The sequence below is a fragment of the Marmota flaviventris genome, chromosome 6 (assembly GCF_047511675.1).
Source record: "Marmota flaviventris isolate mMarFla1 chromosome 6, mMarFla1.hap1, whole genome shotgun sequence".
In the NCBI taxonomy this organism is placed as follows: domain Eukaryota; kingdom Metazoa; phylum Chordata; class Mammalia; order Rodentia; family Sciuridae; genus Marmota; species Marmota flaviventris.
The window spans coordinates 113608507-113680595 of record NC_092503.1 but is presented as its reverse complement, the minus strand read 5'-3'; positions in this window follow the sequence as shown (position 1 = coordinate 113680595).

Here is a 72089-nt window from a genome sequence, read left to right as displayed (position 1 = left end):
CAGCCCAGGCACGAGTCCCCAGAGAATAATGCAAACTCACTGTCTAGGGGCTTCTTAGGAACGCTAGACCCACTAGATCAAGTTTGTGCTGTTTTCATCTGAGAGTCTGGTCCATCAAACCCCTGTCGTAGATGGCAGAAGGTTCATAGCACATTGGCTGTTGCCTCCTTGATGATGCACCTATGGTTAGGTGGAGGCCCAACATGATCAGCCCAACATGATCAGCTAAAAGTATAAGTTTCACTTACAGATGAGCTGGCCCAGGGTATGCAGTTTCATTGGTTCTAGTTGTAAGAGAATCCATCGATAATTATACAAGCATGGAATGCTCTTGTTCCAGCTCGAGTCCCATTCTTATGTACATGGTGAGATTCACCGTTTTCATGGGGGAGAACTGATCTATTCCACTGTACTCCCTTCACTTATTCCCCCCACCCTTTACTCCACTAGGGGCAGCTTTCTAATGGACACTCAGGATAGCTTTGTGAGGCAGTGGCAGAGGGGAATTTGGGTAGCACTGTGGAAGGAACAGTGCCTTGAAGTAGGATTATATGCAGACTTCCAGGCAGTCATACCTGGCTAACTGGAGGCATAGTGGAGAGCTAGAAGACCAGAGGCAAGAAGTCTGGCCGATGCTGTGGAAGAACATTCGAGAGCAGGCACCAAGGGCCAGGACTCCTGTCCTGTATTTGTGCTGACTGGACTGCATTCAACCAAATAGCAAGCTTGCCTAGTTGGTGTCGGCCCCATCACTGGTCATCCAATAACTGCTGTGATGGTCAGATATATTTAGGCATGTTAGCAGAGATGGTCAGTATGCAAGAAGCTTGGGTTCCCATATGGCAAGGATAACAGATTCTACCACCTGTGAATTTCATCTGCCAGCAAGAGACTTGCAGTCTGATACAACATGAACTTTATACCAGGTAACTGTTGGGCCTCCTTAAAAACCTAACTCCTATAGGCTCATTCCATAGCAGAAGGGCCAGAAGTGACTTAATATGGATAGATATTTTACTACCCTGCTCACATCCTCCGTCTTTGTCTCTAGGGGCCTGAAGACTCATCTACAGTCATAGAATCCCATACAATACAGCACCCACCCACAGGGCCTATACATAGGCAAGGCATTTAAAGAACCCATGAAGACCCAATAGAAGTATTGGGTTAATAGTTGCTGAGGCAGACTAGAGGGATAACTCCAAGAATGGAAAAGTATCTCAAATGTGAGATAGCAAGTTAGGCCTGTGTATGGCTTTGTGCTCAATAGGAGCATCTTGGGGACCTGGGTTTCCGAGTGTGAACTGAAGTTGTCCCATATGATTTTACTTGCAGGGACTTACTGGGGATTTCACATCTCTACAAGTCTGTAACCTGAAATGCCAGAGGCCTGGGTTCCCATTAGGAATGTACTTTTGTCAAGGGATACAGAGTTCAATTAAACAAATCATCCACATTGCCAGAACTTAGAATCCCGGTGTCTATGGGCCAGAAGGTTAAAGTAGACAGCTTAGGAGATGGTAGAACCTTGGTCAGACAACAGGAACAGGGGAAAAGTAAGCCATGCGATTTCTGTATTTGGGTGCCTCTGTGGTAATCCATTACCCATTAGTCAAAGTGCCAATCACTTCAAGAATAAGGATTTTCAGTCAATGAAGAAAATGTAGACCAATAAATTATGATAGAGAAACCAGAATTCACCAAGAAGTGAAGAGGTAAGCAGTTGTGGCCTTCAGAATTGTAGGCTAGGGTAATTATCTAGTGTCTCAGCTTTCCCATCTAACGGATCTACTGGAATTCTAGAACAATCCTTGAACACAGATGCAGAGCCAGATCCACGTGGTATAAGATGTGGTTGGATATATCCAAATCTCCCTTGGAGAACCCCATACCAGTGGCAACTATGGTCACCTGCCTCTAGCTGCAATGACTTTGGGAGCTACTATAAAACATTTTCAATGAGGCAATCCTCTCCCGATCTGTACGTCTCCAGGAAAATGGAAGAGGTCCTTAGGCCCAGCTTTCTCTTGGAGGAAGCCCCTGTATAGAGGAGAGTTGACGTTATGCTGCGACCCGATATCACTTGCACATCCCATTTTAACAGATGCCACATTACATTTGCAGTTTGAATGCTTTCACTGGTTTTTTTGTTTTGGTACTCAGTTTTTCCAAAACACAAGTTTCTTATACTTCTGATTCCAGAAGGTTCAGACATTTAGTATATACCTAGTACTTGGGTAGTACCCAATGTAGGATTGCTGTTCAAATATTTGAAGTTAGCATTTGGTACTATGCTAGAAGTTCTTCCACTCTTGAAGTGTGTATTTTGGCAAAGATGGTTAGAAACAGATTATCAAGGCTGGGGACAGATAGAGTGTAAATGTTCATTTTGAATGTTTCAAGTACTAGAAGACGAGTTTGATTTTATGTGGGTACCGTTGGAAATCATTTTGTCTTGATTGGTGAGGCCCAAGAGTGTAAAGCCAGTAATACAAAAGCAGATCCTCAAAATAATTTAACCTCTGAATTTTTGCTTCCTGTGTTTTGGTATATTGTTGTTTATATTGAACATGAATATGATGTAATAGAAGTGGGCCAATATCACTCCCCAGTGTTTCCACCCCCTCCCTGCCTCACACCCCTTGGTCCCTTTTCTCCGATTTCACTTTTTTTGGTGATCCATTTCTACCTTCTTACTACCAGGCCCCCTCTAGCTTTTGCTTGAGGAAAAGAAACCACATCCAACTTGAACTTCCAATTTTGACTTTTCACTGAACATGAGGGTCTTTAGTTCCGTTTTCCCTGCAAATGCCATAATTTCTTTTGAAAAAAGCTTGCATATGCCATGTTTGTTCATTCCTCTGTTGATGGATACCTAGGCTGGTTTCATAGTTTGGCTATTGCAAATTATGCTGCTACTACATGGCTATGCATGTATCACTGCAGTTGTGGTGAATTCTTTGGATAAATACCAAGGAGTAGCTGGGTCATGATTGTTCATGCTTAATTTTTGTTTTTGCATTACAGTTCTTAATACACCATTATAATTTATCATGTCTCATTATATACCATGCTTAGTCTTTTGATGAACTTCCATACTTATTTCTATAGCAGTTGTACTAGTTTACAGTTCCACTGGCAGTGGAAAAAAGTGTTCCTTTTCCTCCACATCCTCTCCAGCATTTCTTGAGAGCTGTCATTCTCACTGGTAAAAGGTATGAGATGAAGGAAATGCAAATCAAGACCACTTAATTGCTAGTGAACATTTGTTGGCCTTTCTACCCCACCCCCACCCCACCACCACTCTGTGGTACTAGGGATTAAACCCAGGGGCATTTAGTCACTGAGTCAAATCTTCAGGGTTTTTTGTTTGAGACAGTCTGTTTCTTAGGGCCTCGAAGTTACTGAGGTTGGCTTTGAACATTCATGAAATCTTCCTGCCTCTGCCTCCCGAGACTGGGATTACAGGTGTGCACCACCATGCTTTGCTTTAGTCAAAAGCCTGTTCATTTCCCCCCATTAGTTGGGTTTGATTTTGTGGTGTCATGTTTGAGCTCTATTCTACGTATTTTCATCAGAAGGTTAGCTAGCAAAGAACCCCATTATGTGGGTCCTGTTCACATTCCTAGTTGTTTCCTTTGTTGTGTGGAAGTTTAATTTGATGCTGTCCCATTTGCTATTTCCTGAGCATTAGGGATCCTAGATAGTCATTGCCTGTGCCCAAAAGCTGGCATTCCAAGCCTATGTTTTCTAGGAGTTGACAGTTTCTGGGCTGAGGTCCTTGATCCATTGAGTTTTTTGTGCAGGGAAGCCAACCTCTGAAGTCATAAGGTATCATTTACCAGAATCCTGTAAGTCTGTCACCGAACTCAAGGAAGCTCAGATTTTCTTTCTTGATCTGAACCCAGCAAAACCATAGCTATGAAAACAGTGTATCTCCCATGTCACTGCTTCTTGGATTACTCGAAAGGCAACTTCCAAGCTGTAGACAGGAGGCGGGCATGCCAAGACTGAGTTAAGTTTTACTTCTAAGACCTCTAGATGCAGATTCCAGTCAGGTATTCTAGCACCTTCCCTTGTGGTCTCTAGTTTTTCCTGTGCCCCGCAAACCAAGACAGACTAGTACCTGGTTAAGCCAGTTTGATCCCCCAATAGCTGCCTCCTGCTCCCCATAGGCCCCGAAAATTAAGAGTTGGTGTATAATAGATACCAAAATTGTCGTGTGGTTTGGGTTGTATAGTGCCTTTCAGTTCTCATTTATTAAGTCCTCTGGAAACTGGACACGTGCCTAACTTCAAGACTTAAGTTAGAACATTGCTATTAGAACATCCCGACAATCTTGATAACTGACATGGATTATAGGCAAGATGACTTAACTCCAAAGCCTGTTTTTACCCTCAATTATAAGTGGAAATGTTCAGTTGCTTCAGTGTTCAACACTAGTGCACCCAAAATATGGCCCCGCCGAGTAACATCCATGGCTGTGCCACTCAAACTGCTTTGGCTTGGAGCCAAGAAGACCTCCGACTTGAATTTCATCAGTATCAACTCAGACCGAGTTAACTTCAACTGCTATTTGCGTTTAGTTGGGACTTAAGTTGGGTTTTTTTGGGGGGAGGGGAGGAAAGCAGTTAAGATTTATAGTATGTGGGACAGGAAGAGATTTTGCCTCCTGCTGTAGGAGGATGTAGGAAGTTTTCGTATGCCTAGATGTAGTCCAGAGTACCAAGTTCACGGCTATTCTGTAGGACCTAAGCACCAGGATTGGTTTAGGGTATTTCTGGATTCCCAAAGACTTGAATACTTCTAGGCTGGGCTGGTAGCCTCTCACCCCAGGTAACTAGGACAAGAAATACCTCGAAGATATCAGGTTTGGCCTGGTATGAATCAGGCAGGACTTCAGTTCGTGACCTGGAAACAGTTCACTTGAAGGAAGCAGCTCACCATGATCATCCCAAGATCCTGGATTTGTCCAAGCTTGACCTGCCTTGGGGGGAGTCACTGACAAAGTCATTCGTTGTAACTAGACACTAGTGTAATCATCTACACATTTCCAGTGTAAGTGGTTGACGTAAGTTTTGCCCTTATCACTGTTAAGTGATGTGAGTACCTAGGGAACTCCAACCATGACATCTAACAAAAGCTAAGTCCTAGGACCTAGTGAGTACAACTTGGAGGAAGAATTGCAATTGGGACAGCATCCTTTCCACTAAGGACTAGATGAGAATGTCCCTGCCTCGAGTCTACCTTGGAGATGCAGCTTACTCCAGGACACAAAGCAGAACCTAGCATTCATTAGTCTCAGCTACAAAAATTAAGTTCTGCAGGGTCTGGGAGAGTTACCACCACCCATAGTGAATTGCATCGCAAGTCCAGGGGTGCACAAAGTGTTTTAAGTACTTCTCAAACGAGAAGTACTCACCTAAGTCAGACGACACTTAGTGACCGTGCTGCTCATGAGTTCATTCTTATGTGCTTCAATATCCGCACTCCTTTAACACGTCGTTATATGTAAGGGTGGACCAAACGTGAAGTGTGATAAGTCCAGTCTTAGTTGCAAGTAAGAACCAGTTAGGGTTCTGTTTACGTTTTGAGGTAGGAGTCTACAAGTGACGCAAACTCCTGGTAGAGAATCGTAGCAAGTACTTTGTAGTGTTAAAGTCCAATAGCAGTAAGCACAGCTGGCAGGACTTACGTAGTCTATGCCAGCAACACCACAGGATCAGATTGGTGTCAGGAAAGCTGTTCTAAAGCCATGCTAAATGAAACAAGAGCAGCCAGTTGAGGCATGTGAGGGCTGCATGTAGCCATGTAGGGTTTGGCCAGCTGGATCCACATGAATCAGACCCGTCATCTCAGCTGAGGACACAGGCTGTGTATAGTTCATGCTCTCCAGCCAGCAAGTTGTTGGCTCTTAAAGCCAATCTACTTTATGCTGGAGTAACTATAGCAGATGACCACCAGTGTCAGGGACAGACAGGTCCCACAGACTGGCCTTCCCATCAATGCCAAGTTCTCCCAGGCCTGCCTACTCGGTGCTAAAGCCTCCCAGAACATCGCAGACCACAACCAACCACTGCTCCCCCCGCCTTGCTGCTGCATTGGCACAAGCTACCTAATTCCTGGTCAGGGTTTCTCTACCTAGAGCCCCGAAGATCTGACATCCCAGGGCTCTGCAGCAACTAGAAGTTGAGGCTAGAGAATGTGCTGTGCTCAGTTACTGGCATCTGCTCCAACTCAGCAGTGGAGAGCTGGACAAGGGGGTCTGTAGGATTCGTGTACCACTCAGTTAAGGTTTGCCTTTCAACTCGAGCTCTGACAGGGACATATGCTATAGCAGGGTGGAGTCTGACAAGTATGGGAATGCATCTCTATCATAAGGAGATTTGAGCATGGCCCCTTGCTGCTGTAGTCCAAAAATGCATCACTGCTTTGTACTGAGGCCGTGTTTGTTATGGTTGCTCCTAGCCATTAACTGGTCCCAACAGTACTGTTTATGGCTTGGTTATGATGTATTCCTCCCCAAGTTCCTGTATTAGTACAGTCGTGTTCAGAGATAAGATGATTGGGTTGAGAGATGTAAACTAGTTAGTTCATCTTAATAGTTATCACTGAGTACATTCCAACTATTAGTTAGGCAAGGTATTGCTAGGGGAATTGGATCATCAGGGATGTGCCCTGTGGGAGGCCATTCTTGCACGTGATTGAGTTACCTCCCCGGCTGGGTGAGGCGCTTGGACACTTTTGTGTCCACACCCTTCTTGGGTCCAAGGGCTTGTCTGTGTGGCGGCATGCCTGACCACAGCCCTCGAAGACCCAATCGTCTCACCTGACCTTGGAACACTGCCCCCCCTTAACCTTCATTGGGTGATGTTTTCCCCAGAATTCTTTGTTCCCCAATAAGAACCTTCGCCTAGCATGCTCGCCCTCGCCTCTTCAGTAAACCTCGCTACTTTAATGGGTAGCTTGAGGCTGGGGGAAATCGAGGAGCCGTCCTGGAGCTGGTATAAAGGTAATTGGAGTCTGTCTTTAGTTTAAACTCCCTTAGGATTTTCCCACGTAGCCAAACCTTCATACCATCTGTGCTGGCCAAGGACTAAAGTGCCCCAGGAGGGTTTAGTCTTCCCTTCAACCTCTTTCTCTGCACTTCCTGGATGCCAAGGACGTCCTTCCTTGACCACACTGACCATAATATCCTGCCTCACCTTGGGCTCTGAGTAGTGGAGTCAGCCAGCCGTGGACAGACCTGAAGTGAGCTTCAAGTTATTTTGGTCACCGTGATGAAAAATCTGACCAATACCAATGCAGATCTGTCCCTGGGGGACACCAGCGTCTTTGTCTTGATGACTTCTTTAGACCAGTATTGTAGCTAGGATGCTTCCACTCAACTTTCTTTACCCAAGAGCTGCATTGTAGTCTGACAGTGCTCTGGGACTCTGGACTGTCCCATCGTTTACACAGGTGTTTTCCCTAGATCGTTGCATGTTTATTCCAGCCTTGGCATCTTGGAGAACCTAGACTATTACTTCCTAAGTTTGTAGGATTTTTTGTAGGAGAGACTGAAGTGTTCTTGTACAGTGTTGCAAGTCAGGAATAACGCTGATCAGTAGCAGGAGAAAACAAAATTAGACTTGAGACGTTTGTTTACAGTTCAAGTATTATAACGAGAATCATTAAGCTTCTAGCAAATAAGTCAAAGGTGAAGATATGACAGTGTAGAGTTTGTTTCAAGAATGCTGGGTTAGGTCAACATTATGTCAACAGTCCATTAACAAGAGAAATCAATGTAGGAAGAGCATGAAGTTTAACATCCATTCACATTATTTGAAGTCAGTAGGACAAATCCCCTGTCCTTAAAAAGCTTTCAATACCACTTGGTTATGAAACGCTAGCCACTTTCCCTATAGGACTGGAATAGGGCAGCTATCTCAACACTTCTATCCACCTTAGAGGTCCTAGTCAGGGCAGTAACAAGTGTACATGTGATGCACGTGTATTCTACAGCAGCAGGGTTGGTTGAGTTCCGGCACCCACACTGCCTCGTGGCTGAAAGGAATTCCCAGATCCCTCACCGCACATCCCACTCAGCCCAGTACAAGATTGCATATTGTTCCTGGTCAAGAACATTCAGTGCTTCCCTTGCGAAGATCATGCAAGATTAGGGTATGACTTGGAAGTGGTCCAACTTAAATTCAGATGTTTAGCAAGAAGTTGTAGCAGATGATTCTAGTATCTGTTCTCACCATTGGCTCAGAGTTTCAGTTCTGTATCAACATCAGCTTCTATAAAAACTAGAACAGTTGAGGTGAAACTTTCCCTAGATTCCCAGGGAAATACCTCTCAGGCAGTACTTGGGAGGAGCAGTGATTTACCGATGTATACCAAAATACATTAGGTGAATGCCCCACTTCCGACTTCCCAGCAGGCAATGCTGCCAGGCTCTCATGGCTACGAGGTTTCAGCAGAATCAAGCTCCCTTTGCCAATTGGGGAAGCCTCCATAATGCTTTTTCCTTTATGTTCCTACCAACCTCACTCCTGCTCTCAGACCGCCACATGTAACAGTAGTGGCATCTTGAACTCTACTTAAGGAAGATGAGCCAAATGGTTCTTGTATAGGGTCTTAGAAGCAGTTTAAGGATATTAATGTAGAACTAAGGCAGTTTAGTAGCCAAGAACATTCCAGTGGTGGTGGTGGTGGTAAGTAGAAAGTTGATGACCAAGTTTGCTGCAGCATCACAACCATTAAGACCCACGTCTGGTGCATTTGAGCAGGGCACAGGCTGAAGGGCAGATGTTTGGGCTCTGGGCTCTGCAATAGTCCCGTCACTCGAGTAGTCAGTATGATGGAAGTCCTAAGTTTGGTGGAGTTGGCAGATACCAATTGCTTCAGAGTTGGAATGACAGACTCCATGTCTGTAGACTGGGGACATGCCGTGTTCACCAGAAAGCCTCCATGACAGCTTTGAAGACCATCAAGTCTCAAAGCTGGTGGGCTAAAGAACAGCAGAGCTTTTAGAGGCAAAGGCACAGTATGGGCAGGATTCTTTCAGGAAGGATTCGAGCTCTGGTATATGGGTCAGAGTTCTCTCAGGTAGAGAGGTTTAATATTGACTCATTCCCTTGAGGCATCCAGGATGGCCCAATTAGGCTCTGGCTTCCTGTGAGAGCCGCTGCCCATCATGTCATTTGAAGTAGACAACATCCAAGAGGGTGAGACTTCCCCTAGACTTCCAGGGAAAACCACAGCAATGAAACTAATCCTTCCCCTGATGTCCAGATCAGGATCTTTCCTCTGCATCACGCTGAGGCGAGTAACTAGAGTTAGCTTCCAGCATGGACAGGAGAAACGCAATGCCCACTTCAGGAGAAGATAGCTTACAATAAGATTTGCATAGCCTGACAGATACCACGAGGAGCCGGTGAGTACTTCTTGGAAGTCGGGAGGGGGTAGCCCGAATAGAAGGCTGGAAAATGCAAAGTGATGAGATGGCACTTTAGTATCAGTAAATTATGAAGGCCTTATCACTGCTGGGGCTTTCCCCTGAAGCTCAAACATGGTCTCCTTTAGCAAGTTAAGTAGGCATAACTGGAATTGTGTCAGGTTGTAGTTCTAAGGTTCAAATACTCAGCAGGGTGCAAGTCCACAGATGGGCAAGTTCTTGGAGACCAGCTTCACTATTCCCATAAATTAAGACAATAAAGAATTCACTGGAGAACAGTAATTTAGAAGTTGGGCATGGGACTGTCCTCTGTAGGCCAGGAATATAAAGGAGATACTGCCATGTGGCAGGACTTCTTAGTGTATGGGGATGATTAAGACCAGAGTTGACCCTTAACCTATAGAGGCTAGGTGAATGCAGTCATGACAGGCAGCAAGTCTCGTGTAACCAGTGTTTGGACTGGAGCGCTCTATGGCTACTGTACCATCATGCTCCTGGGGATGAGAAATATGGGCAGCTAATGGGATTAACTTGCAGGTTGTGGTGGGGGGAATTCAAGAGCTGAGGGACAGTGACAACCACAGCAGCGAGATTAATCCTTCCCGATCTCCAGGTCTTAAACCTGTAATCAGACCCAGAGTTCATTGCTTGAAGCAATATGGTCCTGCTGACAGCCAACTCTGGAATGCTTCAAGTATACAGTGTATTCCCTGCATTCTTCCAAAGTTCTGTGGCTGTTTACTGAATTGTGTACCAGCGAGTCCATAACAGGCTACCGATTTAAAGCTAGAACTCCCCCGGAGAGTCAAAGTGACATCAGTTCCCCAGGAGAGGAGCCTGAAGAGTTAAGCTCAAGGCAGTCTACATGGGGAATGTATCCCGAGACCCCACTAGTTTTTCCCCCTCAACCTCTGAGGCAACTCAGCTCCCCTCATTCTAGCCCTTTTAGAAAGGGTAGTCCCAAATCCGGCAGAACTTTTCTTTGCTCGAGTTTAAGGTGCAGAGAAGGGCAATTTCAGGGACTCCGACTTCATACTTCCTAGCATAGTTGTGCTAAGCATTGTTGAATCCTGGCGACAGAGACTTAAGATGGGAACCTCTAGCATTGCATGGTTTGTCACATCGATGTTCTTGTCAAACATGTATTACAGATACTGATCCAGATGACAGTTTTCCATGATATCCTGACGGCCACTTTGCTGTTTAATAGCACTATGTTACACACTCTGTACTGTAAGTCTGGAAAGTTTTTTCCAATTCTGATACAGAATTAAGAGTTCACATTCCCATGGGAAAGTGCAACTTCAGACTTGCATGTTAATGTTCCTGCTCCTTCCCTGTGAGCTACAGGGGTCTTGAACACCTCAACGCCACAGGATAACCATTCTAGTCCTTATTGGCAATGCCATGTTAGAAGGTTCTGAAGATGAGTGGTAAGCTGTGCATGTCCCATAAGGGCATCCACATGTATAGGGGCTTCCTCACCACCTGGCAAGTTCATTTGCAAGGATTTTAAGGTTAGTCATGTGATACATTCAGGAAATCCAGAGTGCAAAATATTGCATTCCACCCCATCAAGAAGGTAGAATATTTGTTGAGTATTTACATGCAGGCAGAACATAACATCCTTGGGAACATTGTTCTACCACTTATCAAGCTTAGTGTTGTAAGAATCTGTCTAGGGTGCCTCTCATTCCGTCTTGTCCATAACTCCAGACAATTCAGTGATGCCAGAGTCACCCCTGGCCTAACAGGCGGCAACCTGAAGTGATTGAAAAGTCACAATATGAGAGCCCTGAAGCTTCTGAAATGAAGTCATGCTATTTGCAGGTGAGAACTATCCACCCTCTCAACATTGCTTTAGAGACTCAGGGCTTCACTTTGGGGCAGCATGTGGTTGTAACTAGAGCTGGCCATCATAAGGCAGGTATGGACACTCTGTGTTAGGTGGGCATGTAGAATCACTGAAAAATGGATATTCAGGATTAGATGTGAGGCAGTCTTGGGAACGCAAGTTTCAGAAATGGTCCCAGTCACACATTGCTTACCTCCCCACCGCCCTTCTTAGCTGCTCCCCTGGAGACCAGATTTCTAGGCAAGTGAACAGAGTGGGAAAGTGGATCTAGTTCAGGAATCAGCTTGGTGAAGGTGCTTTTGTTACAGTCCCGTTAGGGAGCAAATCTGAAGGTTAGTGTTAAGGAGAAATCCCCCTAGGCATCAGAACTTCAGAGTAGTTTATTATTGGGAGAAATCTGTCCTTGGGTCACTTCTAGGCAGATGGCTTTGTTGTCTGGTCAGGTGCAAGGAATGAAGTGAGGTTGGAAGGACAAGACTGTAATTGCATCTGTACAAAATGCCAGAATCATCTGATACAGTAGTGTTCAAGTTACTCAGAAACACGAGCACATCAACCTGCCCATCTGGTGTCAGCTAGCCTCTTTCACTACCCTAGTGCTTCTTCAGAGACCCCTGAAGTATTTGTTTGGGCAGAAATGGAGGTCATACATGGACCTGACTCACGAAGACCTGAATTGCTACTGCTGAATAGTTAAGTCTTAGTTCAGGCTTTTCCCACCGATTTACAGAAAGCCATTCCTGAAGACAGTTGGCCAGCCACTTAGGCAAGTGAAGTACTAGTTGAATCGTTTCCCCCCACCCCCAGGATAAGGGACTATCCCCTTATTAGAAGTGGATTCAGAGCATGAGCTTGCTTTGCCTGCACTTAGTGTTTTGGCCAACATCACTACCAAGAAAGCCCATCAAGCTTACTGAAGTGGCATAAGTAGTCTGACATTATCTCAGATGGCCTATTCACAGAACTGGGGATTTTAAGAGACCTGATTGAGGAAGCTGTAGGTCCCGATTACCAGAAGTCAACTTGATGTCAAGCCTCCTGAAGAGGCAAACCTAACTTGTACATGACACTGGGACATGATCAGTCTGAGGTGTATACTAAGGCCAGTGGTTATTACTGTTTGTCTTACACAGTAGCATGACCATGCTAGTCTGGGAGGGATGACTAAGTATCTCCCCTTTATCATTCTGAAGGCACTCAGATTTGCGCTCTTCCCGCCATGAGCTTAAGTTCTGTTGGATTTGGCCCCTGGGAAGAGGAATGCCCCTGTCAGGGCACAATGAGGAGTCTACCTAATCCGACTTGTGATGGTGGACCAGCAGATGAAGGAAGCAGCTAGCTTATTGGCACGAGTAACTGCTGTTTTGAGAAGCGAAGGTGGGTGTTGTGCAGTGGGGATGAATCTGCAGCACATGGGATCTTGTTGGGTCCATGTAGGACCAACAGCAACTACAGTAGAATAAAGTCTTATCAGGGGCTCAATCCTGTGAGCTAGTGTTAGGTTTCTCCCAATAGATATGCCACCCAGACCAGTAAAACTAGGCAGAATGCAGCATGGTGGTAAAGGGAGAAGATGAACGTTGATAAGCTTCAGTATCTCAACCCAATCATGTGCTAAGACATCCTAGTCAATACAGCATCATAGGTCAGAAACAAGCTTAAGGTTTATTTTCATGAACTCTCGATAAGTCAGTATTGGCTTCCTAGGTTGGTGTTAAGAGTTATGATATACAAGAAAGTCTAAGTTTACGTTTTTGATCTAGTTTCAGTCAATTCCTTTGAGTTGTGGTATTCAAGAAGTGACTACAATGATTTGTCAACAGGATTGACTGTTAGGTTTTGTTTTAGTGGGGTGGCATGTGGACAGATGCTCAAAGTCATCCTTTATACAAGGCTTGTCCAAGATTTAAGTTGGCTCTTTAAGTATACTAGTTTCCTCAAGAAATGTGGAAATTCATAGCATCTGTAGACATCTGCCCATTTTTTCTTCATCATGAGTCGTTTTACTCTACCCTTAGCACCAGTAGTTAGCTCGTGGTAAAAACGTCAATTTGACTTCCCCTCAGACTTGCAGGAGTTATAAACCCTGGTAGATACTAAGAACCAAGAACCTGAGTCTTTGGCCCACTTGAAAAAGATTTCTACCTCTTCATTTTTGTGAGTGTGAGAATTAAATTCATGTCAAGGAACTTTTAAGTTGGTCTTTGCTCTTGGATTTAACCACCCCCACCCCCCAGTCAGTGACTAGCTATTGACACCTGTATGAATGATCTTTAGAGGCAAGGAACAGAAAAAGTGAATTTCAGTGGAATCCTATGCCAGATAATTACAAGTGGATTAGTGCAGAGCACTCAGCTCAAGGTCAAATATGGTGTCAAACTGCTAGTGGGCACTCAGTTTACTTTCCTTTTGCAGTGATGGATTCCAGGCACAGACAAGACTACTTGATGTAGATAATGCTTTTCCCAAGTCCAAACGTAAAGTTAGAAGTGCATACAGATTTAAGCCATTCCTTTAAAAGCCAGAAGCTTCTTTAGTTTGATATACTTAACCATAACATTCATAGAATTCATCTTAGGCCGTCAAGGCAGTACAAGAATTCGTTAAAGCCTTAGCTTCTGTATCAGACTTCTCACGCTTGGACCATTAGGAGGAAATAAAGTTTTCAAACTATTGATTTGTCTTTGTATCAGGATATCATTGGCTGATATAATGTGGTATCCCAGAAACTTGATTGATGCTTCTCTTGACCCTGAGCAGCAAGAACTCCTTATGAGTACAAGGTTTCCCAAGATCATAAGATCTAGTAGTTATGGGCTACTTAGTTTAGATGATCCAGTATATTCCATTACTGGGCTCCTTTGAAAGAAAGGCTTAAGGCTCCTCAGGAAGCCACCCCAAAGTTAGAAGACCTAGCCAGCACTGGCACACCACCCCATGTTAAAACCCGCGTGTCTAGACCACGTAGGTCCTTTGAACTCCACCCCTTTCCCGTTGGGCATTTGCCTCCCTACCAGGATTTGGATCTATGAGATGTCATCTTAGACTTTGGCTCACACAGCTGTAGTCAGAGATCAGACTTAAATGTCGTCTGTTTCTTCAGGTGGTCTAAACCAAGAGACCAAGTCAACTAACCATTTTCAACCAAGCCCACAATGGCCATGCTGGCTTCATCAAGGCACTGGAGCTGATGTGTAGAATCTGGTTCTGTGATAGAGACCCAACCCCCAATCCCAGGATTGTTCTGGGAAAGCTTTGTCTCCCTGCACTTCTCATACTCTATGTTCTGAAGATTTAGAATGATTACTAAGGTAGATTCAAGGTTGGGCATTTCTGCAGGCTATGGCTGCTGGTGGCTCCGTCTTATCTGTATTCCTTTTCCATTCTCAGGCCATGGGCTTTACTTTGCATTCCCGTGATCTTTGGTCTGAACTCTTCCCAGGAGCCAGCAAATGACTCAACAGGATTATTCTGTCCCAACAGAAGAAATTTTATTGGGGATTAACCAACTCTGATGCTAAATGCCCAGTTCAAGCTCCTGGGAGATGCCACTTGTTGTACATATTGACCCGACTTTCCCATCAGTACCCCATACTTCCCTGCAAGACTAAAGGAATTTGGAGACATTAGTCTGTCCTTTCTGGGTTTCTAGCATCAATGCTTTGACCCCAATCATCTCTGGAAGCCCCATCAGTCAATCTCCAAAACACATGCTTGGCAACCGTGAGTGGAAAGGTAGCCAGCAGAAAGGCTAGCAAGTTAGATTGAGGGGAAAATTTGAATCATTGCCTCGAAGTGAAACCAGAGAAGCAAAAGCCCGTCAGTTCACTTGAGGCCAGGATCCTAAGGATTAAGGACCGCAGGATGGCTAGCACAAGTCTGCGCTAGTGCTAGAAATGGTCATCTCCATCAGAAGTGCCCAAGGAGAACTATCAAGTGCCACAGAACTTGGGAGAATGAAGCTAGTTTATCCATTGGTTCCCAGCTCCCATACATCAGGTTTGTCCCCAGATGCCAACTGACCCATACTTCTAGTCTGTTAGAATCATTTCACCAGCTCAATGGTATGTACATAGTTTTATGTTCTACAAGACAGACATTTCTCTAGTGTTGATGTGGCTCTTGATTATGAGACTTGGAACATGTCTGCCAGCATGGTGTAGCTACAGGGATTAGATGGATGGCTTTCTGTTTTCTGCTAAAACGACACCCTTACAACCCGAGTCTCATAGGCAATGTTGTCTTCGCTCTGATGTCAGTCTTGCTTCAAACTAAAATATCTTGACCCAGATCCAGCACCTGACCAGCTCTGGTGAAGCTATTCCTGCTCACAGTGTGGCTATGAGTTGTAGGATCTTGGATGCCTTGGGTTTTATTTCACTTGGTCATTATTGGACTTCCTGGTCCATCTTTGATAATGGGGACTTCTGACACTTCAGGAAATTGTTACTTCCACAACACTGTTGCCTCAAAATTCCCAAGTTTTTTGGCAATGGCCGAGTGAGGATAGAGCACCGAGTCTCTCTAGGTTCCAGAGGAACTTTTCCCTACACGGAGATGGTAGGGTACGAAAACAAAGTGAAAAGGCTTCTTAGTACATTCTTGTTTGGGTCCAGAATACCCTCCCCAAAGCTCATCTGTTGGGTAATGCACCGTTCAGAAGTGAAGTGCTTGTGTGGGCTACAGTCCCATCAGTAATTAATCCATTTGATAGGTTAGTAGTTGAATTATGAATGGATTACTGGATGTAACTGCAGATGGGTCAGATGGAAGTAGGTCACTGGTGGCATGGCCTTAAGGAAATTGTCCCTTGACCTTTTGTTTGCTTTCCAGCTGACAAGCCGAGCACCCACCATGCCCCATCTGCTTTACTTCAGGTCCAGGGCAGTGGAGTCAGCTGACCAGATCTGAAACTGACCAAAATAATTTGGCAGCTGTTTTAGTCATAGCAGACACTTCAGGTAGGACTAGTGCGCTTTAGGTTTCTCCCATTTTAGAGAGAAATCAAGTGCTCTTAGGTTTGAGTACAATTCTCGTTTCTTACTCCAACTTCAGTTTGAACACAATTCTTCTAGACCGTCCTGGTAGTGTACATATTTCACTGTTTTGCCATCAAGCCGATTCCTGTAGTGCCTACACTTTAGAAAGTAAAAGTTAATGTCAAACTCTAATAGGCCAAATGCTCAAGTGAATAGGCTTGTATGTCTTGAGAACCAGGACTAACTACCTAGCCAAAAATCTGGATGACATCATTCCCATCCAGATGGCTTATAACCGACCTCATTTTCAAGTGTAAGTCTTTATTTACCTTGACACACGTGGCTTCGTAGACCAGACTTATGTAGCTTTCCCTAGAAATCCAGGCAAATAGTCTGCAACACTCCAACTAGGAAAGGCTCATGGGAACTCTTTCCTTGAGTGGGTACAGCAGTTGTCAGTACTCACCCCATATCCTCAGGCCCTTTGCCATTTTGGTATGGCATTCCTCCAATCACACCACCTTTTTCAACTTTTAGTAAAACTGGTGACCCATGGAAACTAAACCCATTATAGTAAGCCTCTTGACCAGATGCCTGCTTGTTTATGCTTTCTCATCCAGATTCTGACCTTTGTAGTATTTGGTTTCTTCCCTTAGCTATGGGCTACGATTTCCAATTTTTTTCAGTGCACTCAGGTTTTTTTTTATTCAAGACTCTGCTTAAGGAACCGTTTTGCCTTAAGTGTATGAAACTCAGTCCTGACCCTGGTTACCTGTGGAGACACCTGAACAGCAATGTAGGGGCCAACTATCCGTGAGTTTCCAAGGTCACTGGAGACCAACATTAACCCCAGGTATAGATCAGTGTCTGGGAGGCTCACTTAGACAAAGTAGTCTAGAGCACTTACTGTTTGGCAATGGATGCCAAAGGATTCCGATTGGCAGTGCTAGCGTTCGTTTGTAGCACACATTTGTTGAATACCAAGTGGTTCACTTGTAATGCTCAAGTCATGGGGACAAGTGATCTTGTGCCTTAAGACATGCCTTTATCCGTAGTCGACTATGTAGGGAAACCAACTCATTCCAGATTTAGAGTGTCTTGTTCTCAGGCAAAGCAAGGCACTTGGCCACCCTGTTTTTAGTGACCTGTTCACAAGTCATCCCGTACCATTCTTACACCTAGTCCTGCCAAGAATAACGAAAGTACATTTTAGAAGCAGATGGAAGTTGGATATACACTACTATCAAGACAAGTTTTAGCCAAGGGAGTTGGGAACACCCAAGTCTTTCCCAAGCACCCTACTCATGGGATTTCTGAGCTGGACTATTCCAAATTCCTTCAGGGCCTACTGCCAACAGTGACCAAGTCAAGAAGAGCTGACTGTAAGCTTAGATACAGGGCCTGTGAACAGAAGTTAAAGGTAAGACCTTGATCAGGATGTCGGCCTGGGGTTTGAGGTCTTAACCAACAACTGAAGAGGAGGTGAACAACTAGCTCATAGGAGCGAGCAGGGCAATACCTAGTGCCAGATGAGGCTTCAACAAGGCAGTGCCATGGAAAATGGCTGAAACCAAAGAAAGCAGACACTGAAGCCGACAGAGCCCCAACTGTGATTACTTTATCTTGAGCCAACAACGGAAGCCCTCTGACCGTTCAACAGGAACGTTTCCCGAGGTGGGGGAAAGGAAGAAATCAGAACTGTGTGACAACAGTTCCTTCCTCTTACCCTCAGGAGATCCGTGTCATTTGATTTAGATGATAGCACCATCATCCAGCCTGGAGTACCTGTGAATTTTGGGGTTTAGTGATCCCAATTCTAGTGTAAGTGTCTTTTGCTCATTTTATTTTTAACAGGCAGCAGGCACACACATCCCTGTCACCACTAGTTTTATTCTGTGTCGAGGGCAAGTCTAACAGATGCCATGGTTTGTTCACAAGGGCCAATTTAGATGCTATAAATCTAAGTGACAGATGCACATGGTTGTTTTTCCAACCATGTTTAAGAGATTAAGATGAGTCCAAGGACTACCAATGCTGCCTCTAACAGTTTGATTATATGCTACTATAAGTGGCCAATCAAGTCCAAAGCAGAGATGGACCTTCTATGTCTTCAGATGTTGCTTTCCTTGTTTAAGCTAGCCATTTACCATGGAACTTAAGCCTTTCCTCTGGAAGCTTCCAGCTACACTTGTGAATCTGTCATTTCTCTTGGTCACATGTCCTCTTGATTATTCCTAGGGATATTCCCAGATCAATCCTGAGAGATCCACAGTTCTACCATTTTAGGATAGGCAAGATGTTGCTTCAAGGAGAAGCAAGTGAAGTAAGTATCTGAGATTTGCTTTAGGATTTCCTTTAACAAGATGGAAATCAAGAGGCAGCCACCAAAACCTACTTTGATTTCCAACTAGTATACAGTCATTACTTAATCCTTTACCCACTCGATAGTGATGCTTCCTTCACAATGAAGTGTGGTTTGCGTAGACAAAGTCTCTGGTCCAATTTTAGATGAACTTACAACATGTGAGTAGAAGCAGACAAGCCACGTGATGTGTAGGTAGTCTACCATGTTTACTGTCTAGTAGTAACAGATTCAGTTTAGGAGCGTCACTGGGTTGCTTAAGTTACTCTTCCAGAGTTAGTCTGTTCCCAAGGCTTCAGAGCCAGAGACTCAACCAGATCCAAGCAACTTCTGTGTGCCACCCTCCCGGCTTCTGAAGTTTACTTGATCTTGGACTCATGATTACGTTGTCTTTTGGTTTAGATTGGAAGATCCAGTTTTGAAACCACTGCTTCTGTGTCTGGGATAGTCAGGGTACAGTGGTATCCCAGCCGACCAGAATCTACGGAAAGCTGGAAGAACATGGCAGCCAGGTTTCCATTAGTTTCTCTGCAGCGCTACTTCATGGTTGAAGCCACTTTTTGAAAGCCATTTCTATATACCCCTGCGTATAGCAGCTTGTGTATCTTGAGAAGCCCCAGGGAACTCAATGAATCTAGAGTGCACTTCCCATGGAATGGTAGGGCACTGTTAAATATCAGAATAGTAGACTAAAAAACCAGGTAGCCTATTGTAGGATTAAAGTGCCTTGGTGAATCTGGGATCTTCAAACCAGAATCATGTTCCATGTTCATCAAGATGACTGAAGTCTGAATTATCATGCCCTAGCCTTCCTTGGCAGGGATCCCTTGACCTGAAACAAGTTTTCTGGGAAGGACCATCTAAATCCATCTACCCTAAGTCGATTCTCCTAGCCTTGGGCAACCTACACCTGCTAGACTCAATCTGACTCTGGCACAAGAGATCTTTAGCCAAGATAGGCTTCAAACACAAGTAGTTAGAGCTCTAGCTTCTCTAAGATCCTGTTCTAGGGCTCTGGAGCAGAAAGAAATCAAAGAAAAGTATGAGACAAGTTGATCAAATTTAAGAGTTACACTTGGGCTATTGCAGCCGGCAAGCCATGAGTGAACACCTAACAAGAGAAGCCCTTAGGGCTCTCTGCAGTTCATTACAACATTTGAAGGTTGTTTGTGAAAGGACACAAGAGCACAATAAGTTTGTGCCGATGCAGTGTGTCAGTCATCAAGCTGGTCCATGAAGGATGACAAGATGGATGCTCATTCTGAGGACACCCATTTAAGTACATTTGTTGCAGAATGTCCTTTCAGGACCACATTCTCCCATTTTCCCTAGTGTTGAGTGCTTTGAACGTGACCCAATTTAGAGGTACCTCAAGACATCTTCATTAAGTTCTTTTCCTGTTCCATGGTTGAACTAAGACTACTTAAGAGGTTGGTTCTGTTAAGAGTTACTGTACTGGAGCTCAGTTTTCACGTTTAAAACCCACCTCTAGTTTCTCTGTACACATTTCAAGCAGGAACAGAAACCAGTGATAACGTGATTCAGTAGATTCTGCTGGTAGGCCGATATAGCCTACAAGGCTGCCTTACATTGCAACATTCAGAGTGCGATCTGGTACCGAGTTCTAGATCCTTGTCTAGAAGAGACAGGGCTGGGGTCCTGGGTCACCTAGGCAAATCCTACTTGTTAGATGTACAGCATGAACACCCATACGTGAAGGCCTCTGTCAGTGCCCTAACCTCGTGTTTTTTGAGTCTGAGAGTTCTCATGTCTGGGGATAAAGGAGGACACATTTGAAGTGACGAGGAGTCGGGTGGCGTCTTTATTCATTTGTTGCTCGTGACCACTTGTGATTCTTTCATTCTGATCCCTGGCAACTTGCCTTGAGAGTTTTCCCAAGGTCAGCTGCAGTCTTGACCAAGACCCAGACTTTAGAGGTACTTTAAGACATCTGACATGTAGAGTAACTTTATTAAGTTTTTGTTCTGGTCCATGGTTGAACCTAAGGCTATTTAGTTCAGTCAAGAGGTTGGTCCTCTGCTCCAGAGACTTAAGAGTGATACCATCCCTTAACTTCTAGTTAAAATCTAAGATCTAGCATTCACTTGGTTAAGCCAAGCAATACACAGGATTAAAAAGCCACCCTTGACACCCTCAACCTCGAGTTAAGGTTTCTTGAGCAATGTCCTAAGCCAAAGTCATTAGCACGGATGTTGGCACACAACACATTTTGTAGAAGTGCCATTTAGAAAACTTTCATGGGTAATATGGGACATGTTTGTATGGTCACAAGTGGCCATCCGTGAGGGCTCAATTCCAGTGATGAAGTAGTCTCAAACCCAGGCCTTTGGTAATTTCCAGGAGACCTCTAGTGCCAGCCCAGGCAGCTTCCAGGATTCCTTACTATGTGAACACCTACATTTAACTGCAGGCAGTTCTTGTTAAGAGGGTCAGGCCACACTAGAGACAACAAGGTTTCTGCAATAGGGAAACCTGTTCTAGAACTTTAGAATCTAGTTTGATGTAGCCAGGAACTACAACTTTGGGAAGAGCAGATAAACTTGTACAAGAATATATCATAAATCCTTCACTATGGCTTAACAGTTAACATCTCAGCAAGTATTTTTACAATAGCACTTGTTATTTCATGTCTTGCATGCAACTGGCCTGTAGTAAGAACTTTTCCTCCCTAGTATTCTGGAACTGGTCAGAAGACTCAATTCTGATCACAGCAACTTAAGACCAGAGAATCCTATGACCTGGCCATGTTCCTTGGAACATCTCTCCTTAAAAGGGCAACGCATCCCAAGGATCTCCATGGGGCTCTCCTACGTCAGCCACAGCTGAGAAGAGTGTTGCCATAGATCCAGGCTTCCTGGTGTCTGTGAGGATGGCATTTTAGAATAGGGGTCAGGGGGTTGCATAGTCGATGCTTAGTAGGCATGGCATCCACAACAGGTAGCCATGTCAGGATGCTCAACTTGCAGGAATTTAGCAGGAACTTGACTGCTATACTTAGGGGCGAGATAGATGGGCAACGGTAATTCTGATTATATATGTATTAATCAGTAAGCAGATGAGGTGTCAGCAGTTAGAAGCAGTCATGATCTTTGACAGCTTTGCAGCCGGCTCAGCTAAACTTCATGTCATTTGACAAAGTATTAAATGAGTCAAGATTGACATGATTAATTCAAAAATCAAATGAGAAGGGGCTTTGTCTAAGTATTTCACTAGTTAAAAGTTCATTTCTGCTAGTTGAACATGGATCACATGACATAGGACTAAGTTCCAAGTTGCCTGTGACAGTCCCTTAACCACCCACGGATTTGACTTGCCTCAACCTCAACAGCTATGTAGGTCAGAGTCCATCCCATTGGTGTGTCCATGCTGTAGGCTTTGCTTCTGTCAAGCCCTGCCAGAGTTCTGTTTGTGTTTTCTGTCAGTTGAAGGGAAGACCCGAATCCCTAAAAGTGAAGTGTCAGATATGCAATCCTTTCACTTCCAAGGGCCATCTCTGCCCATTTGCTTGGGTGACTACAAACACGGAAAGGGAACAAAGGCCCATGATGGACTATTGACAGGGGGGTCTGAAAATACTGGCATCAAGGACTCATGAGCCAGGTTAGTACCCTTGATCGAGCAGGGAGGGGGGTGGAAACTAGGTGATGAGATGCAACCAAGGACATCTCAGGGTGGCTCCAACACGTCTGTAGACGTCTGATCATTTCTCCAATAATCTAACCAGCATTGACAAACTCAACCCTCCTCATGCTGTTTCCTTGACCCATGTGGCAGAGTTATGGTAGGAAACACCAAGTTGAATTCCCTAGAGAGAATCTTCGCCCTCTGACTCCCATAACTATCACATCTTAAAACTGTAAAGAGATGGGCAGTTCCCATCTTAATTCACTTGATTGGCATATAGACTACTCAGCCAAGTGGTCAATAGTAACTGCTGTACTAGAGGTGCTCTCTCTACTTAGCTGTGGGCATTTTGAGGCTGTTAGTGATTGTCTTTTGGTGGCCAGGCAAGTCTACAGTCTTCTAGAAACTCCTGATATGGATAATCTGGACTGTTCCCCAATAGCACTGTAACTCGTGAAAAAAATACACGAGAGTCTTTGGGGGCCTGGAACATGTTGGATAGTAAAGCTGTATTCAGGGTGAAGACATCGAATCATGAGGGCTCTGACTTCACCTGTGGATTAATAGTTAATCCATGAAGTTGACTAGAATGAATTGTTGGGGCAACCACGGCAGGTGGGTCGTGGTTTGAGGAAGCAGGACGCCAACACCCAAGCACAAGGTTAGAAGCCTTTGGAAAAAAAATATTCATCTCACCCTCATGTTCTGTCAGGTTTTGACTGCCACAGTAATCTGAGTTACAGTTCTGAGATTGAGGACTTCCATTCTAGTCCTCTGTAAGTGAGGACATGTTCAGCTTGTTGAGCAAGAGGGGTCCATGGCCTTGGGACACACGCATGCCAGAGTCTTCTCAGCATAACGTAAGTCAAAAGCCTTTGATATTCAGAGGGTTGTCCAATTTAGGAGGCCAGTGGTTTGGGGGATTCCAATTTTCACTGCAAGACTGAAGACTAGTTAAGCCTCATGCCTCCTCACTTTTGGTAGGTGGCTTCAGATTTCAGGAGGGAAGCACTTGGGAGTAGTGCTGTAACTCCTGAATACCTCAGCAATCATTTAGACTCCTGGAACAAGGGATCCGCTTCAGATCCGAGATTCAGAACAACTTTCTCTGCAATGTGTTTATGACCCTTCATCCTAGTGGTGCTCAAGGTACATGCCTTCGACAATTCCAGAATGCTGCAGGAAGTTGAGAGCATCAACTCCTGCCACCCTATTCCTAGTCCCCTGATAAAGGCAGGATGACTGAGATGACATGTGACCTTGAAGCCAGAGCTATCTTTCTATTTGGCCTTGTGTGGAATGTGCACAGATCAAACTCCTTGAATATGGTACAGCAGGCACAGCTCAGGGGCCCAAAGCCTCGTCACGTGACCAGGCCTTAAAGCATTTCCTCACGTTATGCTGAGAAGACTAGGATCAGATTTGATGTGGCCAGGTAGATACTGTTAACAGAAGTTGTACTTCTGTGCTGCAGCCTTTCATGGCTCTGACAGTAATGCTGTAGCATTGTATGAATTCATCTGAATCATGAATCAGACCAGAATGTGGACTCGGGGGCAAGATGACTCATGGTTGGCTACATGGTCAAGATTCAAGAGCCTAGAGACAAGGCTCCTCAAGAGAAAGGCTATAGATTAAAAAAACACTGCCTTTTCCCACAAGTTTTTCTCTCCAAAGGCTGCTAACCTTGTGCTTGGCCCCTGGGGCCTTCTGGGGTCTGGATAGAACTTTGAGTATTCTGAACCAGATATCCCAGTTAAGGAGCTCAAACTAGACCATCACCAGGAACTTAGTAGATAACATCCTTTTTCAGAGTTGTGACCCTTGGGCTGCAGCTTCAAACGTTAGCTTCATCTTTTAGTGTGGAAGTGTTTGGGCAGTGACCTTCAGATCTTTGTGTTGGTTATGGTTTAGGCGATTGGTAGACCATCGCTTCTCTCCAACCCCCCCCGCCCCTCCATCTATGGTCAAGTGTCTTCCGCTTTCTGCAGAACCGTTCACCTGGAACCACTAGTTGGTAATTCCCTGACCCATCCTCCAGATGCCCGAGACAAATTTTAGTCTAATGCCGTGATCAGCACAGCCAATCTAGCATGTATGATTGAGGGGCAGAAGGGGTTAAGACTGGTTTTGTACAGCTGGGGTAAGGGAGCGCTGCTCTGGAGAAGCATATCTGAAGAGTTAGGCCAGCAATCTATGTCAGATTGTTGACTGCAAGCTTTCTTTGTATTCAGAAGTTGTAGAACTAACTTTATGCAACTTATTGTACGGTTATATTCCACAGTTGCAGCGTGCAATGTTTGGAGCTTTATGTAGCTCAAGAGAGTCGAGTGTTTAAAGTTACCATTATGCCGGCAGGTTCAGGAGCCGAGGAGCTTGGTGAAACATGGTTGTTGTCTAGCAAGAGTTCCTCTAATTCAAGGAATCGTGTGCCCGAGATCAAGGAGGAGGCTGGTAAGACTAGTGAGCCTGCTCACTGAGGGCAGTAGCACAGCAGCTAGGCATCCTGCCCCTTTGCATAGAAGGTTTCCTAGGCACCGAGCATGCCACAGCCATGAAGTCAGACCCCAGTCTCAAGCACACGTTCCATATTATATACTGTAAGGGAAGAGGAAATTCCCTCAGAAATTGGGGCAATGGGATTGCGGGGGCTTGCTATCTTCCAAGCTAAGACCTGTGTCCATGTATCAGTTCCAGCAGGAACCTAATCAGATGGTTTAAGGTTTAGGGAGCAAAGTCTTCTGGGAAGAGAAGCTTAAGGAACAAAGTATCAGACTAGGAGTGGTGGGAAGCTACTAGCAAACCTAGAACCAGAGGGAGAATAAAGTTACCTCAGCCCAGTGAGAACTTCGGTAGGAGCAGGTTTAAGGACTACCATTCAAGACATGGCTCCTTCTGAAAAGAAATTTGGGAAAGAAGTGCCCAACTTCTTCCCGCCAACACTCCACTCCCCTAGTTAGTATCTGCAAGTGGCAAATCCAACTGCGTGTTAGCTTTCAAGGGAGCCGGAGTGATGTAGTCCAGAGCATAACCCCCTCAGGACAGTGGGGAGTGGGTATGTGTAAGGGAAGGTCAGAAGCCGGCTCACCTAGGAGCCAGTGGGAAAGTGAGAAAGCATCACAGCTCAAGACAACATGTGGTTTGTGTGAGGCAACTTCAACAAGGCTCTGTACCCAGTCCCACTTGCCAGAGGTCATGTCACCTGGCGTGAGCCCAAGCTGGATCAGGGGACTTTTTTTTTTTAAATAGGGACAGTCTTTTCCCGAAGTATTTCAGAGCAGAGTCATCGAGCTTGATCTGCCTTTTGTTAAACTCAAAAAGCACCCTCAATGGTGAGGACTTGTTTGCCCACGATATCGTAGAGGAAAACATTGGGCTAATGAATGCCGTTCTCAGACTACTGTAGAGGCTACTCCGTTGCCAAAAAACTGACAAGGGGGCCCGATGCCCCGGGGCCCACAACTACAAATATACGGGGCATTGAAGGAACCCAGCAACACCCTCAGGGTAGTGCCCAAGACACATTATCCGTTAACTCCCTTATCAGACAAACCAGAGGGAGCGCAGGATTGGACATCTGCCTCCGCCAGAGCAGTACTAACTCCAGAGATGGGAGTTCAAATGATTCCCACAGGGGTAAAAGGACCTCTTCCCCAAGGAAGAGTAGGCTTATTAGGATGCAGTTTTTCTACTCTAAAAGGACTTATGATAATCGGGATCAATTACCCCAGGACTTATGAAGGTGAAATAAAAGTTGTAGCTAGTTCTCCAAGGGGTATCAGTAATTTCACCAGGAGATAGGATTGCACAGTTATTAATTCTACCCAGTTTACATGACAAATTTTCCCGTCATACTGTATAAAGGTTCCCGCTACCTTGGGCTCCCGCTCAGTTCCCCTGCAATAAAGCAGTTCTCGCTTCAGCCTTCAAGTTGCTTGTCACCTCCCAGTTTTTTTGCCCAGACAGACTGGCAGGGACTGAGTGCTTAACAGATGACCTTTCCTTGAGGGTTCACTGTTCACCCAATGTCCACAGGCTTAGGCTGTGTGTCCAGTTCAGTACTGCTTTTCCAAGAAAATTAGAATCATTTAGTCCAGTTACCAAGGAGTTCAGCTGCCTTGAGTCAGATTGATAAATCCCAATTAAGGAGGCATTATCTTGATAGGGAGCACCTGACAGGTCTCAGCTTGGAACACTGTAGGGGATTCGTTTAAAAATTCTATGGATTTTTGTTCTCAATCTAGAACATTTAAGGCATGCTTTCCTTTGTCTTGCTTTTAGTCTAAAGAAAGCACAATTTGTACGTTAATGCTGCACAAATCAGAATGATGTCTAGCAACAGGAGTGTGGCTGGAGGAGGGCACTGGAGTTAGTGCCTTAGTTGCAGTTTCTGGAATTTTAGCTTCACACTACAGTTAGTCCATCTAAGACTTCGCACATCGACAAGTCATTGAGTAGCTCATCTTCAAGCCATGTTCTCTGGCCACTTGATACTTTGCTGAATAGGTAAGCCAAGTTACGTGACTTATGTTCTGGCATCAACTCAGGCTCAGACTTCCAGCTTCCACTATGGCCTGGTTGGTTCCAGTGCAGGCAACAACTCACTTCAGGCAACAACTCACTTCAGGTTGATGCCCCTTTGCCTAGAGGGAAGCCCTGTGCTCCAGTTCCAGGGATCCCTGCTACTATGAATCCAAGCAGGAGCTAAGATTTGAAGCGAGTTAAAGGAGCTGAGGGGGGAAGATCCTTTCTAGGAAAACCTTGAGGTACTTCAAGTACACCTGGCCGGCAGTGCTCAATCGTAATGCTCCTTCCCATTCTTTCTCCCCACTTCTCTGGGCCACATTTAGTTACTTTACCCATATCAAGTCCTCATGTAGTCTGCAGTCTTGAGGAACCCAAGTCAGTGTCACTTCGTAACCAGCCAGAGAGTGTATAAGCCCCTCTCTTGGGAGGGTCAGTGGAATGACTACCACCCAGTGCAGCATGGTCTGCGACTGGTCTGAGATGTGGTACCAAGCAGAAAGTCACTTGGTATTCACCTCCAGCCACTTCTTCCAGTTAAGACTGTGACCTAATGCCACTCAAGTACAGATTATATGGCCAATCAAGCCTAGGGGGAAGATCTGGGGACATTCCACTAAGTGGTCACCTGTAGTGCCTCAAAGACAGGCAAGTGAGTTCAGCCCTCCCCTCAAGGAGAGTTCTGGATCTCCAGTCTCCCATCTTGTCCCCGTTTTGTCATTGCTTGGCCGTTGTACATCTTTCCTATGCATTAACTTTGGCCTGATACTCTTCAGGAGCCATTTAGAGCTTCTTTCATGGAACTTGACTGGTATAAGGATTGAGGAGGACTCTAACCTCTTCCGGATATAGGCATTTGACAGTTACCTGCCTTATAGACTTCAAAGGTTTGTGTTGAAGCAGGTCGAGTGCATAGTCGTGAGTATGAAGAGCTTAAGCTGGTCTGGCTAGGTACTTTGAGGAAAGCTCAGGAAGAAAGTATTGTACTTATATGCATCAAGCTCCATGCAATGTCACTTTGTTACCTGATGGAGCTGCAGCAGTACAGTGTTTGGTCTTTACAGCTCCTAAAAACCCTTGCAGTCTTTAGGGAGAGTTGTCCTACATGCTGATATGAGAAATCTAGGGGCCTCCAGTAAGCCTATCTCTGCAGATCTGCTTGGGATTTTCAGCCCCACCCGCCAGCCTCTTAGAGGATGTCTGGCCCAGCCCTCTTGTTTGATGATTAACTGCAAGTAAGATGCAGATGAACAATCACAAGCGATGTTAGTGTTGAGGTCTGTGGCCCATTCTAGCAAGTTAATGAATGTCAAGGGATTAGTGGGAGCTGTTTGTAGCCAGTTGGAGGTATGATAGCTCACTGCAATTGGCATCTAGGACAAGGGGTTTCTGATGGACCCCCTTTAACCTGTAGGATCTGATGCTCTTCAGTCACTAACAAGTTTAATTGGAACACACCCAGCTAGCGTTCACTATAACATTTTGAGTGAAGTGACCCCCTCCCCCTCATGTCTGTTAGAAACATGTGGAGTCGTGACTAGGAAAGACTTCTCCAGTAGCTAAGCAAATGGCAATGCATGGTGGCTTTCATTTTAAAGAAAAAAATGTTCAGTCCCAAGTCTCATGTTTCTGTTCTGCTAGTGTCTAACACTTCAGAATTGGACAGTCCTTTGCATTTGGGGATCTTGTATGACCTGACAGCTTCTATTCAATCACAAGCTCTTTCCCTCCATGTAGTTATGCACAGGTCTTGGTATACACATGAGTTTTATTTGCTCAACCTTTCCTGACTTTAGTCTTTGAATACCCTGTGGCAATATCCAGTCCTCTCAAGCTTTCATATTAACCAAGGTGGAAAGTTAACTATTTCAGCTTGAAGATTTCGTACAGTGTGTTAAGTCTAGATCTAGTTATCCCAAGGATGAGGGTTATGGAGCACAGAGCATGCTTTAAGGCTAAGATTTCTAGAGGGTTCTCAGGGTGGGTGCTGTGGGATTGACTTCTCCCAATTCACTGTTGGAAATTTAATCCCCAATGCAACTGTGTAAAGAGGTAGGACCTTTGAAAGTCAAGGTGGTTTTGCCCTCATGAATGCACCCAGTGGTGTCCATTTATAGCAACACCCCTGTGGCATGTCTGAACCTTTTAGATGAACACCTTACCTTTGCCTTCTGCCACAGGCTACAGCCAGAAGGCCCTCAGTAGATGGCCAGTTGTGAAGTTTTGACTTCACAGCCCCTAAAACAGATTCTCATTGTGAAATACCCAGTGTATGCTTTGTTATGGTAGCATACTTTTTACTGACAGTTGGGCTTAGGACTTGTGCCACCTCAAATCACGCCAAAGTCCCGAGTGTATGCCCCCCTTGAGTGCACCATAGGTAATAGCCATACTAGGTATCCAAGTTTAGCTAGTTTTGGACTCTACTTCCAACATAAGCCATCTTTCAATGTTACAGCCAAGTTGGTGTTACCTTCCACCTTTTTCTTCCTGGTTTTAGAGTGCTCCCTTTCAGACTAGATAGTTGGGCAGAAAGTGGGAAATTCTGGGTACAGGCCGTATAAGTCACGGCTCAAGTCATGAGGACAGTAAATGTGGCCAAGAGTCAAGTGTGCAAACAAGAGGCAGAAACCTCATCCTCTACCCACACCCAACTTAGCCCAGGACTGGCAGAGCTGGCAGAGAGAAGGCCCCCTGGGTTATCTCTGAAATGAGACCTCAAAGCATCCGAGACAGTTTTGTTGGTCCCAACTACAAGAAAACCAGTGCCTCAGTAAAGGGTTAACAGTGAGGTCCTTGTGCTACAACTTTGTGTTTATCTCAGTCTTCCCTCCAGCCATTGCCAATCCACCCAGCTCCCGAGCTCTTGACCCGATTTCCACTCGGCTTTGTCTTGCCTCCGCCAGTGCCCCGTAGTACTCGTGTGGTGTATGGAGTTCCCTTTGGCAGTCCATGTTGTCCATTAGTCCTGTGTGGACCTACGGCCACACCACCTGCGGCTCTTCAACTCTGTACGTGGTGCCTGGTTACTTGTGTAGGAGGAAGTCAACAAACCCAACTTTCAGTTCTGTAACCCTTTAGTTTCTCTGCTCTGCTTCTAGTTCAGTTACTCCGACTCCTTTGAGTAGTCAGAGAAAAGGTTTCTCCCATGAAGTTCCTTGAGGGATGCTCACCCGATTTAAGCATGCCTGGGGGCTGCCGTCACATGCAAGTGTGACTCACCTACCCACTGAGTGAATTACCCTAGCAGGTGGATTTGTTATGCTTGTGGCGGTCGGTAGGAACATTTTCCTAGTTAGATCGTTTGAATCTTCATTTCTCAGTGGCTATGTAAAAAGATGTCGATAGCTAATTGAGGTTGAAATGGAGCCAATTTCCCAGTAGAGTATAAAAACACATCACGGAGTAGGGATTCCCAGCTCTGGTTTGGGGAACATCAAGGTAGTTCTCCAAGGTACTCAAGTTTGCGCCTAATCTTGCATTGTTAGCAAGTGCATGGAGTTCATTTTTGGCAGCGGGTCTGCACTGCAGCTCCCTGGCTGACGGCCACATTTGAGACCGAAAGCCTGGTACAGCAGAGCTAGGCCCCAATCGTAAGCATATGAAGTTGCCCAAGAGGGGTATGTTCATTACAGCACTAACTGCCAGTAGGCAATCACGTTAACTGTTCATTCAGGATCACTCAAGTAGGGAGATGTGCAAATAAAGTCAGACTCTTAACAGGTTCACTTACATCATGAGACATGCCATGCAACAGTACTTCAAATTCCCCATGCATGAACCCAGTTTCTTAAAATCTACAAGATATTCCCCTCTGGCTAGAAGCCAATATTACGTCAACGAATTCTGTAGTGCAGAGATCCAGTAATACCCATGCCAGATTTAGGAATGGCAAGCTCTCCACACCCCACTCCAATTAGAGAGGAGTTGCCAAGAGAGACTAGAATCTAGGTTTGGGAAGCCGAGAATCAGGAGCCTAGACAGTACCTTTTGTGTGAAGTCCCATGCTATAGGATCACGAGATTATTCTCATTGAAAGCTCAGTAATGGTCTGGTACCTAGGCCTGTCTTTGCATGTAATCAAGTCCTCCACGTATAGGACTCTGAAAAACGAAGCTGTCTAGATGATGTTAATTGAGTCAAGCTGTGTGTAATCAGTTGGGTATATGCTTCTGCTGTCCCGCAATAAAGCGTCTCCTCCTACCTCGGGTGCCCGCTACTTTGAGTTCTCGCTCAGTTCCTGCTGAGTTCACTTGCAATAAAGTAGTTCGCCTCAACCTTCAAGTTGCTTGTCACCTCTTGGTTATTTGCCCAGCTGGACTGCGGCAGGAAGCAGTCTTACCTTTAGGACTTATTTTGTCTAAGTCTTCAATGTCCATTCCAAGTCCTGAGAAATGTATGACGCCATGGCAAACCCGTCTTTCGGACATCCAAAGAGGCATGGAAGAATCTAGCTCCTTGGTTAGTTCATTGAGCTGGCCAACTTCACGTCTTGCCTGGACAATAGTATGAGGCATTCCTAGCCAAGGGCACTAGTATTTAAGTTCTACGACGAGGTTTTGGAGTAGCTTAGAAACGAGATGCTTAAAAGCTGAACAGATCACAGGACAGTGAGCTTCTGTATCCTCTCCCAGCACACCCACCTGTGTAACAAGTGACCTCGAAGTTTCGGCAGGTTAAAGGGCTTCAACTTTCATCTCGGTAAATCACTCCACAGCAAACCGAGTAGCAGGTTCAAACAGCACTCATGACAGGGATGAGTGCATTTCATGCTTGTTGAAAATGCACATCGCAAGTTCACCTACAGCAAGGGACCAGTGTGATGGATTCACAAGGCCATGTCTCCTCCCCCAAAGGACCCAAGTCTGTAGGTGAACAAGTCAGGTAAGGCACAAATTTGTAGCAGACTCAAAGCACGTTGAGCCAGAAAGAACCTGGTCCTAAAGAGCTCAAAGGGATTTTTCTAGCCACTCAAGGTTTATGCCCTACTTACCCCGTCTATCTGGATGCTTGCAACCGATGAGTGGGCATCTGAGGGATTACTGTAGCAACACCAGGTAAGTGCACTGTGGGCAAAGGCACTTCAGCTCGGCTTTCCGGAAGCCAGGCACGCAGAAGGCAGAAGCAAAGCACGCAGAAAGAAGCCTACTATCGAAACCCTGGAAACAGGATGGACCGCCACAGAAGTGCCTCACTTAGATGGCGCTCCGAGTTCTACAAGAGCTTTTAGAACCTAGTCTTGGAATGTCCCTCCGACCATGCTCATGTACCACACCAGCCATATGCAATGCTGGTGTAGATTAAGGCCATGCGGGGCCTGTGGATCCCGAGAAGTGACCCCTTGGTGGTCCTTCCCTACTGCCTCCCCTTGACTAAGGTTTGGGTTTATCTTCAACTAGGCAAGTTAGATTCCCAGGTTGTTTCTTCCTATTGAACTGGCCAACCCTGGATTCTCATTTCAAATAGGGAAGCTCATGAAAAGTGTGGAGACATACGACAAGATTGAGAACCTAGGATCTAAGACTCAAACTAGTTCAAACTTCAGGAAGTCGTTACCCTTCATGCCCCCACTGACTGGTTGCTGGCTCTGACCTCCACTCCTGGCAAACCGATTCTCTGTACTAAGCCAGCTTTCTAGTTTCAAAGAAAAAAAAAATCGTTTGCCACATCACCTTCAATTTCAGTGGCTCCAAGATGTTTCCAGTTCTTTCTTGCTGCAAGGACAGGAATGAATTCTAAGCTCTAGATGCTGGAGATAACTGGAACTTTTCAGAGTTAACCTGAGACATTCTAAGATCAGTGATCCAATAATGTCAGACTACCAGAACTCCATGTTTAAAGGTACGGAAGCCTAAAAGTTGTTCCACTTCATTCTGTGATTGTCCCAAGACAGTGAAATTCTAGCCTCCATGAACAAAAGGCACTGAACACTGAACCCAGCCGTTTATAAGGTCACGAAGTTACAATGGGCAAGCTCTGCAACATCTGCAGTTTCAGCTGCCGTTCCAGATGAAAGTGGGAGAAGCTTCTGTTCAAGTCAAGGGAGGGAACCATGTTTGTCCTTGGAAGTGATAGACCTGCAGGATCTCCAGCTTCTCTTGGATTCTAATATAGAAAGAGAAGGCAACAGGTAGAATCGTGTCCACAGGATACTCCCGCTAATTACGGTTCACTGGAGAATAGACGACTTCGATTTATGTGATTGTTCATATGCTGATATGAACCGATTTTATACATCTAGAAAGCCATGAAAACCTGGAGTCTTGATATTTAGGCCAAGCGCCACCATCCTTGATCTGCACTGAAGTTCAGTGTTGTAGTGAACCAGGGATGAAGACCAATTCTAATGAACTTCAATTCAGCAGGGTTCATCCTCAGATTTCCTTAAAGAACTTCAAAAGGTTAGAAGCCATTCGTTCTCCTAGCCTGCTTATAGCTTTCAGGCAGGTCCCTGCAGTGTCTCAGACCTGTTTGAGACCCGTTCTTGGTGTACCATGGTGCAACCGTCTTTGATAAGGTCAGGCTGGAAATGCTATGTCAGTTTCAGGCCTATTCCAAGTTCATGAAAGATACCTATTCGGGAGTAGCAGCCCCATGTGGCCAAGGTGGTTTGATTTCTCTGGCACATGAAGGGAAAGCCTTCTGAGACTCTTATTCAGTTTTCAGTGGGACCCTCCCCATCTGAAAACACTAGATGATTTCTTGCCAGACCTTCAACCGAGGCCGAATTCAAGGTCATCTGACCCTTCTGCTTTTCCCTTTCCCTGTCATTGCCACCCCCTGAATGGTACCAAACCCCCTTCACTGAACTGGCAGGAAATGCCCGACCTCTCAGGAGGCTTTGTTCTGGGACAGACTTCCAACAAGTTAGTTTTTCCTGTGAAAAATAGAGATACTACTGGCATCTCTTCCTGTAGCTATCACACAAGGCTTACGATTAAGCATTACGACAGTGCAAATACATTCCCAAGTAGGCAGACAAGCCTTCAGAAGGTGTGCTATGTAGATCCTAGTTCAGTAGGAACGATGGATAGTCATGGATTTCATTAGTCAACCGGCCCCAGGCAGGACAGATTGGCGCAAGGACAAGTTACTGTTTGTTCTTTGGTTAGTGAGGACTTTCAGGTATTGAAGAGGGAACAGGTGGGAAACGGGGACTTAATACCAGCTTTTAAGTTCCCTAACCCAATTCACAAGGCGACTCTAGCCATTTACAGCTAGAAGGCACCCATCAGTGCCCCTACCCAGTAAAGGTGTTTTGCAGTGTGAATGCCTGTCATCCCTGTTACGATGACCAATGGTAATTCAAGTCAGACCCCCCCCCTCTTTTGGCACTACTGGAAGGTAACCAGCAGGGAATGATGAGACCCGAGTGCCCCCACAGCTCTGGCAGCTCTGGATCAGCATTGTAGAGGATCTTTGCATCACGCTCAGTGTGGTGGGTAGAGTAGTTACTTGGTACTTGAGCTTCTGTCCCAACCAATGGTTTCCTTATCAGACCAGGTGTGTTCTGTAACAGGAGTAGGTGGTAGACTTAAGATGTCTCACGTTCTGTTTGGAAAGTTCCCTCAAACCACCTGTTTTAGAATTCCCTAACCCTGTTAGAAAGGAACCTACTTCTAAAAAGGTTAGGAAGAAGTGTTTCATTAGTTAAAAGTTCAAGTTCAGGTAACATTGCCCCAGAACAAGTCATTTTCTAGACCTTATCCTTCCTAGATAGCATTAAGGGGAGGTATGGAATATGGTAGAGGTTGCTTTCCAACTGCTCCATGGTATGAGACCATGAAAGCTGATAAGATAGCTTCTCAGTGAGGTGGGTCTAGGAGGGATTTTACTGGTATTTAATACTGGACTCAATAGCTTGGAGATTCAAGGTTGGATACCAAAGGAAACACTACTGGCACGGTCGAATCCGGGAGGAGGCGTAAGAACATACGTTTCAGCTGCACACGGAGTTATGTTTGGAGAATTCCGATCAAGTGTACTGGACTAATCCGGAGGGTGAGCTACACTAGCCTCATCAGGGAAAGAGGCACACACCTCTCAGTTGTCTGGAGGGCCAAGGCAGAATACTCCTGCTGGCATTAAGGGCCGGGGAGCTTTACTGGACAGTGGGAAATTTGAGCCAGTTTGAGCTTGGTCGTGGCCTCCCTTTGGATTTTGCCAACTTACAGAAGTCTTCTATATTCTGGAAGAGTACTTATAGCTTTAGGGGGGTTCTAATCCAAAATTGGTATTTCTATGCCAGTAGCATATTTCTCCAAGTAATTAGGACCAGTGGTCGAAGGACGGCCCAGTTGAGAGCAGTGGCTGCAGCCATTCTGCTGGTTAGTGAGGCCTCCGAATCAACCTTGGTATCTACATTGGCTGTGGATGGGTATCTGAGCCTGTTTGGGAAGTCAAGTGAATCACCAGCTCAGAGGTAAGACTCAGTCCCCCTGACCTACTGTGGTTATGTTACACCAAATCCAGTTAATCTACAACCTGAAGCCCCTTGGAGACAGACTAATAAGCCAATTCCAGTCAGACTGGAGTTCAATTCAACCTTCCCTTCTCCACAGCCTCCCATCAATGCCTCTTGATAGGGAGGCCTGGTTTGTAGGTAGTTTTGTAGGAAGAAAGCCAGTGAAGTGACCATCCTCTCCCAAACACCTGAAACACCTGCTCTTACATCCCTGCAGGAATTAGGGCTCCCAGCTGAGGTTTCCTACACTTCCCATCCATTGTCTTCCACTGTAGTCAGCATCAGCTTCCAGAGATAAAGGTAGGCAGGCATCTTGAGCTCACGAATAAGAGCTTTCCTTCCAATCATTCCACTGTGTTGATATTCCGTTGCTTTCCCATCTGAGCAGTTCAGCCTTCCCTTTAATGATCCCCCAATCCCGTCAGCTGATGATTTCAGAGGGAACAATGGGAGTGCTTGGAAGACAAGGGCCGTCTGCCCTAACCTCAAGTCTGCTTCTAGTTACCTCGTCTGCATGTGCTCTCCATGATCAAGCCCTCCTTGTCTACAGGGTACTCTCCCTTGTTAGTTAACTTACGGCTTCCATTCCTCGCTCCTCCAGAGGTTATGGAAAGCCGTGTGATTTTCGCAGTGAGACTCCAGCAGGAAGCCTTTGATCCTCATTTGGCTTCTGATATCGGATGTTGACCATCCTCCATTTAGAGCCTTTTGTTTCCTTTGTTTCTGTGAAGACTGGTAAACAAGCCAACTGAAAAAACAATTTCTCCGATAGTACTTGAGAATTTCAGTCCTAGAAATGCACGAGTTTGACAGTTTGAGGTTCAGTCCGCCATCCGCCCAGCTTTATTTCTCTTGACGAGAGGTGGGGCAGAACATCATGGTGAAAGGGCATGGCAGTGAAGCTAGTTAGGTCATAGTAGCTAAGACACAGCAGAGGAGGATCAGAGATAAGTCCCTAAGGGCACGTTGCCTCAAGGGAGCCACCTCCAGTCACACCCCACATGCCCAGTTGTCAAGTTATTCCATCCAGTGGGTTAATTCATGGATTAGGCTTTGTTTTTAGTCTAATCATGACCTTCCAGGTAACATCATTATGTATCCAGAAAGCTGGCCCAAAGCACTTCATAGACTTTGTCATGGCCCATGAGCACGTTTCTGGACGCTTCAAGTTGCTTTGCCACCTTTCTCAGGAAAGTGGGGGATCACCTCTTTGGGGGGGCTTTGCTTTCTCCCAGGAGAACGAAGTCACAATCCTTTTAAGGACTAACAGAATTGGACTTGATTAAGTGATTTGTGTTCCCGAGTTTGGAAGTTTAAGATATCCCCGGAGACGGGCTGGGCAGGATGGACCTGGAAACACTTCTGATCTTGTGAATCCTAAGTTCAAGGTTGCTTTGTGAACTAGGTTGTTCATTTATCAGTTTCCTTGTTCCTTTTAGGGGATTTGAGGTGCACCAAGGTTAAGCAGAGGAAGGAGTTCTGTCTACACTTAGGACAGTGAGGAGACAGAAGTCTTCACCCTGAGGCCTGTAGTATCCAGGCAAGAGCATATGGGAAGAGATGGAGGAGCCTTAGACATTTTACATCCTTATGTTGTGCTCCAGGAGCATTCTCCCCCCTTACACTGAGCCCATAAGCTCTGGGTTTCACCGGTTACGTTAGTCGCTTTTCTCATGTCTCCTGGTTGATTGCTTCTTTACTGTGGTTATTCCTACTGAGTTTCCACCTGATCTTGCATAGAGTTCTCCAGCTTAAGTACACCTGTGGGCTGCTAGAGGACTTTAGGATCTCTTAGGATTAGTCCACTGGGGGAAATAAGACAACCTGGTGATGGCGACTTGCAGGGTCCCTGTTTAGGGTCATAAACTGGTGCAGGCTTACGGGCAAGTTTGTATCGCATTTTGTTATTTAGGTATTATGTCCCTATACAAGCTAGGGACGAATGCAAGAAAATTGCTCCAGGCACGAGATAGGAGCCACAGAGACAAGGAGCCACAGAGACAGGAAAAGAAGTACTTCTGACAGCAGATCCCGGGATGCTCGGCACACCCTACCCTTAGCCAGCATCAGCTTGTCATTCATGTCAGGGTGTCCTGTGTTCAGGTAGCTTCAAGAACTTGCTTTTAGTCAAGAGGCTACTTTGTAGTACTCCCACATTTACAAGTGACCAGTAAGGCTGGTTTACTCAGGTACCAGCCTGACGTCTCATAGGGTCTAAGTAGAGACCCCAATTAGAGCTTCACCTGACTAGGTTTCCATTTTTATTACGGAAGATCAAGGAGTCTGGCATCAGCCTCATCCAGCCACCATAAAGCCTCAGACTAAGCTCGTTTCCCCTGTTCAGTAACTCACAAAGCTAGTAAGTGACAGAGCCAAAGACAGAACCCAGGTGAGCTCAAGCCCGCAGCCCCACTGTCACGTGACATTGAAAGTTTCAGTTTAAGTGGTCAGCAATCAGTGTTCTGATCATCAGGGCAGCTGATCAGCTACTGCTGCTTTTAAGAGACCCTAGATCGCCCACTTAACACAAGAATACACAGCCCCTGAAGCAGTTACAGTAGCCTTCATGAGGTATGACCTTCACAATCCTTTTCTAGGCTATTAGGCTCAACTGGCTCATAGGGGCAGACCCCACTAACTTGCCCCATCTTCAGAAGGCAGTTTCCCAGCTTTGTAGGTTGAGCCGTTTTCGATCGAGCCTGCTTCTCAGGCTAGCCGCGTAAGCCTGTTGGGTCCCTGAGGTTCTTGGTAGTCTAGAAAAAAGGAAACTCTCGATCCAAGTTTAGAACTGGACTCTTCTAGACTCATGCACTGCTGCCCCTATTGTACTTGAATTTTATTTTGCCACCTTGAATTTTATTTTGCCACCACACTGCATTGAGCATACTCAGAAGCCAGTTCCCGGAAGCTACCAGGAAAGGCGCACTAAGCTCTTAAGGGGAGCTTATCCAGGCAGATGAGAGCTACAGGTCAGGCTCAAAAACCAGAATACTGAAGTCAGCTGGGGCATGGCTTCCACAGCCTATTCACTTTCCTCAGGTGAGGGAGATGGATACATGGCATCTCATACCCAGGCCAGTAAGGATACCTTTAGGAGCCGTTAAGCCCCATAGTTGAGGGGAGCACTAAGCAGAGCACACTCGGCACACTCAGCTGTCAATCCAACCTCTATTCATTCTCCCGACACAGATCCCGGGGACAGCTTGTGTAGTATACCCACAGGGTTAGTCATTTTCGAGGCTGGTACTTTAACTCCAGTTTGCTATGCCAATTCAACATTATTCTTTTCAGCTGGGAGAGAGTTCTCCAGACTAACTTTAGAAGACTTGGCCAGGTTGAGGTCACATTTCTGTTAGTGTTTCACAATAGGATACCTGCTCCCAGTTTAGGGGAACCCTTTTAACAGCTCTTTCCCAGAGAACGTCATCAGGAGGCTTGAGGGATCCAGAGACACCAGCAAGGGCCATCATCAAGACCTGGTCACAGAAGCCACACCATACGTTTGCTCAGACTAGAGGAAACTTGACTATCAAGAATAGTAGAACCAAGTGTATCACTTTGGTATAAGGATAGAAACTTACTGCCTGCCAGAAGCTTAAAACTTGTATTTCAGGTTTCCCTAGAGATGACATGAAGTCAGCACCCCAGACCCAGACCCCAGTTCAGCCTGTTTGTGTAACTTCACAGTTTAGTAGTCACAGCTAGACCTCCACAGCCCCAGCACAGAACTACCGCTTCCTACAACAAGTTACGAAGTTCAGTCCCGGGAGAAGACTAGTTCCCCAGGAAAAAAAGCTAGCCCTACTTCGGTTATAAGTAAGTTGTAGGCGCTGTTCTGACAGAGTTAAGCCTGTGAAGAGTTTATTTCCCTGTTAAGAAATTCAAAAACAGATGAGTTCCAGGAAGCAGGAACTCCTGCCTCTAGAGTCACCCCCGAACACGAAGCAAGGAGAGAGAAAGAAGGCTTTGGGGGTTGGGGCAGCACACAGCCTATGGAATCTACACCAGAATCTACAGAGACTGGCTTTCCAGCACCCTCCTTTCTTCTAGACCTCCCTTGCTTTATAAAGCTTCCCACCATCCTCCCTCCTTTTCCCGTTCTTCTTCTCCCAGCCCACCCACTTCCACGAGACCCCACTGCCCTCCGAGCTGCTAGAGGCACAAATGCTTCCGCTCTATGAGCAGCAGGAGACCTTCTCCACCTGCCCACCCTAGAATATATAGGCTGTGGAGACTGAGACCGCCCCCTGCCCCAAAGCACTGTGGGTGAGCAGCTGCCCCTCTGGTTTCTCATTGGCTCTCTCCCTCTCAATCACTAGCTAGCTCCCGCCCACTCTGTTCAAGACCTGGTCTGTAAATCCTCAACAGCAGCAGAGAGCCAAGACTCTGCTACGGGGCAGTATCCATTCCCCCAGTGAAAACTCGGCTTCTAATCTCTACCAAGGCCTAATTGGAAAAGCAGGGTTGCCTCTAGATGGGAAGAACATTACTGTGCTCTGTGTTCACCGAACTTCCCTGTTGTGAAGAAGTACCTATAAAACCCCCAGATTACCGGGGCTCTTTCCTGAGAATAATAATTCCGGTGTTGGGAGACGACCCGGGAGTCAGGGGCTTTAATGAGCTTCCCTGAGGTTTGCGTCTTTAGGGATGCTGGTATAGTACTAAAAAGTTAAAATTCAGAAGTTGCCCTCTACGAAATGGCTTTTGTTAGCCTATTATGTGTTAGTTTTTGAGCTTGAGTTTCTCTAGCACCTCTCCCCCAAATAAGTCATTTTCCTTTGAAAGAAAAATGCAGAGTTCAAGAGGGGACTGCTTTGTCCTTATTTTTAGGGCCACATGGGCCCCACATTCGTCGTCTCAATGCAACGAGCCACAGGTGTACCTCGAGGCATGCTTTATCAACCAGCTCACCTGGACCAGTTTGTGAGCTTGGCCTCAGATTCCCTATCAGACGGGGGAGGTGATAACCTAGGGAAGGGGCACAAGAAGGAACTGTCATGGACTGAGAAAGTATGAGGACATAAGAGTGTAGGCGTGAGTAGCCAGAGGACCCTGCAAACCCTCCAGGGTTTTGGCAAGTGAACTTGATAAGATACCCGCCCTGTGATGGCAAGCATTCCAAGAAAGGAGAAAATATTAACTTTCTTGGAAATAACTTGAAAGTTTTTCTTTCCATAAACATTTCCTAATCAAAGTAATAGTTAATCCATTATCAAAGTTTCCTTCTTTCCCCTCTTGTCTTTCCTCCTGCTGTTTCTCTAAGAATGTCCTGTAGCATTATTTGAGACAACTAAGATGCTAAATCTTTGTGGAAGCCTGATTTTTCCAGCTTGAGTCCACCTGCTCACTAGGTGCTTGTTATGGTTTTTCTGAGGTGCTGGGGATTGGGGAATTGGAGGTGGCCAAAGTATGGTCTTCTCCCTAGGAGTCCTTGCACACTGATCAACATTTTTCTTGATTTGCTCTGTGCTGGCATTACTTACATGTCCATGTCATATATACTTTCTGTGTTTAGTCATTTTCATGTTTTTCTTTATTTCTGAAAGGGTAGTAGAATAACTTCAACCCCAAGCAAAACATGTGATGTTCCTTGGATAGAAGAATGGGTGGGGGAGAAGGAAAGAGGAGATAATGGAAGAAATTACCCCTTACAGTGTTTTATCTGTAGCCCCCAAGTTGGGTCTGGTAATGACACAGGAGAAAGTTCTGGAATTTCTTGGGCTATAAAAAAGGCTTTAACTCTATAAGCCTAGCCTGCAAAATCGGGAAGAACGAAGATTACAAGCATGATAGAAGGGAGAGAGATTTTGAGCAGGAATTAGTTTGCCTCTAAACTACCTTTAGTTCAAGCTTTACCTGGCCTACCTATGCCGAGACCTTGGAAGGAGGTATGGTAATAAGCTATAGAACCAGGTATGAACACAGAAACTGCATACGTAAGCCTATATGACCTTATGCAAGTTCCATGATCTCTCTTGCTTCAGGTCTTTACCAATAAATGGTAATGACTATTACTATAAACGCACTTACTTTCTGGGATTATTACAAGGTTGAAATGAGTTAACTCATAGAAAACACTTAAAATAATGATTTGTACCTAGTAATGAGTCAATTACATGGAACATATTCTTGGCTAAACAATACGTACCTCAACAAGATTCAGCAGTTACTCACTTAACCCTAATTTAAAAAGTAAACTCAACACAGATGTGGATCAAAGCCAAGGCAGAGGCTTATTGGGAATTGCTGTCAAGTTTATGGGTTGCTGGGCGTGGTGGTGCTCACCTGTAATCCCAGCGGCTCGGGAGGCTGAGATAGGACAATCACGAGTTCAAAGCCAGCCTCAGCAACAGCGAGGCACTGAGCAACTAATAAAACACAAAATAAGGCTGGGAATGTGGCTCAGCAGTCAAGTGCCCCTGAGTTGAATCCCCAGTAAAAAATAAAGTTTAATGGCAAAGATCCCCAGCCCATTAGGCTTGTGTGTCTCCTCGCCCAGCCCTGAAGACAAGAGGATCTTGTGTGGCTCAGGGTGCAGAGGCAGATTGATGTGTTTTGTATTCTGGTGTATGGAGATGATGACTTCTCATTTCTTTGCACAGAAATAACAGATTATAAATGATTAATTCTGTCTGTGATGCATAATGACTTTGCATCCTGAAGACTGCTGTTGCAGGATGACAAAACTATCTTCTTGGTCTCTAATTAGTCTCTAGAATAAAATTCTAGGAGTGAAAGGGGCATCATGACTGCCCACTTCCTCCTTGAGGAGAAACCAGGGAGCAACTGTGGAAATGAGGCAGCATGGTGGGTCTCTGTGCAGGCAGAGAAGGCCTAAAACTAGCAGTCTGCTCCCTCAGCAAAATTCACTTGGAAAATGTGCCCCTGAGTTGGGGCTTTCACAGAAAAGGTAATTACATTACCACCTGCTGGCAGTAGCGGAGGTTTGGGTGAGGAGGGTGGGTGAGTCAGAGCTGGGAGGAGGTTGTTCTGAATATTGATTTCCTAGCAGAATGGAGGCAGTGATCCTTTTCCATTTGTTCCCAATTCATAGGTACCTGGGATCTTGAGCAGTTCTTTACAGCAGTGCTTCTCAAACTTTCCTGTGCATGGGAATCACCTGGTAGCTTGTTAAAATGTAGATCCTGACCAGTAGGACTGGGCCGGAGTCAGATTCTGGATTTCCAGGTGATGCTCATGATGTTGAACACATTTTGAATAATAAAGTGGAGCTCTTGTCTAGAACATTGTCACAACCATCAGAACTTTCTAGAAATGCAAATGCTCAGGCCATAGCTCAGAGACTTTAACCAGTCCACTCAGCAATGATGGTGCATGTATGATCTTGAGGACCATTTTTCCAGACTCCATGAGAGCTGTAACCAGAGAGTAACAGACAAGCTTTTATAAAAATGCTACTCTGCTAGTGTAGACCTGCCCAAGAGTTAACCAAGTTTTCTTTCAGGTGAACTCTAGAGAAAGTCCCAAGTCCCTTGCTCAGGAGGTGTGACTCAAAGAGGATGCTGGCATTCATACCTTCTTGTGACCCTCCATAGAATGGGCAGCTATGTCCCCCACTCTGACAATGCAGCATCTCTGCAAAACTAGCCCCCAGCATCTAGGAGTGTTTGGGCGTTTTGTGGAAGGGAGAAAGGAGGATTTCTTGAGGCTGGTAGGAAGGAAGCAGACAGAGGGGGGATTGTCCAGACTTTCTGCTAATTCACTGCAATATACACAGACGTGGCCATGCTGCCGGATGGAGCCAGCCTCTGCACCACGTGAGGAAACACCCCAGTGCTGTATGGCCCGTGGGATCCTCGTGCCCAGAGGACAGAAAGAAAGGGCAAGGGGTTCCTTTTCACAAAATTCCCCAGCTATGTTCTCACCCAGTTAATTAATTAGGAAAACTAAATTAAACCCTAAAGCCTTATTCATTCTGGAGAGGACCTTTGTCTCTGAGCTCGGCTGCCTGGGAGGTGGGCGGCACTGGGCTGTGACATCTCCCATGGATGGCCAAGCAGCTCTCCCTTAATCGAGGCTATTACACTGCTTTCTTGGGAGTTGTTTTTGATTCATGGGGAATAGATTGAGAGTCTGTTTTGAATCCCCCAGGGTCTCCCTGGGCAGCATAATCATAGATGCATTGGAATAGGAATTCAGGTCAACAATTTAATGAGATGTCTGAAGTGTGTGGCCCAGCAGCCAGGAGGCCAGAGGGGAGGCCAGGAGCAGAGGGAGAGAAGGAAACGGGCAGAATGAAGGGAGCAAAGACGAGAAGATTTCTGTGAAGAGGTGAATGGAAGAGGGCAAGAGGAATGGTGAAGACGGCGCGAGAGAAGAGATGAGGAGTGCCCATTGTGTCCCTCCTCGTGTTAGGCATGTCTTCAAACACCAGCAGACAACAGGTCAATAAACAAGTTAAAAGAACGATATTGGGCATCCTGGAGAGCTTCTTGGTCACACCAGGAATGTCAGAATCAGACTATCTGGAGACAGTCGGGAGGTAGGGAGAATGACTTTGGGATCAAACAAGCCAACTTTTGATTCCTGACCCCATCCTTTTTAAGTTGTGACTTTTAGCAAGACACACTTCTCATTGTCAAGTGAAGGTTAATTATAAATGGTTTATAACACTCCTTGGAATCGAATATTTTCTGGTGTATATTAGGTGCTCAATAAAATGTTACAATGAGGAATTGGTGTGAGAGGTGTGAGCTTTGCCCAAGAGATCAGGCTACTCAGTTAGCAGAATTGGAATTTTCTCCAATGCTCAGTAACCAAGGAAAAATTATAAGACTGGGGGGGAAGATGAGATCTAGAGTCCACAGAGGGACCTTAGCCCATAATGGCAGTCCTTGTAAGTTGGTGTGGGTGCTCAGGAAAGATCCAAACCACCTTCAGTCTTTAATCAGCTATGGAAGGACTCTAAAATTCAATACAGATCAGGAGGTACCACTAGCACAAACCAGTTTTCAGGGTGTCCACCTTGCCTATATCCCCTGGTGTGTAAAGGCCCATTCATTCCTGAGTTCCTTCTGGGGCTGAGTCCCCATGATTTGCCTGGTGCTCTTTCAGGCCCCTGAGGGACACAGGTCTAGCATGTGAACTGTGGCAGTCCTGGCTAAGTGTGGTTCAGGCTTCCTTCCAAGGTCTAGAAGCTGTCTTTGGGATTCATGGAGGGTGTTCTCTAAAGTCAAGGTCCTCTGAAGGCTGCTCCCAGCCAATGACAGTGTGGCAGGGGTCTCTGGCTCCACTGCACCCGGAAGCTGCACTGCAACCCGAGGCCCTTCCTTTCCTCCGTCTCAGGGTCAGACACCCATCCCAGACGTTCCGTTCCTACCCCAGGAATTTCTACGACTACAATTTCACAGGAATTTCTCCCTCTAGAGCTCTCGCACTGTGGTGTAAGATTCCTTATTTTTAAAATGGAAATTGAATCAAATTGATAACAAACCCACAAACTCCTTCCTCCTAAGTATGAACTTGAATTTGGCCACTTCTCTCTTGCTTTAAGTTGCCGCTGTATGTAGTTAAGTCCGTTATCCCTGACAGTCAGGATGCCGGCAGGACACAGATGGCATGCTCAGACTCCATAACTTGTTGAGGTTAACAAAGGGATAGTTTGCAAAACCACAATCCCACACTGTGACCTTAGGTTAAGGAAACAAGGGATACAGCCTGCCTGCATCTACTTGGGGTGACCTCACCCTCTTGCTCCCTCCCTCCCTCCTGTCTGGTGCTCTCCCTTGGCCAAACCCAGCAGAAGGCAGAGGGGACAGGAGCTCACTGATGGACATTCAAGTCTGCTGCCCCAGGCACAGTGAATGACGGGGAATGAATCAGAAGGACCCCAAAGCAGACAGCTGCTGAAGTTGTCTTGCCCACCAGTTTTGCAAACACTTGCTGTTCTCCCCTGCTTCCCTTTTAAACGTGTGAACCAGAGTGACATGTAGAAAGAATGTCAACCCTCCAGGGCTACCTAATCCCATGTAGTGGCATTCCCCACATCCTTAGAATGAAGGATCTGACTTCTCTCCAACCCTACCTCCAACAGGGATTCAAAACCTGACTTTGCCCTCCTTCTGGAACACCTTCCTCTACCCACAGGGGCAGCCTTTTGCCCCTTATCTCCAGCTCCCATGTCACCACCTCTGGGCAACCAGATCCCTCAAAGTCCCTCCGTTGACTCCTGGAATTTTGCCTTTGTAGCATCCATTATTTTGCAACTGTTCCCACATGGAGCTATTTGATGGACGGCACCGCCCATGAAGACTAATTCCTGCAAACTCGGGAGCGCTGTTTGCCTGGTTCAGTGTTGCATTGCCTGAGCCCCTGACCGGGTGGCACCCCACAGATAATTGTTGGAGTAATGAAATGCCATGGGAAACCATATATCTTGGAGTCCAGGATGATGCTGATTTCAAACATTTCTTTTTGTACTCAAAACTGAAAAATCCTGGAGCTCTCTATATTGTGTACCCAAAGTCTATCCCTCAAGTGCCCCTAGCTGAGCCTCTATGAGGATCCAGACACTCTGGGGAAAATGCTGTTGTGAATAGAAGGCTAATCTGCACAACGGGGGCACCTTGCTCACATTAGGAAGTAGACTTCGAGGAAAGAAAATAATTTCCTATCCTTCATCTGGTGATGCTGAGCTATGGCTACCCAGCAGGCACCCGTTGGCACTGTCAAAGCAATAGCCTGCCAGGTCAAGGCCAGTTAGTGCCTTTGACCTCCAGGGGTGGAAGTTGAGGCTCCCTTTTATCTACTGTACATGTCCTAGTCAAGAACAAGATCCAAGTCTCTCGTTTTTCTGTGCCAACCTGTTCTGGGGTATCTCATCTCCAAGATGCCTCTCCCCTTTGAAACTGTTGTGAGGACTGGGTGAATTAACTGATAGGAAGGGCTTAGAACAGTGTCTGAACCACCATAAATGTTCAGTCACCTTTAGCTCTAAGTAACATGCCCTTCTCTTCTCCTTCAACCTCCAAGCTTTGGTACAGAATACTATTCCTGCCAAGTGGATCCTCCCCTCAACCCTGCAACTCATATCCATGTAATTTCATTTAAAGATCTATGCAAGACATATGGCCCCCTGGATGCTGTCCAAAATGTGTAATTGATTATATTGGCTTTAGGAACTCTGAAGGATTTGTCAGTAGCTCTGAGAGTATGAATCCAATTCCTCTTAGATGAGGAAGCTAAGCCTAAGAAAGAGAAGCTGGCCTTTTGTCATATCAGGAAACTCTACACATCCACCCCACTCGCCAGTATTCATTTCTGACTTTTAATGCGAGCCCTACCTCCTCTGCCCCTAACTACTGAGCAGGTGCTCATGAGGGGTGCAGTCCCACCTCCCCTCCAGCGCTTCTCCCCTGCCACCTCTGCAGTCACACACGCAGACTTCTCACTGGAGGTCAATTGCTGTAAATGATAGAGGGGAAATGGCACATCACACGCATCCCCTATCTTCTCCCCACGCCTCCTCTTTTCTGATCCCACTGTCTGTACAAGCTGAATTATTTCCGGGTCCAAAGATCCTTGAGATGCCCTCACTTCTCCAGCTTCTGGAATCAGACACCCCTTGGGCACTACTTCCCATCCTTTAGGCCCCTCTGCTCACAGCCCCCATGTTGGTGGCCCATTCCTTGCAGGCTCGGAGCTGCTCCATGCAGCTGCCATCTGACAGCGCCTCACCTGGGCTACGTCACTTGAATTCCTGCTCTTGGAGCTTTTCTGATGAATCTGGCAACCCTTGCAGGCACCCACTGACCCTGTGGGAGCTACAGGCTTGCCAGTTCAAGGGCAGTAGCCAGTAGGGTGGGAGGGAGTCGAGGCCTCTTTTATCCCCTGTATATGTCCGAGGTGTCCTGGATGAAACCCCGTGACAGGGGCACCTGTACAGGGCCACCTGAACAGCACATCCTAAGCCGGCTTTCCCTTCTCTGATTCACTCCCCTGGTCCTTCGCTCCTGTCTCTAGGACCACCTCCCATGTAAGCTACCTGTCCACGAGTCTTTCCTCAGTCTCTACTCTTGGGGAATCCAAACTAAGACACCATGAATCCCTGGAGCTGTCATGTCCCTTTCTTCAGACTAGTATTTCCCTAGGCTCCCTCAGGGGCTCTCTTCCACCTTGCAAAATCCTACCCATCTGCTATAGTCTGACTATGGCTCGGCTTCTCTGAAACTCATGTTGAAACTTTGGTCACCATTGGGAGATAATAAGAGGTTATTAGGGCGGTACTCTTACTCATGGGTTAATCCGTTCATACAACCAGTGGGTTGATGGGCTCTCTGGAGAGCAGGCCTGCTATCAGAGCCAGTTTGGCTAGATCTCTCGTGCACTCGGTCCTTGCCACCTTGGGGCTGCCAGGAAAAATGTCATCACCAGATGCAGCCCCTTAACCTTGGACCAGAACCATGAATCATAATAAGCCTGTTTTTAAAAAACAAAACAATCCCACAGTCTAGGTAAGTTATTAGCAACAAAAAAGCATTAAGATGGGTGTGAAATGTCAGTTGATCCTTGAAGGATGCCATCACATCAACCCACAGGAACCACTGCCCTTCCTGGGTAGATCTGGCGTTTTTGAGAACTTGGAACAGCTCTCTTGTTTTCTCCTTAATGATGATGAATAATAACAGTAACAATTATCCCTGAGTGCCTGTCCAGCTGATGCCCTAAACCCTACAGAGATTATTAACACCTTGAGGCCAGGCCTCTGCCTAGGGCCCCAGAGAGCCCAGTACAGGGTTTAGTCCAATTCTGGCTCTCCTGAACCTCTTCAGTGCCACAGTCTGGCTGGGCACAAAATCACGAGCCACCACACACCTTGTAGATTCAAACAGCAACTCTTTATTCTCGAACTGTCACCGGCACTTTACACACACGTTCTGGGCAAATCCACGTTCTGGGCAAAATTCACACACTCCACCAGGCTCTGAATCCCAAATACTCTGAATCCCAGGAGAACTCAACAGGAACTCAAGGAGTGGGCGCGCCTGAGGCAGCAGGATACGCCCTATTCCCAGCAGGGTACACCTTAAACCTGGAACCGCCCTAAACCCAAGGAGCAGGATAATCGCTAATCCCAGCAGGATACACCCTAAACCTGGATCCACCCTGGTCCTTGAGCAAGGTCACCTTACATGCAATGTCACTGCAAATGACATGCCATGCGTCATACCTACTTGGCAATGGCTCTCAGCATCTCCCCCTTCTGATTAATTAAACGACAAGCAATGTGGCTTAAGGACCGTGCCTGGTAGGTTGTCCAATTCAACATATGGTTCTTACCCGTCATGGGAAAAACTGACTTCTAGGTGTCACCCTCCTGTCTTAGGTTGATACCACTGCAATTGAATCATACCTGTCACTGACTACCGGTCCAGCATACAGCCATACTTGTGGATAGTCCTATGCACCAGTGGGGGGGTGAGGTTCTTGCCTCACCTCTGTTGGCCCCCAAATTTGGCCTTGGTGCCAGTGTGGGGGGGTGAGGTTCTTTGCCTCACCTCTGTTGGCCCCCAAATTTTAGACCATCACTAGCAGAAGGGAGGAGGATACAGAAATGCCACAACACCAAGCCAATTGACGGCTCCTTGGGAAAAATAGCATCACTGGTGACACCATCAGCAAATATATGCCAGCACTACCACAATTCGCTGCACCAAACGATAGTTACATAGTCCAGGCAAGTTCAGCAAGCAGTTCAAAGCGGAGGAATCTATCAATATGTCCGTTTCCTCCCAAAGTAAGTTGACTCCTTGATTGAGCATTACTTGTTGAGTTATATTCATTGATGCATCAGTTTATACAGCTTATTGTGATAGCTATCATAGAAGCTGTAGTTTGGTTTTATCTTAGTCTTCACCGGCACTGGGATGGAGATAGGAATTCTGGCAATGATGCTAAAGAGACATTATCCTAAACAGAGTTATTAAAAATAATGAAAAGGAAAGGTGAAAGTAAACAAACAGATCTGTTAACCTCCTTTAAAAACAATCCTTAACAGCTGTTTACCTAATTTAAATTAAACCATTTAAATCATGTGAATAAAAAAAATTCGGATCCATTTTTTCATGAGCGCTCCTCATATATGAAATATGGACATACGCACATACATACAACACAAAACACAAGAGTGCACACAAACGTACAACACATAATAGTAAAGGCCTTGTAGCTTTACTGGGTGAAATCTCCATTGCAATGTTTAAAAACTCCAGTCAAAAAATAAAACTGATCAGAAAAACATTAACCTAGGTCTGTATGAGCTCAAAAAATAAAATAGAACTTTATGATGTGGGAAAAGGCAATAATAAAATATTGAAAAAGCATCCTGGTTAATCACTGTCACAGATGTAGGAATAGTCAAGCTGGAGCTCTGGATATCAGCTATTATGGATTTGAGTCAAATCATCTTTTTGGTCTGTAGAAATTGTTTTGGTTAATCTCTCTGGAATCCAAATCGGCTGCTGTTCTCCCTGTGGAAACACACAAACAGAACCCCGACTCCAATCACTGGGTCAGGATCTTTCCATTGTCCTGTTAGAATATCTTTCCAAAGTATCTTAGGCTTATGTACATTTTCTGGAGACATATGCCTTTCCGCAGCACTAAGTCCTGATGAATCCAAAGTTAAAAAGTTTAAGAGTAAAAAGGGTTATTTTAAGTTTATCTTTGGGGGATATATACCTCTTTCCAATTCCCTCTTTTTGCTTTAATAAGTACGTTTTAATAGTTTGAGCTCTTTCAACTATGCCTTGTCCCTGTGGATTGTATGGGATTCCTGTTATATGAGTAATGCCAAATGATGAGCAAAATTGTTTAAAAGAGGTAGAGGTATAGCCAGGACCATTATCGGTTTTTAACTGTTTAGGAACGCCCACAGTGGCAAAATTTTGTAAGCAATGAGCTATAACACCTTTAGTTTTTTCTCCGGCATGAAGGGAGCCCATCAAAAATCCAGAAGTATCAATTGTAACGTGTAAATATTTTAATTTTCCAAATTCTGGCAAGTGTGTGACGTCCATCTGCCAAATATGGTTAGGTATCAGTCCTCTAGGGTTGACTCCAAGATTAACTTGTGGTAAAAAGGTCACACAATTTTGACATTGTTTTATTATATGTCTGGCTTGTTCCTTAGTTATTTTAAAACGCTTTTGTAAAGTATTAGCATTGACATGGAACCTTTTATGAAAATTTGTAGCTTCTTCTAGTGTAGAGAAAATATGTATGTCATGTGTAGTTTTATCTGCTAAATCATTGCCCAAACTAAGGGCTCCAGGCAATCCTGTATGTGCCCTGATATGTCCTATGAAGAATGGATCTTTTCTGTCCCAGATTAGACTTTGTATAGTGGAAAACAAAACAGTAGAGGAAGGGGAAATCCTACCAACATCTTCAAGGGATGCTATAGCATTAACTATATACTGATTATCAGAAAATTAAATACAGAATCTTTAAACATCACAAAAGCTTGTAAAACTGCATTCAGCTCTACCTTTTGAGCTGATTGTTTGGGTACTAAAAAGTTGTAAAAGGTGTAACTACTGCTGCTGTACCATTATTTGACCCATCAGTGAATATATTTGGAGCATTCATGATAGGGGTTTTCCTTTTCATTTTTGGAAAAACTACAGGATGCTTAGACCAAAAAGACAACAAAGGATTAGATGGTAAGTGAGTATCAAATGTAACATTAGATTTACACATGATTATTGCCCAAGTATTTAACTCATTAGCTAACTCATCAATTTGATCCATAGTATATGGAGTAATTTTATTTGGAGAAATTCCAAACACTCCCTTTGCTGCTGTTATTCCTTTGAGTATTAATTGTCCTACAGCCTCAGGATACCTAGTAAGAATAGTGTTAGGAAAATAACATAAATGTATCCACAATAATGGACCTTCTTGCCAAAATACTCCTGTAGGAATAGTTTTTGTTGGTAGTACAATAATAAAGGCAAACTTATATCAATTCTATCCAAATGCATATTTTCCATATATGTTTCAATAATTTTTAATGCCTTTCTTGCTTCAGGCGTTAACATTCGGGGTGAATTTGGATCTGATGGACCTTTTAGGATATCAAATAAAGGTCCCAACTCTCCTGTTGGTATGCCTAGATAAGGCCTTATCCAATTTATGTCTCCCAATAACTTTTGAAAGTTAAGTGATTTGAGTTGATCTACTCGTATTTGAATTTTTGGTGGACGGACCATGGTTGAGGATAATAGAACTCCTAAATAATTAATTGGAAAATTTAATTGTACTTTATCTATTGCTATCTCTAGATTATAATTTTTTAATAAATTTGTAAGTGTGGCATAACATTCCAGCAATGTGTTCTTATCTATGTGCTAATAACACATCATCCATATAGTGAAATATTTGTAGTTCAGGATTTTGATTTCTAAGTGGCTGGATTGCTTTGTTAACATAGATTTGACACATAGTTGGACTGTTAGCCATCCCTTGAGGGAGTACTTTCCATTCATATCTCTGATCAGGACCTTCATGATTTAATGCAGGGATAGTAAATGCAAAACGTGGACTATCCTCGGGATGAATTGGAATCGAAAACAAAAAACAATCTTTAATATCTATAGCTAAAACATTCCAGGTTTTGGCAAAGCAGACAATTGAGGAATCCCTGATTGAGCAGGTCCCATAATAACCATCTCATTATTAATGGCTCTTAAATCTTGCAATAATCTCCATTTACCAGATTTCTTTTTGATGACAAAAATGGGAGTATTATGGGGAGATACGGAAGGTTGTATGTCCCTCCGCTAATTGTTGTTTGACCAGATCATGGGCTACTTGAATCTTTAGTCAGGGGCCACTGAGGAACCCACACTAGTCTTTCTGATTTCCAAGTAATTTTGATTGTCTCAGTGGCCCTTTCTGAAAATCCAACCCATGTCTGTCTGTTCCTTGATCTATTTGTATTGGTGCTGCTATACCTTGCCCTTGTTTTCCTAATTTTTTTTCTTTCCTAAAGCCTTGTCTAGCCCTAGTAGTGGGCGCATTAGGATTGATGTTATTTGTTAACATCAAACCTAATTGATCTAGGACATCTCATCCCCATAAATTTATAGGAAGATGATCCAATACATAGGGCTGTATAGTTCCTTCACATCCTTCAGGATCCTTCCAATCTAATATCATTGCACTTCTATGGGGATTAGTCGCCACTCCTAGGCCTCAAAGCGTTTGAGTGGCTTGTTGTAATGGCCAATGTTTTGGCCATTCTTGACGAGATATGATAAGGTCAGCACCTGTGTCCAGTAGCCCATTAAACTCATGACCTTGAATATTTAGTTTTAGCATTGGGCGAGAATCTAAATTTAAAGACAACATAGCCCAATCTACACCTGGGGAGCCTAATCCCCTGGAACCTCTTTCTACACTATGACTAGGAAATTTATTATGTAGGCTGGGTATTATTAACAACTGTGCTATTCTATCTCCTGGTGAAATTACTGATATACCTCTTGGAAAACTAGCTATAATTTTTATTTCACCTACATAATCGGGATGAATTACCCCAGGACTTATCATAAGTCCTTTTAATGTAGATGAACTATGTCCCAATAATAAGCCTACTGTTCCTTGGGGAAGAGGTCATTTCACTCGTGTGGGAATGATTTGAACTCCCATCTCTGGAGTTAGTACTGCTCTGGCAGAGGCGCAGATGTCCAACCCTGCGCTCCTTTGGGTTTGTCAGATGAGGGATTTAATGGACAATGTGTCCTGGGCACTAGCCTGATGGTGTTGCTGGGTTCCTCCACTGCCCCGTATATTGGTGGTTGTGGGCCCCAGAGCATTGGGCCCCCCAGTCCGTTTTTTTGGCAATGGAGCCTGATGCCTTTCTCCACGATATCGTGGGTAAATACCTGGTCCTTGTCTGTTTTTTGATAAGGGAGTACCCTCTCTGGTGGTTTGAGAACGGCATTCATTAGCCCAATGTCTCCCTTTACGGCATCGTGGGCAAATACCCGGTATTCTACCCCCTTGATACCTAGTTTTGTTAAACTCTCCCCCTATGGGGCAACTCCTTTTAAAATGTCCTGTTTATTCACAATTGTAGCATGTTTTTGGCCTGGCATCTAAAGCCTGTTGTACTGCAGCTGCCAAGACTTGCCCTTGTTCATTAATGTCTCTACATAATTTAATATGTTTAAATCTTCATGTCTCCATGGTCTAATGACCTCTCTGCAGCAACGATTTGCTTGGTCATAAGCCAGTTGTTTTATTAATGGCATTGCCTGTTCTGTATCCCCAAAAATTCTGGAAGGCTTCTTCAAACAGCTATCTACAAATTCAGCGTAAGGTTCATTAGTTCTCTGTATTACCTTAGATAGCTGACCTTGTAAATCTCCATGTCCTTGTAAAGTCTTCCATGCCCTAACTGCGTCTGCAGCAATTTGTGCATATATAGCAGGATCATATTCAATTTGCTGCCATTGACCCTCATAAGGTCCTTTTCCTAACAAAGTATCTAGATTTCTTTGAGGGTAACCGGCTGCTGCATTTCGCCTAGCTGTCTCCTTGCAAAATTCCTCATTGGCAACCTTCCATAACAAATATTGTCCTCCATTTAGCACAGATTTACATATGCTAGCCCAATCTGCTGGCGTCATGTCCAAGTTAGTAATGGACTCGACTATGCTTACCATGAAGGGTGCTTGGGGACCATAGGTTGTTTCAGCCTCCTTTAACTGCTTCACTGTTTTAAAATCTAAAGCACGGTGAATTCACTGCCCTCCTACCTGTTGAAGTACAGGGCATGCTAATCTTTGAGGTCCTGTCTCAGGATCCCATTTATCAACTACGGGGTTTGAGGGCCACTCAGCTGTCTCCATAGGTGGGGCTGTTGGTTGAATTATGCCCTCTGGTGATAAAACAGTAACAGCCTCCTGTTGTGGCCTTTTTCCTAATAACCCCTTTTCCTTTAAACTTTCTTCCTCTGAGTAGCTCGAGAGACCTTCTCTTTTGCTTGATCTAAAATGTCTTTCTCCATGGTCTGAACCTCTAACAATTTACTTAACACCTTTTCGGTTTGTTTTTTACTGATTTCTAATCTACTATAAAGATAACACAACCCAATAAGATAACACAAAACAAAAACCTAAACTGAAAACAAAAACGGAATAAAAAATCGTTGTATCAATTTTCTCTTCCTCAGGGCCGACAAACTTCAAACCTTTAGCCAACCATTTTTCCCAGTTGGCCTGAGAAATTTCTAGGGATAGGCAGCTTGAAACAAAAACAAAATAAATCAAAACAAGAATACATTGTTTTTTGAAATGGTCACCCATTCTCTCGCCTTCCCTCAGAAGCGAGCAATTTCACTTACCTCCAAGTTTCAGACGTTCCACATACAGGCCACCAAATGCCACAGTCTGGCTGGGCACAAAATCACGAGCCACCACACACCTTGTAGATTCAAACAGCAACTCTTAATTCTCGAACTGTCACCGGCACTTTACACACACGTTCTGGGCAAATCCACGTTCTGGGCAAAAATCACACACTCCACCGGGCTCTGAATCCCATGAGAACTCAACAGGAACTCAAGGAGTGGGTGTGTCTGAGGCAGCAGGATACGCCGTATTCCCTGCAGGGTACACCTTAAACCTGGGTCCGCCCTGGTCATCCTTGAGCAAGGTCACATCACATGCAATGTCACTGCAAATGACCTGGGTCATGCCATGCGTCATACCTACTTGACAATGGCTCTCAGCACTTCAGTAGACAGAGCTTTGGCCTGGCACCAGCGCCTGCTGGAAATGCCCATCTCTCTGCACTGCTATGCCAGGTTCTCAGCTGCAAGTAAGACCTGTACCTGCAGCCTTACTAAAAGCTCTATCAAGAAAAGTGTGTTGTTGCTCTGTCTGAAGTCTGCACATGATACTCAACCTCCATGGCCCAATCTTCTCCCTCCTTTCAGGAAGTCTCCCTGACTCTTCCAGAAGAACTCTCCACGCTCTGAATTCCTGCAGCCTGTATCGGCAAACTTTGAACCTTTTTTTTTTTTTGTAGTGCTGGGTATTGAAACCAGGGCCTTGTGCGTGCTAGGGAAGTACTCTACCAGCTGAGCTATATCCCCAGCCCCAAAGCTGCTCATTTTTAATCAAGTATTTCCACTAGTTACAGACATAAGTTGGCTCCTCTTTTAACAAGGAATGACTTCAGAGAAAGGACTGTCTTCATGGTTGATCCATCATGCCCCAGGGCCCAGCACTTAGTAGCTGCTCAGTATATTTGTTTCCTATTTTTTATTTTACAGTGTGTGGGGGGGGGGATGGACCCCAGGGCATTGTGTTTGCTAGACAATTGCTCCATACTGAGCTACACCCCAGCCCCTGATCAATGTGCTTTCCATGAATAAATAGCTGAAGGGGAAAGGGAGACTGAAAGGCTATAGGCGAGATCACTGGGCCTCCTGGCATGCTGGGAACCCCCCAGCTGCAGATTTATAAAGGCTGTGCCTAGCCCACGATCTGTCTCCCATACCATTTTTCTGTTTTTACATAAAATGCACACAGCCAACAGAATACATTTCCTAGCCTCTGCACCTTATGACTAAAAACTGACCTATGGTATATGAGCAGAAATTTGAGGAAATGACCAGCTAAGTCCTCAAAAGAAATGGCCTTGCATCCCCTGGAAGGGCAGGATCACGGCAGCCATCTTGGACCAAGTGGGGGCTGGCTGACGAAAAAAGTCTGGATTCCCGGTGGGTATGGAGCTACCCCGCCAGTAGCAGACCACTAAGAATTCTAGGTGAGAGAAAAATTAACTTCTATTATTCAGTTTCTAAGAAAAATGTTGAACTTGTATTTTAACCAGAACTGCTCTACAAGTCTGACCAGTCCTGAAGGAGTGAAGGAGGGCATATGCCAAAGAAGTCTTAGATCAAGGACCCCTGATAGGTATAGGGTGGAGGGGAGGGGAGTAGAGTGGCCAGGTAAACAGAGCATGATGTGTGGGTGTTCTGAGGCACCACGGAATGGCCTTAGCTCTTCAAATTGGGCAGAGCTGGCTGGGTTAAATGGGAGGCTAAGTTAGAGGGTGGAGTTCAAAGGGACGGGGGATAGGAGTTTGGCATATAAGGAAGCTGAGGGCAGAGAAAGGTGGTGGAGAGACCCCTGGTGGGGGTCCGTGAAGATAACCAGAGGCTTCAAGTCCCCAGGCCACAGGGGCCTGAGCATGAAGCTACATCCAAGCCAGACCCAAGAGGCGGGGACTGGGCTGGAGCAGCCAAACAAGCAGAGTCTGGGATGATGGCCAGGCACCGAGGTGAGCGACCTGGTGCATGACAGAGGATGGGTTCCCTGCTGGGCTAAAGTCGGAGGAACAATGAGACCTGACGGTGCTCCCCCGATATACCCCCTGCTTGGAACACCTGCCTTGCCACTTTCTTCATTCCTTAACTTCACTTATCCTAAAAGACTCCACTTGGCTGTCACCTTCTCCCAGAAGCCCTCCATAGCACCACTTCCCCTAGATCCTCTTTCTCTGGTGTAGTAATGAACAATCCACAGCGGCACCAAGGGTGGGACCAAACTTAATGGGGTCCCCTGCAGACAGTGATGTTTACCCTCATTCCCTCAGTGAATCCCATGACTCCCATCATACATGGGAGCCCTTTAAGTCACACAGAGGAGACTGTCTGGTGTCGAAGCAAAGTGTGAGGCCTCCGACCTCTCAGGGGATAAGTGGTAGATGCTTTCTTTAACATCCTACTGGAATTCTAGGAGGCCTGGGGCGGTGGGAGCAGGACTGGGCTGATACCATCAAGGCCCTGGAGAAGGGCATAATTCACATCACTCTGCATTCTCGGAGGCTGCTCCCCAGAACGGGGGTCATCGCTACCCCAAGGGGCAGACACACTTAGGATGGAAGAATGCACACCCCACCTTGCACACAGCTCACCCTATCCCCTTTTGTACCTGTCCCCTGGGAGAGAAGCTGCAACACACTCCCCTCTCCCACATCCTGAGATGTGTGTCCTCTGGGAGGAAAGTCAAAAGGCCACAATTAAGTCTAGGGAGAGGACCCGGTGAGAGGAACCGTCATCTGATGGCTTCTATTCTTATCTAATCATTTCATTACTAATTAATAGGGTCGTTACTGCATTTCAAAGGGAAAGAACTATGATTAAAGGTTAATGCCATTGCCACATGTATCACACCTCAAATTATGTTATAAAAATGTCCAGAGTGTCTAATTGAACCTATAAGTAACAATTTAATTACCTTAATGTAGGTGCTCCTGTATTTGTTCATCTCCGAGGTGCAGAGAGTCCCACGTGGGTGGGTTAAGGAAGATCTGGGTGACTCCAATGTGTTCTTCATCTCCCTGGTCCTGTTCTCCACCATCCCCAGGACATGAATCGTAGGTGAGCTGGTCACAAGAAATCTGGGCCCTCTTCCCCCACCCCCACTTCCCAGTGACACAAGTTCTGACATGTTTCCAACAAGGGAGGTGAGGAAAGGAAGGGGAGGGGAAGCAGCAGTGGCTTGTGCCCTTTGTCAATGGTCTTGCCAAGCAGCCCTGATTTTTTTTTTTTTCCCAAAGCTAAGGGACTCTCTTGTGACCCTCTCTCTTGCACATGTCCTTCTTGGAATGTCCCTTCCCATTTTGCAAAGCATGGTGCCTGCAGCTAATGGGCTCTCTCTGTTCATTATCAACTCTTAACATTCTGTAGACTAAAAAGGTTGGACAGGTTAGTCATTTTCAGACTCCCTTGCAGCTAGGATTCCAGTTATAAATTGGGTCTCTCCACTCACAATATATGAACTTGTGAAATTCTAGAAGGTAGCAATGAGATGGGCATTGGCCTGTTACTTGGGTTGTCTCAAATGATGAGCAGGATCGTGGACACTCTTGTGTCAGCATTCTACATCTTGGGGATGTGGGCCAGAGTGGTGAAGGAGAACCCATCTGTAAGCCTAGGATGCTCGCCCACCACTATACTTAACTGGTTTAAACAATACAATTTTCATTCTTGTTATTTGGGGTTGTTTTGTTACTTTCGGTTGAACCTAATTCCAACATCTACACCCATGCTAAACTTTTCTGTCCATTTCCTATCCACCCATACAAGTGCATAGTTCCTATAATACACTTCTCTGCTTAGCCCTTGACTTTCCCAACAGTGTGACATCATTTACAAACTCGGATGATGCTGCAGTTGCCCTCTGTGGTTGGTGGCAATGGCCCAAGTCTTCACTCTTTACCCTGTAACATGACAGTGGCACCCCTCTGTGGGCAGGATGAACTGCCCCAGTCCTTGACTTTGGGATTGACCATGCAGTATGCTTTGCCCAAGAGAAGGAGGCTGAATAGATGGTGTGCCTGCTCCAAACTTGGGCTTCATGTATTTCATTTTTTAAAATTTTCTTTTAGTTGTTGATAGGCCTTTATTTTATTTATGTATATGCAGTGTTGAGAATTGAACCCAGTCCCTCACACGTGCAAGGCAAGTGCTCTACCACTGAGCCACAATCCCAGCCCAAGCTTTATGTATTCCTAACAGTGCCTTGGCTGTCACCTGGAGAACATGCCAGGCCACTTGCTGGGTCCAGGGAGAGTGAGACATGAGGAATACTTCCTGATGATGAATAAAAGTGTTTCATGAGCAATCCATGCGCTTCAAAAATCTTAAGTCTCATTTAGGAGATACTATAAATGGTGCATAGCATTCTGGTTTTAAAGAATTTCTATCCATTTGGCTATGTGACCTGGGCAATTCCTTTATTTTCTGTGTCAATTCTTATGACAATAAAATGTTTTCTACCAATTTCATGACTCTGTTAAGATTGACTTCTCAAGACTATCTTTGGGTAGTGGAATCAACCTTTCTGATTACAAATTAGTATTTGTCCCATACTGTGGCTAGCTTCCCAATTTTTTTATTGGTGCATTATACATACATGAATATATATGAAATAGTTTCATTAAGCCATAGTTGTACATGCACACAACACAATTTAATCAATCTCATCCCCTAGCACCAGTCTCCTGTCTTAAGTAGGTTTCTTCAAAGACAGCTGATGTTGGATGATTGGTTTTGATTTGCTTTTCTTAATGGTTTGAGCATCTAATTCTGAGTGCCTAGATTCATTTCCTCTAGAGGTAACTCTGCCACTCTACGTGTATGTCTCCAGATTCTAGAAGATGGTGTCAGGAGTGATTTCCGTGCCCCAATCCCCCCAGAACCAAGGAGCCCTCCTGTCTGGATAGTGGGTTTTGCTGGAGATGCTGCTCTTCATTCTAAATGGGACCATCTGGTCTGGTTTCACAGCCAGTCGCCAGCTCCCAGGGCTTTTGTGGGAGGCACAGCCCCCTCCCCTCCTAGTTCTGGCACCCTGGTATCCCTTTGTAATGAGTGCTCCCACGTTTTGGCCAACAATTCCCCAATTTCACCCTTGAGTTCCTTCACTGCTCTCGGGTGAGTGCCATCTGGTCCTAGTGATTTATCTACATTTAGTTTGTCAATTAGGTATAAAATCGCTTGCACATTTACTGCCATTTGAGTTGGTATCTCTGCCATGCCAGTCCCGAGAGTCAGTGAGTGGAAATGTTACAGAATCTACTAGAGCTGTGGCACCTTGGAGATGAGAGGGATCTTGGCTTTTAGAGGAAACTTCTCCCATTCATTTAGATTTTCACTGATTCAAGAAACAATGACTGAGCACCTACTATGTGCCAGACTGGGTTCTGGGATATAGCAGTTGTCAAGATGGATCATAAAATTGCCCTGGTGACTTTCTCAGCATCACTGGCTGAGTTGGGACGATAACTGAGGCCCTCTTGCTCCTGCTATTCAGACTCCCAGAATCATCCCCAGGAAAGATCAGTTGGAGACAAAGAAAAAGATGGAGATGAAGGACACACATGGCAAATGGAATAAGGTGACCTGGAAATATGAGGGGTTAGAATAGGATCAAAGAGTATGGAAAGGGTCTCAGTGAATGGGAGAGAGACACTAGGAGGAAAGGGAGTGTATGGTGACTTGATTGAAGAGAATAGCTGAGAAATAGGTGGCAGAGGTCTCTGATTACTTTATCGTTTTTATGTTTTATTTACTCTTCGTCCCTTCTTGGTTAGAAGGAAAGGGTATGGGTAATGTATCCATTATTGTGATTTGAAGTCTTTCTGCTTTGAGAGATTTTCACCATAATTAACGGGTACATCTATGGGTCTGATAGATGTGCCTGTATAAATTTATCTTGAGTTTATTGTCTGCTCCCAAGAGGAACTATAAGAAACCCTGGAACTCGTACAAACATACAAAATGAAGAAAAGGCCTGTGGGATTGTCCCAGCCTTAATTATTCAGGGCTGTGGCAAGATGGAGTCGGACATCTGGGGCACGGAGAAGGATGCAGGTATCATGTAGGAAGTGCTAAGAACTGTAAGGAAACGTCTTGCCTTGTTTCCTGGACTTGAGATAGTCATAGCAGGCCCATGCTCTTGCAGACAGCATTCCAGTAAGAAAGAAGGAATTTTGTGCTCTGGAACAGAATCCAGAAGCCCAGAGGCAAGGTGAGGAGGATTTTGCTCAAGGATGAAGGCAAGGAGACCAAGAGTTATACGGCACATCCTATTATTGCTTGAAATATTTGCTGCCCCTGTCCTCGCACCCCCCTGGTGGTAACATGATACTCCTTCCAACCCCATGGACAGACTTGTGTTACGTGGCTTTGGATGCCCTTCCCTGCAGAGGGGTAAAAGTCCCTACTATGGAATTCTGGGACAGCCACATGGCTTCCTGTAAGCCATCAAAAGTAAGTCAGTCCCCTGCATCACTTCTAAGCAAAAGCTTTTAGAACCAGCCATCCCCTTGTTTTTAATCTTTCTCTTACCAAATGTCTAATGCTATTGGCCTTCTCCGCCAGCCTGGCTCCTGGAGTGAAAATAGCTTGGAATGGAAGCAAAGGGGACAATTGAAAGTTCAGAAAACAGGGCAAAACATGGATCTATAATTTTCATAAATTGCCAATCTGGACATGGCATGTGGGTGAAAGATGAATCTGTTTATGCGGTGGTAAACAATTCCAAAACATAATCTAGCCCACACTGACCCAAATAGCTGTTGAGAACTGACAAAGCAGGATCATATGGGTGTCAGTGGCAAATTAGAAAAGGTCAAAACCACGGAAGGATAAATCATGACATGAGATGGGAGGCCTGGGTGTCTAAAGAATGGGGGCTAAAAATTATGAGAGGCAGATGAACCTTACCTGTTCACAGGAGGGGCTCTGGTGCCAAATCCCACGTCTTGTCCTGGAAAAGTTACTTTTGCTCTATAAAATGAGGATAATAAAATACCACCTAATTGTAGGGTTGTGTTTGGACTAAGTGAATTACCCACGTGTAATGAGTTACCTACTTGTGCAATTCAGAGGAAAGGCTCTACATATTTGCTATCACTACTGTTCTTTCCAACACTCCTATTTTGCAGATGATAATCAAACCGAGTCGCCCAGAGGTTGCAGACTCGCTGGAGATCACACCGCTGCCTGGTAGCAAAGAAGTTTGTCCACTGCTGCCAGCCAAGAGGTGGGCTGGCTGTGAACGCCATGGGTGTGGATGACCACCGATAAGCATTTAATTTGCACTTAAGCCAAAACAGTTGTTAGTAAATTAAACATTGATTGTAAAAGGGCCTCCAGTTAAGATTCACTAATTATATCACCAGCTCGATTGTCATGCAATTTATATACAATTACCCCAGAACAAATATTTAATTACTTTCCTCTTAATACATTGAACTAATATTGTTCCTCAAGCTGTCGGATAGGAATATGGAAACAATTGAGGTGGAGACATGAAATCGGAGAACTAAGGACAATGTGGCTGCTGTCTCATCAGTTAGTTTGGCATAGCCCTGGGGTGAAGAGAAGGAGAAGCCTTTTGTGTCTGATGGTGGAGCGGCTGTGTGAGACACAGAACTGTGGGGCAGCCCTTCAGGAAGTGGTCCAGAGGTCTCACGCGGGGGATGTGACTCAATGGTAGAACACTTGCGTAGTGTGCATGAATCCCTGGGTTCCATCCCTAGTCCTAAGGGCAGCTGGGGTTGGGGGGGACAGAGTCCTCCTTCCACCTGTTCTTGCCCCCCTCCTTCTCCAGTGATATTGATCCCAAAGGCACTCCCAAGTGCACTGTCTGCACACCAAGTTGGCTTGCAGAAAACTGAACCTGTAATATGAAGCCAGTGGATTGTTGTGGGCAGAAAAGCAATGGCCATGATTCACATGTAGCATCTGACTGAAGGGAGGTGAGAAGTGACAGAGGCACCCGTCTGGAGGCTATTGTTGGCAGTTTGTCCAAGTCCGAGATGCTCTGCTCTGGCTGAAGGAAAGTCAGAGTCAGGGCCTCTGGAGGTTCACCCTGCAGGTCTGGCTGGCGTAGGAGAAAGAGGGGAATGAGCCAGGGGTGAGCTGTGGAGACTGCAGGCAACTGTGTCTGGCTGACCCTTTGGCTGGGATGGGGTATAGGTTATGTCTTTAAGGTAGAAGTCATGTGCACCCAGCACCCAGCTTTAGCATGGGATTGTCCCCTGACACTGTCCCTTGTCTACAATGGAGGCACTGAATCCCAAGGTGCCCCAGCTGTGGATTTGGTTTGGGAGCTATGAAATATATACTATATAGACATTTCCTAGACTGATGTAATAGATTAATAGTCTGCAATATAAAACTTATTACTTACTTAAACCTGTCTGTTCAAGAAAAGCTGTTTGATTCATAGACTTCTAGAAGCAGAGAGAAAGCAATAAACTCAGGCCCAGAGGAGAGGGGTGGGATATTGGATATAAATCTTTTCCCTTCTTCAAGTCTCCTGACACGTGGGACTTTGTTAAGAATCAGCCAGGTTGCTAATTAGTGATATGACTTCAGTCAAGTTACTTGACCTCTCTGAACCTCTTGCCTCCTCTCTAAAGTGGAAATTATTACAGCACTCGGCAGTCCACCTCTATGCACTTGAGGAACACAGGAGACACTGAGATGACCAGCGTGCATAAGCTGTTAAATGACAGAGAAATGTGTCGAGGGTGTTATGACTCCATGATCTTTCTCTGAGAAAAGTGTGGCTAGACAAAAATGAGATTGGAGATGACCAGATTCCTTCTACTGAGACTTCCCCAGCCTAGGTTAGTGCACTTATTGTGGGGCACAATGCCTGAGGAAAATGCCTTAAAACAAAGAATTTTGCTTCAGTTTCAGTTCATGGTTGGCTGGCCCCATTTCTCTGGCTCTGAAGTGAAGCAGAACATCATGGTGGAAAGGTGTGGTGGGCGAAGACTTCTCAGTTTATGGAAACCAGAATGCAGAGAGAAAGGGGCCAGGGACAAGATAGGCCTTCCCAGGGGCAGCTCCCAGTGACCCATTTCCTCCAACTATGCCCCACCACCTACAGTTTCTACCACCTCCCAACAGTAATGGGTCCAATTATAAATCTATTAATGGATGAATTCTATTGATGAGATCAGAGTCCTCATGCTCCATTCACTTCCCAAGAGTCTCGCCCCTGAACATTACTGCACTGGGGACCAAACCTTTGACACATGAGACTCGGGACACTTTGAATTCAAACCACAACACAGACAGATGTGGAAATTATCACCTCCAGAACTTGGAGCTATTATGGCTTATTTCCCTAGCAGCATTTGCCTCAGAAATTCTCTCCCTGCGATTTGATTAAACTGAAAGACAGACAAGGGCATTTTCCATATTGAGTGCCCAAGAGATGCTAAAAACTGAGCTGAGCATTTTAAATGTATTACCCTAGGCTCAGGTAATAGCCCTCTACTTGTGTTAGGAAAATTTGTAAAAAGACTTTGGAGGAGAAAAGTTAGTGATGAGTGTTGGCTCTGGTACAACCTGCCAAGTTATCTGATTCTGCAGAGGCCTGTGTAGTGCATTGTTTTTGAGCTATTTTACAATTCTAAGTCCGAGAAAACTGATAGTAGTACAAATGATTTTCATCCTAGAGATGCAAATCAACTATTTCTGCTGGAGATGCAGCTGAATATTTCTCATTAGTGATTGACCAATTTTGCAGATATTTGTCAATTTATTTCAGTATTCCTGATTGCCTATGTATGTATATCCTTCAAATTCTCCCTTCAAGTACTTGTCACTTCTTACCGGTTCCCTCATTAACCAGTGAGTTGAACCTTTTACATGTAACTGTTTTATGCTTAGATGAAAGTCATGATTTGATGGTTTTTTAAAATATTTTTTAATATTACTTACCAGAAAATCAAAGATTTTTCCCAAGGGCACAGAACTGGAAATCTTAGGGCTGGAATTTGACCACATGGGTCTGTCTTTTTCTTACTTTGTGGAGGAAAAAATCTTATGCCATTTCCTACTGATTCATATATGCATCTTTTCTCTCCTGCTTTCTGTGTGTCGTGGAGGACTGGTGGTGGAACTTACACCCATTAACAACCACCTTTTTTGAAGGAAGGAAAGGGGAAGGAGAATGAGACTGGGTTCTGGGTGGACTAACAGATGTGGGGCCGACTGGTGGAAGGGTCCCACAGATGTGCTCTGGAGAAGGCCTTGGTGTGAGGTGGAAAGGGAGGGGGGGATAGTTGGGAGAAATGTCCAGAAAGCCAAGCTGAGACTTCCTGGACTCCCCTGCCTTTACCACTACCTCCCACTACCTGCCATATCTAGAATGATCTCTGTAACCATGATGTCAACTGAGGATTAGGGAAATCCCTGTTCCCATTCCAGAGGAACTTGAATTTAGTTCTCGCATTTTCTCATGAAATGCAGTCCCGGTGCATTCTCCTGCTCCCACAGCTGTCACCTTGGATCAGCCTGGATGCTTGGATGAGCCTCCAGACCTTTGGTTTCTCCCTCACTGATTCACCTCTCGTAGCTGCTACTACTACCAAATTAATCCTCCTCGAAGAAACTTCGACACAAATGGCCCTCCCTGGAGGACACTAAAATGCTCAGACTCTTTGCTGAAGGACTAAAAAAGGGCCCTCTGCTTCTTCCCTTGTTCCTTCCTTTCTTCACTCAACTAGCATTTTTTATTTCAAGATTAAGCCCCCCCCCCCCCCGCCCCGTGGCCAACATCATGAAGCCTTACATGGTGGGGGCGGACTCCTAGAAGTGATAAGGAAGGTTCTTTCAGAATCACATCTAAGACTTTTTAAAGTAAATCTTGCAGTTTCTCCTTGCCCAAACACGTATATGATCAGTCTCTAAGCACCTTCCTCCTCCTGAATCTGTACTTATGATCTGTCTCCTCCATGAGAAAGAGAGCCCCATCTGGGCAGGGGTTTTGTGGTGGGTCGGGGTGGGGGGGTGTCCTTACTTTTTATGAGTTGTCAATGAAACAGATATCTATCCAGAGTCCAGGGTGAGGTCCGGTGTTTTCACATATTACTTCAACATCAATTCAGGGAAAATCTATTCAATCATCTTTTATTCTGGGTGAGGAATCAGAGTCCAGGGGCTGATTCTTATCACTGTAGCTCCCTAGAAATTGATGGAGCCCAGGTTTTGATAAGGAAGTCTCAGTTGCAGCCCCTGCTCACACTAGTGATAAAAGAAGAAAAAATTTCTCAGATGTCCTAAATAACTTCTTTTCTTTCCTCCCCTCTCTCCTCCTGCCCTTGTAACTAATCAGTTAACAGCTGTGGCCAAATCAACACAAGACTGCTCTGCATTCCTGATCGCCCCTTGAAACCTCGACTTAAAATCACAGGCAATCCGCCACTGTGGACATCACGCTTATGAATGAACTTTCTGGGCTCTTAACCCCAAGCAGCCCAGAAGCGCGCACACTGCTCCTTAGGGACTTTCCTCCTATTATAACAGAATTAGAAACCGTTTTCGCTAAAAGCACCAACTCTTCCTCTGGGCCCCATGCTTGGCATCTCTGCCTCCATTTTTGTACCTGGCCTCAGATTCCTGCTGACCTCTGCAGCAGGCCTGTGAATTCTCTAAGGAGTGTTCCTCTGAAAACGGGGACTGCAAGGTTTAATTAGCCCTAGCTTTCCAATTTCGTCTCCCTTCGAGACTGAGGACACCAAGGTAACAATAATGAAGGCATCTGAAGGTTTGCAGGGACATGCAAGACTAGTTTTTACAACATCCTGTTCAAGACTTCTGAAGTGGTGCCTTGACATCTCCAATCGCTGCCCTACACCTTCCAGAGGAGCCTCCAGACATATTACCCACCATGGGACTGTCCTCATAAACAGGAGCGAGTATCTTGTAGCAACTGAACTGCACCCTCCAGGATCACAGGTCTGGTAGATGAACACTCTGCATCCTGAGAAGCAAATGCGGATGGAGATGGCTCCCTCAAGGGACCAGGACTTCCCCCTGAGCTGCCTGGAAGAACCAGAACTGAGATATTGACCAACCAAACCAAATGTGGCCAAGATGGCTTAATTACGCATACCTCTCACCTTGTGCCAATTCTTCCTGTATTTAACCCTAAAGTTCCTGTAAGTCCGTCAAACACAGGGCTGAGACTCTTGATCTCACTTTGCCCCCCCAATATGGCCTTATTGATTAAAGCTCCTCTCCTGCTTCTCACCATTACCTTTTCTATTTGGTTTTGGGGGACAAATGCCTAGATCTGATCTATTGGAACCCCCAGAGTCAGACCTCTGGCCTAGGACTCCACCAACACTGTCCCAAAACATCCCGCTTTGCTGTTATCTAGAGTCAGTGTGGGTCCATGCAAACCCTTCATGATTTTCTCCCCCAAATTTTCATTCTAAAAATGTTCTTGGCACATGAGTCCAATAGGCCCGTTTCTCACAAGTATCTAGTCCTGCTGCTGGTGGCTACAGAACTTGACCTGGGACCTGGTCCTCTTCCAGCTAGCATCTGAAATGGCTCCCAAATTCTCTTATTTCAAAGAAGTCCCTATCTCAAGAGTCTGAGTTTATTGTTGGTTGGGCAAGAGACAGCCACGGGGACCAGTTCAGACGTCCAGCAGGGCAGGGGGTGAAGGTCAATGAGAGCCACAGCCACCTGGGAGCTGGAGTTCAGAGGTGAAGGGGCATCATGTGGGCAGAAGGGAGTAGCAGGCTGCCTCTGTGGGAGCTGGGGTTCAGAGGAGAGGGCCAGGAGAAGATGAGCTCAGAGCTGGAACCAGTGAGGTGGGCTGAGGTCACAGAGGAAGGGACATGCTGGGAATGTAGGGGTTGGCTCTTCATACATTCCATATGTACTGTGTGTGGGAGGAAAAAAATCATGTTCTCTTTATCATTTTGAGTTATTACCTGGGTCCCTTGTAACAAAAGACATGTTAGCAACAGAAAAACACCCCGGGAGTTCATTGCCAGGTTTACCTCCTGTATGCAGGAGAAGATACCTGGAGCAAGCAGTAAATCTCAAGTGGGTGACTCGGAAATTCAGACTTACACACTGTTGTTTACTGAAACAAGGGTCGGCAAGAAGGTCATAACACAGAAAAGCACTAAACAAGAATAAGGCTTGTTATTTGGGTTTGTTTTATCTTCATTAATAAGTTGAATTTTTATTTATTCATTGACTTGTCATCCTCTTCCAGGCTGATGGGGAAACACCCTTATAAATGCAGATTCTATTTATAAATAAGTGTTTATTTCTATCCTGTTTATTTATAAATGTTCATTTCTCTTGTCAAAAGAAGAACTTCCACTTCATTTTCAGTTTCTCCTCGATCTGCTGTTTCTCAAAATAACTAGCTCAAAATAATCCTTTGGCCACAGAGGCACATGTTGGGGTGTACCTTCTGTTCTTCTGCACTGCTGTATTCCAGATCCATACCAGGGTCTGATCAAGCTCTTGGACACATGATCAAGACATAGCAATGTGTCCTCCAGGGACCTGTAATCTAAAGAGGGAGACATGCATATAGAGGCAGAATGTGGAAGAAATATTTGAGTTCAGTCGGCACAAAAATACAAGCAATGAGTTCAATGGGGGCTGGAGAGGGGGTGGCCCAGGTAGTGGTTCAGAATGGCATCCCCCAAGAGGCTTGCCTTGAGCTGAATTTTGAGTGACTGATTGGGGTTTGCTGAGAGCTTGGGCGTGCAGGAGAGAGCACCAGGTAGAGCAAACATCCGCAGTGGGCTGAAGTCCTCCAGTGCAAGATGGGCGGGTTACAGGCCCAGGGAGGTAACCATCCATTTATACCCAATGGGGCTGCAGAGGAAGCACAAGTCAGCAGGCAGGAAGGGCTGGGAGAGGCCAGGCAATACAGAGTCTGAGCCCTCGGCTGAGGGATACAGACCTCATTCCCCCGCAAACTCCATCTCTGAAAGACTAGATGGTCAACATTTGAGGCTTTGAACTCTGCCATTGTAGTTTACTGGAAAGAAGCCAGAGACATTGTGTCAGTAAACGGGGGTGGCTACATTCCAGTCATACTTGATTATTCACAAAACCAACCAGCAGACTGGACTTAGTCCCCAGCCACATGGTAGTTTGCCTGCCCCTGTCATACAGTGGCCAGCCCTGAGCAGAGTTTGGCACAGGAGAGCATCCAGAGATTTATGCAGCCATTATGTGCAAGGTAGATTGAAACAGGAGACTCAATGCGATCCTGATGAGACAGCCCCACTGTGAATTTACAAGTAAGTAGAATGGCAGCCATAGAAGATGAGAAGCCACACAAAGCCACTTTTTACAGAGTAAAAGGCCCAGCAGCTAAACAAATGTAGGAGACAACGAGTTAAAAGTGGATCCCAGATCTGAGCCTGGGCGGGAGAGAGAACAGCCACTTTAGGATTTAATTTTAGGCAGTACCTGCTGCTCTCTAACAGAGACGTCGATAAAGGTATTCATCAGGAATTGCAAAACAAATCAGAAAAATTACTTCCATGTTACAGCAAACGCAGAAACTCATTCCTAGATGCAAATATTACTTGCAGGTGGAGGGAAGGGGTTGGGGGGTGGTGGGCATGGGGAGAAGAGATAGCTTCCAAATACGCTTTTTGCTAACTTGAAGGGAAATGGATACATCTGGAAAATTCAAAACTGTTTGCATAAACGAGTGCGGCTGTTCAGGCTCTGTTTCCCAAACCCCAGGTGTTACATAAGATAATGTTGCTAAAATGTTTGGGACTTGGGGAGAGAGATGGTATAAACATGTGGTTTTACTATAGCTCATAAAAGATGATTGTGTAGAAACCTTAGAAAAATTGAAAGTCGGCACAGTATATAAATGAATGGCTTTCCTTCCTGTTTTATCGCAATGCCTTGCTCAAGGCTTCAGGGTGTGATTACAGGTGGGTGTCGAGGGGCCAGGCCAACGTACTAGCATTTAACAAGTTGCCCCCATCTTTCTATTGGGGTCTGTGACTCTGTGGTTGGGGGGAAATAGAGAGGAAAATGCAGTTCCATGTAGGTTTGTGTCCGTGGTACTCTGAGCCAGGAATAGGAAGAAAAATGACTGTCTAGTAATCGGTAGAGGTGTAAGGAGTTGTTCTGTTCAGGTAGCTGAGACTGCAAAATTCCAGAAAACTTGACCTGAACATCTCTTCAGCATTTTCCATTTTTCTTGAGCAAAATGAAATGTGACTAGACCTGTTAGCAGCTACGTCTTGTTTATATTTGCCCAAGAGGGGACAGAACAACAGTGCGGAGAGCTTGTGTGCTCTGGAATATCCTAGGAAATCTGGCAAGAAGAAAATAAAGAGAACGGGAGGGTAGGAAAGCCTTTGTTTCATGGGATTCTGCAGACTTCTTTCCTGGTATTTCTCTAGTGCCGTTTTGTGGTTTCTTCTCCAATAAGACCCAGCTCTATGCAGTCCCTGGGTACAGGAGCGACAGGATGGGAAAATGATCAAGGCAATGCCTCTGAGGCCACTTGGAAATCCTTCAATGGAAAAATTCTCTTCCCACCAGGGAGCCTGTGTTGCATGGAAAATAGGCTTGGGAAATAGGAGGCTGGGGGTTCAAATCCTGTGTCTGCCACTTGCGAGTAGCCCGAGACCTGACATCTAGCCTTAACCTCTTGGAACCCCCATTCTGCATGGGTTAAGTGAGGATGCAAAGATCTCCCGGCTTTTAAACACTAAACTATGACACCCAGATCGTGCCCACTCCGTACACATTAACCAGTCAGAAGATCATTGCCGACAGGAGCCAGAGCTGACCACAGAGGCCAGGTTCTACCCAGGTTTCCACTTCATGGTCTGAGAATGGCTTCGAGGTGTTTGGAGCCATGTAGTGGAAACCGTCTGTTTGTTTGCATGTCCTAACAGACTCCACGTGGTGTCTGGGCATGGTGGAGCACACAAAAGGACATCAGTCACACAGTGTGCAGGCTGAGCACAAGTCTCTGTATGGAGAGGTGCAGGGGAGGCAGATGGGCAAGGCCCAACAGAGGGAACATAAGCCATTCCTTAGCTTTGAAGATTCTGCCCCTTGCTGGCTGAGTACCAATGAGCAAATCACATGACCTATTGGAGTCTGTGTCCTTGTCATCGGCAGGCTAACATAAGTGATAGTTTGGAGATTGCTAGGAAGAATAAAGGAAATAACATGAAAAAGCATGTAGCACTAAGTGCTGATCTGGGTTTGATGGTTATGATGAGCCAGGTGGAGCCCAGAAGTTCATTTCCCTTCTAACCTTCATTTGGCAAATCCTGCAGCTGGAGCTCTGGGGTGGGAAGGCAACGGCTAAGTGTGCCAGGAGAGCAGGATCTGTCTTTAGGCTCAGAGGTCTACCTCAAGCTTTGGCAGATGTGAGTTACACTGCCAGTCAGTTCACGGAAAAGAGTGTAATTAACAGGTCAGAGAACACCAATATCAACAAGAAACCTACCTGGTCACTTCCTTTGTGCTCTCAGGCCCACTTTGACCCTCTGCACCCTCCTCTGCCTGCTGCTCTTTGCCCTCAGGCTTCAACTAGGTGGCAGTAGGTGGCAGCCACCAGCAGGAGGGCAGAGAATAAGTACCCCCCTATCCAAGTCTCTGTGGGTTGGAAATTTAAGCCTCCCAAAGACCACAGCTGCCGTGACAGCCTTTTCCCTAGAGCTACGATCTGCAGTTGTGCCCCTTTGCTCCATTGGGCCCAGGGGAGGTGACAGCATCCTGTCACTGCAGCATACCTTACTCTACCATTATAAGTGGTTCCTCTGTGGATATCCCCACCTGGATCTCCTTTCCGTTATGAGCCAGGTACCTTTTAAACTACAGAAGAGAAGTTAGGAAATACAAGAAAGACCATGTGACCAGAAAGGGAGGTTGTGGAGAGAAGAGCTTGGAACAGCAGGAAAGTGGGACCTGGTAGAACTCATTTAAGGACCTTTCTGCATGCAAGTAGGAAGCGATCATTCTGAGTGTCAGAAGTGAAGTCTGATGGAATGCGAGGACGGCATGGAGAGAGTAGACTCCATGATGAATTGGCGTTTTCAGGAGCCAGGTGAAGGGGAGGGAAAGCTCTGGTTTGGACATAGAAGAAGGGCAGGAGCTAGGAGCTCAGACTCACTCCTCGATTGAATACAAAGAGTGAAGTCAGATTCAAGCCCTGGCTCCTCTCCCGTAACTTCGTCTTAGCTACCTGGCACCCTGTGAGTCCCTCCTAGCTTAGGACACATTGCATTCTGGAGGACAAATGGCCCACTGTGCAGAGGTACACAGTAGGGAAGTAAAGAGAAGAGCCCAAGGTTTATTGAAAACCTGAGTCCCAAGGCTGGGGTTGTGGCTTGGGGACAGAGCACTTGCCTCGAATATGTGAGGCACTGGGTTTGATCCTTCGCACAACATAAAAATAAACAAAATAAAGATATTGTGCCCATGCATAGCTAAAAAG